The sequence below is a fragment of the Thermobia domestica genome, chromosome 12 (assembly GCF_964235325.1).
Source record: "Thermobia domestica chromosome 12, izTheDome1.hap1.1, whole genome shotgun sequence".
Classification (NCBI taxonomy): Eukaryota; Metazoa; Arthropoda; class Insecta; order Zygentoma; family Lepismatidae; genus Thermobia; species Thermobia domestica.
This window is the reverse complement of record NC_137465.1, coordinates 161,275,181-161,336,320: the sequence shown is the minus strand read 5'-3', so window position 1 is coordinate 161,336,320 and position 61,140 is coordinate 161,275,181. Positions and strand designations below refer to the sequence as shown.

The window sequence follows — 61,140 nt, the reverse complement described above, 5'->3', positions numbered from 1 at the left end:
AACCTTGCTGGTTGGTCCCTTTAAGTGTGCGTTTTGGGATTCCTTTTTATTCTGAGTATTTTGTTGCGATAAAAAGGATTTATTTTTAACTGGATATGAGCCTTCTGTACTTTGATTATCAATAGTGTTTTTAACAAATTCAGGTTCCATTGGTGATTGCATGATTTTATTATTAAAGTCAAAAGATGTAGAAGGTTGAGCATATTTGTTATTTTTGTTACAATATTTTGTATATTCTCGGTATGAAAAGGTATTATGTGTTTTCCATGAAGAACTTTCCACGTGGCCTCTACGTCGCTTTTCAGGTGGTGAGCCTGAAATATTTTTCATGGGATGGACCAAAGTAGACACGGTTCACTGGGGGAGTTAAGTGTGTTACTAAACGTGGCATATTATCATAATTAAGAGCTGGCACGAATGATTTATGTTGCAAAGCTGAAGTATTTTCAGATATCGGCCTGTAACTAGTATTATGCTTGTCATTACCTTAATTTGAATTATTTGTCATACTATTAGAATGTTTCGGAAGAGCATTAGCTTCATTAAATATTTTCTCCCTAGCCATGAGTTCCATCAGTTTATTTTGTCTAATGCGTTCTGGACATTGTGAATAGTCCGCCGAGTGCTTTCCTCCACAATTAACACAACGGAGATTTGTACAATGGTCTGCTGTATGTGGTGATCCACATTTAAAAATAGCACTTTATTTAAGCGACAATTGCTTTTTCGATGACAGTATTTGTTGCATCCCATGATGCATTGTCGTACAGCCGGTATATATGTATGAACAGTGCGTTTAATGTAATACAATTTAATATCTGTTGGTAGTTGTTGGGAGTCGAAAGTCAATGTAACAGTAGCGGTTGGTTGAATTTCACTTTTTGCATTTTTTGTATATTCTTCTAGCAGAAGTAACCGGAAAGCCATTTTTAATGTAATTTAAAAGATCATTCACTTCTATTACCGTTTCTATTTCATGTACTACATGAGTGGTATATATTAAATGGTGGGGTATGTATGCTTCCCATTTGTTTTGACCAAAAATGGGATGTTCTAGGAATTTATTAGCTTCCTCACCTGACCTGAATTTAATTTTTAACAGGTTTCTACCTATTTTATCTACTACTTCAATTCCTGGAATTTCCGCAAGGAATAATTTTCTACTTACAGACATGATGTGTTTTTTCCCTAGTTCCTCAGTAGTTGATTTCACAAAAACAAAATATGGCGCAAGATGATGTGGTCTATATTTTGTCTTACTTACTTGCGTAAAATTATTCTGAGTTTTTGTAGGTATTTCTACGTTATCACCTGTAGTTTGGAAGCCATGTACGGAAGATGACATCAAACTGTTCGTTTGTTCATTGGTATTCTTTGTTTCTGTATTGGTACTTTGTTCCATGTCCATAAAATTATTATCTGATTGTATTGTAGATTCTTCATATTCAAATTCCGTTTCGTTAATCATTTTCTATTTCTTTTTTAAGTTTTATGTAAACCATAACATAATGTGACCACTTTGAGATAAAAACTATATACACAAATGAAAATTAGTAATGATAATTAATTCAAACACTTATTAAAGAAAATATAAGAACCCTCTCACCAATACTGGAATGATCTGGAACAGTCTAGAAAAATCCACCGACCTCACTGAACACGTTTTTATTGTCTGTGAGTTAACTTCGATGATTTTCCTGCTGTTATTTTTCCACTAATTATAATTTTCAGCACTAGTTTTTACACTCAATATAGAATTGAGATTATAATATCTTAGACACACTGATTAATTGATAAATGCAATGCTGAGCGACCTAAGTTGCTCTCCATCCGCCGCCATCGAATCGGTTGTCTTATCTCTGCCTGGCCCTGGCGACAAGTCGAATCGATCATATTTACTCTATCTTCTGAAACCATCATTGTATTTTCAACGATGTCTATTGACATTATATCTTCTTTTAAATAAATTTCTAAATAAATGTAATGGCTCAGACTCTGGTCCATTGGTGCCTGTTAACTTTCTTTGGTGTTATTTAAGCACACTGGTGCCAAAGAGCATTAAGTAATTTGAAAACGAAACTGACATGTATTTAACTTTCTGACAATGTACCTCCCAGAAAAGTTGTTTCTCAGTAATCTATAAATTTAGTTAATTATGCTTCTGAATAAATAATTCTTACCGTAACTCTGAAACACGTTTCTTTGTGGAAATAGTGTCGCTTCTATATATAGACTCTTCTTGTGTTAGTGCACGGCGATACTCAACCTTGAACATGTAAACTTCAGGGGCGCCACAGAGATAATTGTGTTTAGATATGGGAGGCAGCCTTTAGTAGAAGTAGTAGTACAAATAGTAAAAGTAGTAGTTGGTAGTAATAGTGGTAGCAGTAATAATAGTGGAACAAATAGTAGTAGTAGTAGTAGTAGTAGTAGTAGTACAAACAGTAGTAGAATAGGTGGTAGTAGTAGTAAGTAGTATGAGTACAAATAGTAGTAGTAGCTTGGATTCGATTAGGTTAGGTTTAGGTAGATTCTGTTGTCTGACTTCCATCATCTAGACATAACACCACCATTTTCCTTTCAAAACATTAAATGGATTTAGAAGAACCTGAGCATAATGATAATGATACCTGTAAACTTTAATAAAAATGATCCCGTATTCTTAATGTGTACCTTTCTAGTGGTGCACATTCTAGAACATTTTCGAACCTATAGGAAAATAATATAACATATTGGCACATTCTACAACAATTTCGAACATTCTGGAACATTCTAGAACATTCTGGATCATTCTAGAAAGTTCTAGGTCCTGAAAATTCTAGAACATTCTAGAACCTTTGGGAAACTTCTATAACAGTCTGAAACATTTTCCAAGATTATTGATAATTCTAGAATCTACCGAATAGTCGATCAATAATGTGTTGTGTAGAAAGAAAAGCAACATTGAAATTGAAAATAAAGAAATGCACGCATTGTCGTTAAAATTTAACCCATTTTTTTTTTAGCGCATTAACACTATTGCTAGGGCGTTTTTCCCCCTAGGACCTCTGCTGGTCCAAACCGAAATCTTCTTCATGGATGGGAGATACAGGGATACTATACCATATAACTCTCATGAGGCTCCGGGTCTTGGTTTCGGAGCCTTTGTGGCACGCACGGATAAACCACACTTACTTGATTATATATATTGATTGTGTTGAGTGTTGTGATTGTTTTTCTAATACGTTTTTTAAATAGTATTTTAATAAATAAGCATAGTGTCGTTTAATCCATGTCTTTTCCTTGTATGTATGAGTAATGTTTGTGTGCGTTGTGGTCTGAGTTATCGTCTGATCGTCCGTGAGGTTTTCGAGACGAGACATCCGAACCTCTCGGTGCCTAATGATCATCTCGTTATTGAGACCAGCGGGCAATTTAGGAACAATTCTGTAATCCCTTTTTGGAGATGTCCTTCAACGTCTTACCCAGGTAAGTCTAGGTCTCCTGACAATACTCATTGGCAGAACAACGGAGGACAGACCCCGGAAAGCGGTTATAAAAGCGGAAGGCAGAAAGTCAACGGCACAGACTGCCTGGTAGAGGATTATTTCGTTTCGATTGGAGCTTCTAGAGTGTAAGTGTGGATGTTTGCTGTTCAAGTCCTCTCCTACCATCACTCGGTGTCCCAGCCTTCGTAGAAGAGTGAGATCTGGTGGGTGGAGAGGCCCATTGTGAGGTTTAGAGGCGTAAATCAACTGCAGGGAACCACCATGACTCCTATTGCTTCAACTGAGGTCAGTGTCGGTATGGGGAGAGAACCGTGAACTATGTGTGACTTGATGACAATTACAAATTCACCCATGGGCTCATCTCTCTTCAAATTCTTCGTTAAGAAACTGTCGAACTTGAAGGGCATAGTGCGGTGGTGCCCCATCCTGTTGCATGTGGACCTCATTAAGGATGCCTAACCTAGTAAGTTCTGGCAAAAGGAATGTCTGTAGCATATTCAGAAAATTGTTACCATTTACCGTCTCTTCCTCGAAGAAAAAAGGGCCGATAGTGTGATCCATTGAAGCAGCACACCACACATTGGCTTTGGGACTACCCCGCTTGTGCTCCTCGAATTCACGTGGATTTTCCACTTCCCAAATTCGTCAGTTGTGCCTGTTCACTTTTCCCGACACATGAAATGTGGCTTCATCTGAAAACAGAAATCGAGGCAGAAGGTCACCATCTTCTTGTAAGCGGGTAACCATTGACTCACAGAATTCCATTCTCATGTCACAGTCTTTCTCTATCAGCTCGTGCACAAATTTTAACTTATAGGGCCGGACCTTAAAATTCTTGCGTACGATGTTGTGTAACGTTGACTTCGGTATTCCCAGTTCCAATGACGTACGTTTAAGCGACTTCATTGGACTCCTGGTTACGCTGTCCTGCAACGTGTGAATCACATCGTCACTCTTGCCTGGCCTTCCACTGCATGGTAAATCTGACACGCTTCCCGTTTATTTGAACTTCTCGTACCACCTCTTGATACTTGTTTCTGCTGGGGGTGTTTTCCCATACGTTGTTTGGAACTTTCTCCGCACTGAAACGCAAGATTTTAATTCCGCAAACCACAAAACACATTGTGCCTTTTCTTTAATAGACGCCATCTAAAGGCACGTGATTACCAGCGCAATTGTCATCGAGATTGTGGCCAGAACAAAACTTTAAACTTCCCTTCTTCCAACCCCAAAAATTTATACACTTAAAAAACGTAACGCTTTCCAAGTTATAGAGTTTTACTTTCCTGCATTACTTTATGGACTCCCTGTATTTACGTATAATATACGTAAGGTGCTGTGTGGGAACATTGATCTTTTCATACTCAAAATGTTCAATCACTCTTCAACTACATTAACAATTCATACATTCTTTTTGTTTGTAACTTCCAAAGTGCTTGATGCAACAGAGCCTTGGTTCCCAACCTTTTTAAACTGACGATATACTTTACTGAACTTTCACGACAACCCGATACGCTAGACTAAAGCATAATAGTGAAAACCTACGAGGGCCTTATGCAGAGTCGTTCTGACGCTTGATTAGTGCCATACTAAAGATTTCGACTAACATATGTTTCCTGCAGTAGTCAGGCGTTTAGTATGATGCTAATCATACTTCACAACGACTCTGCATAAGGCGGTGAGTTTCTATAGAGTAGTATGGTGACTCTATGTAGTACTGAGCACACTGAGAAAAAAAACTTATGTTTCGTACATAAAAACGTAGGTTACATGCGTTTTTCCTTGTTTTTGGATTTAATATACAACTCTATGTAATATCCTGCAGAAAGCGTATAATTGAAAACGTATGTTTTTGTACTTATTTTCCGTAAAAGTACTCAAAATAAACGTACTACCCGTATGAAAGGAACAACTACATAGACGGTCAGGATCTCACATACTCTCAGATGGACTATACAGGGTGTTTCAAAACAACACCGACAACGTTTGGGAGGTGATTCCTGACATCAAGATAAGACAAAAAGTATAGACCAACCTGGGTGTACAAATGCTCCCTTTCGGAGTTATAGGCTGCCGAAAACATGAAAAAATGGACTTTAAAGGTCCGCAGGTCTTGTATTTTTGACTTGATTTTAAGTTTAACGTCCCGTTCAGCAGCGCGGCTATATGAGACGTGGACCTACTGATTAACGTGGAATCCGAAGCACATGAGCTCCCGCCGGGAATCGATAGCGGGTCTCCCACGCTACAGGCGCGTATGCTAACCGTCTTGTATTTTTCTATACACTCTGCTTTAATAAGTATTTCGTGGAAACTGGGTTGAAATTAATATAACGGCGCTCTCTTTATAATATTTTGGACAAAGAAAAAATCCAACACGTTGGGATCGTCGGTATTCGCATTTTTTCATCATTTTTCATAATTCGAGACTATGAAGGCGCCTGTGGCCTTATTCCGTAATGGTTTGTAACAATGCAACACAAAGGCTGCGTTTTAGTTTTCGGTAATACGCAAAGGACTTATAATTGATATTTGTTTCTTTCGCGTTGCATTAGGTTTCACAATTTCTGCGAATACTGGTACGGTATTAGATTCTGGAATTTATTTTCTTATGCTCAGAAGTGAAGGAATCCCTAACGAAAATTCCTATGAAAAGAGTGAAATTTTACCCTTTCTACGGAGAAGTAATCCTAGGTGTTGCCAACATTGCCGACAGCTGATTGTGTTAAACAAATTCTGACAATATATCAACCTCATATACGTTTATTTTTACATGTCATAGTCAATACATATGTGCGATTGTTACACGTCAATAACTTAGTGAAAATAACTATAGTTTGGTGTCATATAAGAATATAAGATTTTAAAGTATTTCATAATTTAGCTATTATCACAAACAATACATCTGTGGTGTTATGTTTTCTTCAAGTGTCGTCTGCTACAGAGGACAGAAGTTGTGTTCTTATCAAAAATACAAATATATAAACAAAAGCTTGAAGTGCTATATTCTGTTATATTCCAGTTAAATGATAACGACTAAAGTGCGGTATTAAGTTACCAAGGTTATTATTGCAAGTGTGAAATGTTGTGATGTATTTTCCATAAAGAAACGCCCACTTTGTATAGTAACATTTATTTGCCCCGATCATTGACAGAACAACCTTTTTATTGTTACTGTTATATACAAAATTCGTATCAACTAAAATGAATCAAGACTCTGAGCGCTTACTGGACACTTCAGAGGATCCACCAATAATAAGTTCGATTAATCGTCAACCGACTCTACAACCCTCGGTAGGAACAATTTTTACAGTAATTGAGTTATTCTATAGTTTTAACTTCTATTCATCGTTATTTAAATTACAGTCTTTGAATGGTTATATGTAATCATTTTGGGCCTATGTTTAGCAGAAGGGGTCCAGCTCTTTTCTCTAAAAAATGTTACAATTTTGGTAATTTCTGTTCACATTCGGTTAGTTTAGGGTAGGGTTGGTTAGTTTAAGTTAGGTTAGGCTAGTTTAGGTTACGTTAGGTTAGTTTAGTTTATGTTATATTAGGGTAGAAGTCCCGCATAATTTTCTTAAAAATGATAGAATTTCTCTTATTTCTACTAATATTACGTTAGTTTAGGTTAGTTCAGGTTAGCTTACGTTAGTTTATGTTAGGTTAGGTTAGATTTGGTTACGTTATGTTACGTCTAAGTACTTGCATCACTCATTTCTCCTGTAAATTTTGTGTTTTTTACGTGCTTCTGGACCCCTTGTACTAAACATACCCTATCATTTTGTTCAACGACTGTGGCATTTATTCCGAAGTTGGTCATCCGCCTTTTTTTTTTTTTTTTTTTTTTTGACAAAAAGCGTAATATCAGCCACGAAATTATAAAATTCATCAATTTTTAGGATTGCTTTAAAAGAGTATAGTACTAGGGTAGAGTAGAATAAAGTAACATAGGGATAAGTAGTGTAGGATAGGGTAGGGCACGGTCGGGTTAGTTTAGTGTTAGGGAAGTTTTGACCCATTTTGTTACAAGTAATATAATTTATTTTTCGTCTCTGCGTGAGCATACCAAATGAAACTTCTCTGTACACATGTAGCCATTTTCAGGATACAAATGCTCGTTACTCCCCCACAATCCAACCATGTGGTAACCTTGCGCGAAATAGTTTCTTGTACTTGCCAAATAGTTCATGTTTAAAACCGCATATAAAGATAACAAACACAACTTACGCTCTCCTTACATATTATCAAGCACACAAACGAGCAAATTATCCATTTTATTTCGGTAAATTTTCAAAATTCTGCTAGAAACGGACGACCAACATTGTAACTTAACCCAAGGCTGTTAACATAGAAGTTAAGTGTCAAGATATCACTTATCTTTTTTATTCCTTTGGAATCTATTTATTCTGAGAGGTATAATAACACATGCTTGGGGTTTACTCGAGCAGACGGTTCTATCAAATAGAAAATTTATAGGTAAAGTACGACGTGTAACATTTTCGTGAAGGAATGAGAATGTGAATATAAGTAATTACTGTCGTGCACAGAATATTGAAATGAATTTTGAGTGATAGTGAAAGTATTGTTTATATAAATATAATTTTCTACTATTTTTGTTGACGCGTATACTCCCGTCGCTGACGCCTGCCTACGGACGCACCCTTTGCTACCACTCGGGCCCCTCTACTGCGCTCCTGCTCTGGCTCGGTTAGATATCATTCCCTGCTTTTCAGTGGTTACCTAGTACAAGTTAGTTCGTTTTTTGCACTGTAGTTTTTATGCTGTACGTCCACACTGTATTTATACCGAGCCCTCCTAAAGTCAATCTGCAAGTAGTAATGGAGGTCCTCATTTAGTACATTCTCTGCTAAAAGAAATACAAAGCTTTAACCTAACCTGAAAACGTTAGATATGTGTCAAAGTTTGGTGGAATTGCCTGCTCGAGTAATGCCCATGCGTGGCACGGATGAAGGTGAGGAAACCATCAGAAACATTTTTTTCTGAAATTCTTCCACTAGTTATCTTTCAATGCTTCCACTGTCGGCATCTTAACAATACTATGCTTAGTAAAGGCGAAGTTCAAAAACGCCCTAATAATAATGGGTAACGATTTTAAAATTCTTTCAGTAGTTAGACCTATATCCTTGTTGCTGCAAAATATGTGCGCTAGGCGGCATGCCATTACCTTGCTTTGTCCAGGTGAGATTCAGGCGAGCCATAAGAAACATTCTCGTATCGAGTTTCCATATCCCTAGATATACTTACGCTACAGCTCTAACTTGGGTTAGGTTTTCACTACAAGCTAGTGGCTTTGTATATATATATATATATTCCGGTGTAGGACAAGACAGAGCTTGCGGGCCCGTATGGGGTGCGTTAGCGATGGTAAGTATAAGTACAAAGAAAGAAAAGTGCGAGAAATATTTGGTCATCTCAAGTTAACTTTGCGTTACTACTGTATAATAATGAATTACTTTTTCTAACGCTTTTTCCATACTCATAAATAACTTTATGTTTCGCGCATATATAAATAAGTTACTTGAACGTTACTCTTCCTTTACAAATTAATAAATTTAATAAACTGTGTGTTTATCTTATATACTTTGCCACTGCTACCAGTGCTTACTCCTTACGGTTTTGAGAAACTTGTATCACTTACGTCGTTCATTTTGTCTGTGTCCTCTTGAATTTCCACAAAAATTTCAACAGTCTATAATTATAGTACGGTGATGTACTCTTGGATACATAGTTCTCAATTTAAACTCTTACCTTGCACACCAACCAAAGATCGTGTTTAGGAGGTTATTTTCTTCGCAATATTTCTGTCCTCTCGGGTACTGTTCACGCGCCAGTTTGAGATAAGCCGGAATCTGTTTATAATCACATTATACGGTGTATATATGAAGTTCCATAACAAATGACCCTCAAACATTCCGTAAACCCTCTTGTCAATTGTAGTTAATACGTGTAAGTTTGTGTCTAAACACTTCAAATAATGAGTCTCCTTGAACATAAAGATTTTTGTAAAGGAGGCTCAAGCTATTTCAAGTGTTTGGCCATAAATTTACAAATATTGAGTGAAACTGACAAGAAGTTTAAAATTACAGTTATGGAATTTTATATATATACTGTAATCACACATAGATTCCAGCTTCTTAAACTGGCACGTGAACACGGTCCCAGAAAGCATAGAAATATTGCTGAGACAATAACATCCTAAACATGATTTTCAGCTGAGAGTATAAGGGAAGGTTTTTAGTTGTAACATTCCGTTGAAATTTGTTGTGTGTTTTCACGTTCCGTTGCTGGCTTCTGTCTCAATGAGAGTTTCATATACTGTACAAGCAATGAATGATGTTTACTCTGTGGGAGATTTCACGAAGTTTACTGATCATTTTCTCCATTATTACTTAATGTTTACTTAAGTCGCCTGCAGATTTTTTTCCCTTAAATACAGGGTGGCCCAAAAGTAGGTATACCGTACTGGGTACCGTAGGGGTATCGTACTGATCACCTAATTTCATTTTATATCATTTGTTCTTATAGTATTTTTACTTATACCTTAAGCTTGGAAGAGCCGAAGCAAATAAACCCATAAACTAGAATGTTACTTGATCAATGCAGGGATGTATACCTATTGTATATGACTTTCGTTGCCGATTATTCAACTTCACTTCTGATCAAGTATGTAGACAGTCACCTTATCTTGAATGCCTAAATTTAAGTGTGTAACAAAGTATTTTTTAAATTTGTAGAATGTTTAATTCTGTTTTCTGAATACTACAAGTGTAGTGCATATTTATGTCTTGAAGTGGTAAACTCAGAAGTAGTTTCTAAGAATTATTAGCTCAATATGTACGGTAACTCCGTCAACCCCTTTATGAAGCTGAACATGAATCTTCTTTTAATTGCTTTTTTTATTTCTCAATAATATGCTCTTAAACTCATATTAGATTTGAGAGTTAGATAGGAAGCACTTTGTCAGCTTTATGGTTTTGTGAGATTTAGAACATAATTAGAGATTAGTAACTTAACATTTCGAGTTAAAGTTTTTAATGAGACAACCGTACTTTCACGTTACTCCTACATTTCCCAATTTGTTGTATTTTCTGAATTCAAATGTGTTTGAATTCAAAACTTTCCAGATTGGTGTACATGTACTGTACGATTACAAGCATGAGACTAAACTGTACTGATCTCATACTTAGTTGTAGATAACATGATGCAGTTAATAGAGTTCCTTCTGCTTTGATTAGCCATAAGTATTCACAAACTAATACTTCATTATCACATTTATATAATTTAAACTTTGGAAGTCATTTGGTGACAAGTGAATGTTTAGGAAAACTTTCTCGTAAGGGCGTTCAGAACAATTTCAGATAAGAATAGAAACTAGATGATTTAAAGTTATAATAAATTGAGATAAGAGAAATTATAATAAATTTAGATAAGAAAAATTATTTTAATTTAGATATATACACGTATTAATTAAATGGAAAAATGAGGCTTAACATGTCCATATGAAAAGTAATAATGTTGATAGTTGTACCTAAATGGCAGGATTAGAAAAAAACCCGAGCTTTTTTTTTAAAAAAAAAAACCAACCCATATGGGTTTTCTCGGGTTTAATTGGGTTTTATTGAAATATTTCAATGTCTTTGAGGTAAAAATGTTATTTATATTTCAAGATCATCATTGTCACGACTTGCAACAATTTTCTATTCACAGCTATTTTGAAAAAATGGCCGCCAGTGTGAAATTTTACGTTGGATCGCTGCCAAAATATATACAGCTAATTTAGAGTGTCTCGTGCTTCTACTCTGAAAGTTTCGACTTAAAGAAACAAAAATTTGTGATTTGTAGCGTGGATACCCGCTATTTTGAAAAAATGGCCGCTATTTTGAAATTTTACGTTGGTATGCCATCAAATTCTATACATGAAATTCAGTGTGTCTCATGCTTGTACCCCGAAAATTTAAATTTAAACGACAGAAAATGGTACACTGTAGTATGTGTGGTACAGGCAGAGATGAACAAATGTAGATCGAATCATCCCAGGAGCCTCAGTAATGTTCGCCAATATGAACACCAAATATATTAATTTAAAACAAAGATATAATTCATGCTTTATAAAATAAATGTTTCAAAATGTCTTATACGACATAAATATTTTCCAGCGTAAAATAAATAGTTTTATTGAAGTATTCACTTCCGATGCTTTGTGCATTCACTTACGCGAATTTCCCATGCACTTCTTTCGCGTTGTTGTTGTTGTTTTATTGTTGAAGTTCATTTCCGATACTTCGTGCGTTCAGTTACAAGAATTTCCCTAGCACTTGTTGCAAGACAGTTCTTTCCAGAAAATTAATTTAAAACAATTGACAAAGATATAATTCATATTTTATAAAGTAAATGTTTCAAAATGTCTTAAATGAAATTACCTAGGTAAATATATTCCAGCGTAAAATAAATATTTTTATTGTTAAAGTATTCACTTCCGATGCTTTATGCATTCAATTACGCGAATTTCCCAAGCACTTCTTTCGCGTTTTTTTTTTCTTTCGAAAATGCAGCTTTCTTTACTGTACATCGAAATTTCCACTAGTACGGAAGTTTGAATTCAGCACAACTTGAAATAGTAAGTGTTACGTAGTTTTCGCAATGCTGAGCAGTAAGCTTCTTAAATTTGACACGAATTTTTACGCTATTGGTGGTGTTGATTCTACAGAATGCTTATTTGAAGAATAGCAACAAATGACTGAACTAAACCGTTGTTGTTGGAAACCAAATTTTACTGAAGAATACTTGTGTTACAATCGAAGGTAATAAAAAATAATAACAGTTTTACTAATGCACTATGTATTTACTGGTAGTATCGGCACCTATGTCCTTAAACCTGTCAAATGTATGAGGGATAACATCCCTCGGCGTCGCCGAGCACACTTTTCACGGAAAGTATTTTCTAAAATATAAAATTGTATATTTTACTTCAAATAGGCTATAAGCATAATCCATACATTAATTTGTTCCATAATTATCTCAAGCTAAAGTAAGTTTATTTTATTTTTATTTTTTTTTATATATTTTTATTCATTCGGTGCATTTGCAACCTTACAATGGTCTTATGTTGAATGTTGTTGTATACCTTAATGTGAAAGCATCTAATTCGCCCAAGAAAAGTCCAAAATCTGATAAAAATCACTTTCAATGTGATCACCTTAGTTGTACCAATAATATACTAACAAAAAGCTCAAACCCCAGGTGGGTTTTAAGATGTTCTTTTGTTTTTCAGGTAGGTCCAACTCGGACTGGGCCCACTTGGGCAAACCCTGCTAAACTGTCAGAGCCGAAGAATACCACTCTTACCGTTCTTAAATTGCAATGAGTGATTGATTAATATAATGTACTCATATAGCCTAGAATCTTTGTATTACTACTATCTATCTGTGTCACCATAGTAACAAACCTTTGTAACTGAGAGGATGATAAGAACGATGATATTCTTAGTATTAGGATGATAAGAACGATGATATTTACTTTCCAGTCCGCCTTGGAACTCTCTCCGTCATGCTGGAATCATATCCCGAAACGCAACCTGGCCGTTAGTTGTTTTCAGCGTATGGCCCCAGTTCGATAAAAGGATACCATCTACAGACGTAAAATTAAACTTAAATTGAGCCTAGGATCGAACCTGGACACAGATCCACACTTGACACGAGTGGTTCTCATGTCTTTGGTCGGTAGATGCTTACCTGAACTCCTGATTACTGGAAGTCACAGACTAAAGAGGCAAGATTAGTAAAGAATGGCTACTCCAAAGAAAGAGAAAAATCTTTCTTAACTTCTGTAAAGCCGAAAAATAAAATTAAAAAAAAATCTAATAAAATATATAGGTTAATTTTGAAGGTAAATATTATCTAGCTTGAAGATTCCATGAACTGTTTTTCCACGCACGGTTCTGTTCTCATACATTGCAAATGAGGTGTTTATTTACATTCGAAATAACCCTTGTTCTAACTTTCGCTTCTCAATAAACACGTGTGAAAACATCAGAACATTTTCTCTATCTGCCAATACTGATACTAATTTCTGCTTTTGAAGTGAAAAGTTATTTCCAATCGATTATTTATTATAAAATCTGAATAAAAGGGAAAAAAAAAAAACATTGGATACATTTAGTTACATTATTCAACTTACAAACCAGGTTTGATCACATACAAATTTCCCAAATAATTCTGAAAACGAGATTTAGTTTTTTAATCTCTCTCTTCGAAATACTCCATAGCATGTTTGATAATTTTTTGCAAATAAAATGGAGGGAGTTCAAATTTCGTAAACTGAAAATTAAGGATACGAAACATAAGTAGCTCTGCTCTCCATTTCACAACCTGTGGATCGCATGCTACACTTCCGAAACAGCTCCTCATCACATTATTAGTCTTTTCCCCGTTCCTCATTCTCATCAAGTTTAAAGTAACAGTATCAAGGTTCACTATTTTTTTAAATTCAATACCTAAACTAACTAACTACTATAAAACATATACTAAATACACATTCAAATACACACAAGGGGCCGCGGTGGCTCAGTGGTAGAGCGTTCACCTCTGGTGCTAGGGGTCTCAGGCTCAAACCCTGCTCCCGCCAAGTGAACTTTGTGGTGGACAAACACCGTGTGCGTGGGTTTTCTCGGGGTTCTCCCGTTTCCTCCCACTTTCTTCATTCCACCATTTTCATTCATTACTCATCATCACCGTCTCCTTTAGCCTAACCGGCATAACCGTGGGACGTAAAACTTAAAGATTTCATTTCATTTTTCAAAATTTCATTTCAAATACACACAAAGAAAATTTCAGACACTGACTTTTCATCGCAAATTTTATACACATATTTTAGTATCGGCTCCCTGTTCTTAAACGCTCTCTAACAAGTAAACCCCATGACGATATATAACGAGTTTCGAGCACAAAACCCAACGACCAAGTAATAAGTAAACACATACAACTGCGAGGTTACTAATATCTTTTAGAGAGATTGCTTATTTACTTGTTCTTCAATTAATACAATCTATTACGTAGTCTCGAATTCCTCCAACAAATTTTAAGTAAACATTTCGAATGATCTATTAGTTAGTGTAAAGAAACTCTGTTTTTACAATTTAGAAGTTATCAACATAAGTGAATAACTACGATACAGCAGGACTTCATTATACTGAAGGTGGAAGTAGACAAATGATAATCGAATCTCGTAAATTTCTAGTACACACTTGCATTGTTGTACAAGTCCGTGATATTTTATTTATTTACGTCATATTACGAAAATATGGCCAATGGTTAATATAAATGTCAATTACTTGTAACGTTAATTTAAAATGTTGTCAGTTAGAAAGCAACGTTAAAATTTTGCAGGCTGTAATACCAATGTAGTGAACCAATGTAGTCATACACATTTTGAAGTTATGATACAAATTCCCCTTTCTCCCAAAAGCTATATTTTCGAATTACATGTGGAATATATTATCAGAGATATCCGAAGGAACTTTGGCTTATTACTCCACCATTATCATTATTATGTTCGCACTACAACACTAAAAATAAGATTATAAAAATAAAAAGATCAACTTATTTAATTCTGCTAAGATTACCTCTGATTAGAGTTAAGTAAAGTGAGTAACTCATATTGGTTCTGCTACTTTTGTTTAATTGGTAAATAGTATAAACCTGTGCCTCGTAAATAAAAGTGGACAACTCTAGGAGGTTGAGTTCCTTTAAATCGATGTAAGTGAATTGTTACATTCCAGTTTGGTTCATTGAGAATCGATTGATCCTTATCACTGGTGGATTTAGACAATTTGTGGCCTTAGGCAATTCTTAGCTACCCTCCCCTCTTTCATTGAAACAATAATACCCTGCTTAGCTTGCTTAGGCCATTCCTTCATTTCCATTAACGGTTCTTTCACTCGTTCTGCCCGCCTCATATATTTCCTTTCCCCGTTCTTGCGCGTTTAACAATAAACAACCGACAACTCGTCACAATGCAGTTGCAACAATGATGATGAAGATTCCATTTAGATTATTATTATTATTATTTCACTACAGATGATCCATGTTTCAAATTTACGCAGTTAACACTGCTCACCCTTAAATAATTATAATATAAATTAAGAAAATCGAAGCAGCAACAAATTATCACAATAGCATTCTTCTTTCAAGGCTATTGATAACCGGGACGGCAAGAAATCTTGACTATAGTCTTTCGGAGCGATAAGAAACAATCAAGTCGTGTTAATAAATTGACAAAAGTGTCACCAGTAAACAGTTGAAAGTGTGGGTAGGGGAGGGGGGAGAAGAAATAAAGGATCATAATACACAAACAATATGTCTTCGTTATTATTAATAAATACTCTGAAAGAAAGAAAATAGTTGTTTGGGAACATTATTTAAATAACCTTTAATATATAATTTAAAAAAAAAATTACTATGTTCCCATAATGAAAATGGACTTGAGTATTCATTTTTCAAAAGTTAGGAAAGTTGTTTTATAGAAATAAGAACAAGAAAATGATACTGAAACATTAGGTGGCTCATCCCCTTGAACAACAAAATTGGGGCCTCTAGGGATCTGAGCTCCTAGGTTCCGGCGCCTATGCCAAACTTCGAACTCAACAGTACTTTTTAACATTGCATTGTAACGTCGACCATTGCATTAAAAATCAAGTTGGCCAACTAAACCTGTTCTTTCTAGCCACATACGTGTACAATTTTTAATATACATACATTCAGAAAAAAATACATCAACATAAATACATTAATATTTCACAGAGTATAACCGAATCACACTCAACATAAAACAGAATAAATGTTACGAAGTCATGTCAATTCCCATACTCCACGAACAGGTTTCTCCTGTGTAGCACCTTTGAGCAAAAACAGGGAAAAGAATTGCCAAATAGTACTGACGTCAATATATATATATATATATATATATATATATATATATATATATATATATAGAGAGAGAGAGAGAGAGAGAGAGAGAGAGAGATAGTCCCAGTTGTTGTCAAGGTTGCCATAATTTAAATTAAAGTTAAGATTTTTGGTTTTAATATAACAAGACTCAAAAGCATTCCTTACACTTTGTAAGATGGCTTTGCGGATGTTTTTGACCTCCTTAATACTATGTTTGGAAATACCTAGGTATTTGGGTAAGCACAAAACTACACGGTCTTGATCCTGGTCTTTTCTTATATGCTTCATTATTCTGGTATCAATATTTCTCTTTTGTTTTACCAATTTTTGTACCATCACATTGACAGATAGCCTCATAGACTCTTATGATATAAAGAACTTCTTGAAATTTGTTAATTATTTCTTGATATTTATAGGAAATTTGTAGCTATCTTGAAACTATACTTATGGCTACTTTATTCAAATTATATCTTTCACGAGAACGGAAAGGAAATACAAGGTTTATTAGGGTTACTTGGCTGTTGTTTATTGAAGTTTAGTATCCCTTCAGCACCGAGGGTATGAAACTTGTCCTTCAGTTCAAGTTGGAATCCAAAGTACCATATTGCGTTCAAATTTCAAGGTTCTCCCACAGGAAATCGAACACAGGACCCCGTGCACCATATGGTTGGTTATGACCTTATTCTGTGAAGAAAGTTTTAAGTCCAATATTTACTGATGAACGCTATAGAATATATATCACATAAATAAATAATAGATCTGACTCTATATCCTGTTATAAATTTACTTTTATTCGTGAATGATTATCGATCCGCTTTGTGATGTTCCCTAGCACTGATTTTGGTTGTAATACTTGATTTTTTAAATAATCATGGTTGAATGTTATTTCCCTGGAAAATTATAACACAGAAACATCTAAAAAGTCGATTACTGACGTGTTAATTGTTTCTTCTCTAATTCTGTACTTGTGAAAATTTTTGTTCTCATCGTAGAAAGTTTATATTGATTTTTTTTTTTGGTGCAAATCCTATCCTATCATAATGATGAAAAATCGTGGCTTCTCTTTTAACAAATTCCTGTGAATTTTGTTCTGGTCTTAAAAATCACTGATTTTTTTAAACACTAAAATCGCTTGCTTTATGTTAAGAATTTAACTTTTAGTGCGTTTAACAATTAAAAATAAAGTTACACGTACTATGTATTTCTACTCCAATCTTTTAACTTTATGTAAAAGCGGCAATATCTTTTCACCATCCTGTAAAATTCTATTGTGAGCAGATCCAAAATAATTGTTTGTTTTCTGAATAATTTTATTATTACTACTATTTGAAAATAAAATAAAATATGCGAGTACTAAGCCTTTCCTTTTCTGAAATTAGCAGTGATGTCACCCCCTCTCCCCTTTGTTTCATTTGAGTTTTTTTTTTTTATAGCAGTGAGGCTGTATGACACGTAGACCTACAACTTAACAGAATTCGAACCACAGGAGCTCTCACTGAGAAGCGAACTCGTATCTCCCGCGCCAAAGGTGTGTTCACTAACCACATAGCCACGAGGGAGATCTTAACAAGTTGAGGTAGAAATATATAGTTAATTGTGTACGTAGCTAATAATTTATTGTTAATTATTAAATCTACTAAAAGTGAAATTGGTATCGAAAAGGAAGTGTTTTTGCGTGTTTAAAAAATTAATTTTCATAATTCTGATAGGAACAAAAATTTCCAAAAGTAAAGAATTGGGGGAATAACAAACATATTTTCTCAGTCTTTTCATAATGTCGTAGGTGTATCTTTTATGTTTGCTAGATCGGAAATAATTCCTAATTCATTCGTTGTGTTATCCTTACTAGGTAACTCCTAGAAAGAAATTTAACTATTAGTTAATTTGTGTATGAATGCACGAATTTACCATGTTATAAAAGTATCAACCATTTTTTTTTTTAAATAAATACCTATTTATTGTTCTGTTTGTTAAACGTCAAATGTAGAAAATGGAAATTATTTCCCTTCTGATATTAATGAATTTGATTTTAGGTAGATGATTCCGACTATGCATTACTGTCGGAAGTCTAATAGAACGGCTATATCCGTCCATCTGTCTGTCTGTCGACAGGTATCAGAGCAAAAACAGTAAGAAAAATTGGGAAGCGTTTTTTTTTTTTTTTTTTTTTTATCGATTCAGCGTCCTAAGAATAGATTTCATCTCCTCCATTAATCCTCTAATCAAATCAACTGTTTCGGGGTTCAACGTTGAGTAGCTTTATGGAATCGATTCAGCGTATCAAGGAAACATACAAACTCTTCTGTAACACTCCTAAAACATCAAATGGTTGAGATTTTCTAGTAGTCCTTTTATTGGTTGAATATTGACTTATGCGGTGCAAAAACGAAGAAATATCCAGAAGAGGTTTTTTGCAGTCGACTGAACGTCCCAAGAATAGATCCCTAAGGTTTCAACGTTGTTCGCTATTGAAAAGAAACGATAATAGAAAGCGACATCCGGGTTGCTGAAATATATTCAGCGTCCAAAGAACAATTTGAAAGTCTACCGTGGTTTTACAACTGTGAAACGTAATTTACTTGCCATATACGTACATATACAGGGTGTTTCAAAATAACGCCGACAACGTTTGGGAGGTGATTCCTGACACCAAGATAAGACCAACCTAGACTTTTCGTATTGACCAACCTTGGTGCACAAATGTTTCCTTTCGGAGTTACAGACTACCAAAAACATGAAAAAATGAACTTTAAAGATTCACAGCTCCAATACTGTGGGACCTACTGTAGTCGGATGAAGACTTTATTTAGGAACTAGTATGTGCCCTAACCAAATATCCATGTTTCAGAATTATGCGGTACTTCTGTAACAATTTTTATAGAGGTAGTTGGTGAGTACTTCAAATTATAAGACCGTAGCCATATTCCCTCTCCAAAAATTGTTGTGTGAGTACCTTAGGATTCTGAAACATGTATTTGTAGATAACCCACATATTAGTTCCTAAGTGAAGTCTTGACCCGACTACAGCAGGTCCCATTGTTTCGGAGCTATGGACCTTTAAAGTTTATTTTTTCATGTTTTCGGGAGCCTATAACTCAGAAAGGAAGCATTTGTGCACCCAGGTTGGTCTATACTTTTCGTCTTATCTTGATGCTAGAAATCACCTCCCAAACGTTGTCGGTGTTGTTTTGAAACACCCTGTATAATACAAGTGATATATATTTATCTACCTTATATACCATAAAATAGTGAAAATATAATTACACTTATTCTCACCCTCCAAACAAATTTAAAATAATAATAATAATAATAATAATAATAATAATAATAATAATAATAATAATAATAATAATAATAATAATAATAATAATAATAATAATAAACTGTAATGTCTTTCGCTAATATTATCAGATAGGAAGGTAAAGAAAAATTAAAGAAGCTGTGAAGCATGTGGTGGGCACTCTGTTCGAATATATATAAGCACTTTAGAAATGTTCTGAAGTGTATTTTTATGCATCTTGATACTTATTGAACTATACGAACTTATTGAACTATACGAAAATATTGTCACTATATGAACAAACTACAGAACTTCCAGGGAAAGCAAAAGAACTTTGCCGGTCTTGAGATAGAAATGTTTCAGTTTTACATTCTATGCTAAAGAAGACGGAGGATTAATGAAAATGAGTGACTGTGAAGGAGTGGAATAATGATGTAGGAGGAAATTGGAAAATCGTACGGGCACGATGTTGTCTGACAACTTTTGTGGTCTGGGATCGAACCAGGGATCCGTCGCTCCACAAATGAGCAATCTTCGCGACCGTATCCCCGTCTGTCGTGAGAGTTAATACAGAGAAGTACACTGTATTTGAATCGAGTTTTGTTAAAAGAACATCAATCCACAGAATTAAGAGTCTTCATCCCGGCGAAATTAAAATACCGCTAATTTTACAGTAATTATGTGATATCTTCAAATAGATAAAATATAATTGAAATATGGAACAAGAGCGCCCTAGACAATATTGTTTTGCGTAAGGTACCGTTATCACGAGTCACCTAGTGGCTTTCCGTTTTCAGCTGTTTAGAAACGCGAAAATAATTGTTGATTTTCAAAATGGCTCGAAATCGAAAGCAGATAAATGAGTCGAGATAACGGTTTCTCATGTAAAATAATATTGTCTAGGGCGCTCTTGTTCTACATTTGGATTATCTTTTATCTATTTGAAGATATCACATAATTTCTGTAAAATTAGCGGCATTTTAATTTCGCCGGGATGAAGACTCTTAAACAAGTTACAAGAAAACCCCTTTGAAGAAAAATTATAATATTTTGCTTGCTAATACAGTTGTTCTTATAACCCGTTTCAGTAGCCCTAGGAAAGTAATTTTGAAAATATTAAACAAGTGAATGTGCCATAAAATTGAACTGATGCTCTTTAACAAAGCCCGATCATTTGCTGTCAATTGCTTAAATTTTTGTCCAGTATGAACATTAAAATCATCGTATAAGTGATGTTTAGTGCGTGAAAAAGATAGAAACAGATTTGATTGAGACTGAACTTCGTCCGAAATTAATAAATACGAGTCGATAGAATATTTCAGCAAAAATATGTAAATTTCTCTATATAAGAAAAGAAGTCCTGATTAACTGACCAATGCTTAGGCCAAACTATTTAAGCTAGGAACTTGAAATTTGAACAGTACATATGATTTGTGACGTAAGGTACCACTAGCAAAGCATTTTTTGCTATTCGACTAGGAATTGGGGGCTGGGAATGTGTAGTTATTATAATAAAATATCCATATCTCGGAATCTTTCAAGGTTTTAGACTTTTCATTGAAAATATATTAATTGAAGACGTGTTGCAACATTTCGATATTTTACCTAGAAAAGAATAAAAAATGGTTGGAAGTAAACGGGGTAAAACGGGGTTAGCAATTGTTATAATAAGATGTCAATATCTCGGAATTCCTTAAGGTTACAGACATGAAGTTTCGACTATTCATCTAAGATAATTAATCACGTATTTAAGTGTCTCTTAATAGCTGGCTTAGAAGGGAAGAGAAGGTGGTTCACTAAGGTTCTCATATGAGCCTTTCTATTTTTATTAGAGACTTCAAGTTCTGACGAATTCTGTGCTAAAGAAATAGAAGGAAGAATGCAAAATGTTGCCCGCATTAACCTGTGAGGGTATTTGCTAGTTATATTATATTTTCCAAATTTATTAGAATTGTGGACTAGTTAATGTCTTTATGTCTGCTGCGTTGTATAGCGTTGTACTTGGATCCGGAACTTTCCGACAATTCACTATACCGATAGACATATCAAATAGCAGTTCATAATATCTCAACACTTTCCTGTTTTCTGAAATTCTGCATAAATACATTTTTTTTTCGATTTATTTGTGAACTTGATATGCATGAGCGCATCTAATTGTTTGACCATGGAGGAATTAATATTCAAAATTAATGTATTTCATTGTTTTCCAGGAAAGTTCAGGTAATCTGTTCAGCCCGGAAGCAGATGATGAGGTTTCTCCAGTTTTACAACAGTTGCAAGTTAAGAAGCTCCCGCAGTTTGTAGCCACATTTTCAGGTAAAGTTGAAAAAGTGCGTCTCTCGGCTGTTCTTATTGTGAATGTATTAATTAAAAGTAATATTCTTGTTACTGGGCAGTTGGAATTTTAGATAACAAAAATATAATAAAGAATAAAGGACTTTTTTCTTAGTCTAACATTCCACGATTATGTATCAAGGAGACGATGATAATGAGATGAATGACAATGATGAAATCAAGAAAGTTGTACGAAACGAGAAAACTCCGAAAAACACACACACACACATACACTGTGTTTGTCCACCACAAAGCCCACTTGAAGGGAGTTGGAGTCAACCAGAGACCCCCAAGTAAGAAGTGTTACTTATAAACGAAAGAAATAAATTATAGGTTTCAGTTTTACGCCCCACGGTTATGCCGTATAGGCCGAAGGAGACGGTGATGATGAGAAATGAATGAAAATGGTGGAATGAAGAAAGTGGGGGAGGGGGGAGAAACGAGAGGACCTCGAGAAAATCCATACACGGAGTGTTTGTCCATCACAAAGTCCACTTGGCGCGAGCTTGGATCGACCCAGGAACAGCACTCACTAGAAGTGAACGCTCCACCACTGAGCCATCGCAGCCCCCTTACTTACAAATGAGTGAAGGTCTTTGGTTTTATTATTGTTTGACTTATTTGTGTGCAGATTGGTAAATTTGTCTATGTGTTGTGTCTTTTGCTGTAACTTTTACCAATTAAGTAATAACTTCCCAAAACTAGGTTACTCTGTATATACCGGTACAGATACATGCACACAACACTTCAAATTACTTCGTGAATACTAATTGTTATCTTCATGCTAAGAAATATTGAATTATTTCTGCCTTTCCTTTCCAAGGTGATTCTTATATAGCTGTTCCAAATATTTCTTCCTTGACTTATGTAGAAGTGCTGTTGTGCCTTCCATAATCACACAATTGTTCACAACTGAAAGTCTTTGCCTGTTGTTAAAGAATGTTCTTAACTCTGTGGTAGTATGTTCTTCTTTCAAGTTCTGGACCAGTCTCTCACTTGACATAACAGTCGGTCTGCTTCCAATGCCTCCATGACTTCTTGGACTGGTAATGGTGCCAACAGTATTTGACTTATAAATTCTTTTTCGTCTGTTTTTACATCTACTGCTGACTCATTTATCGGTAGTCTGGATTGGAAAATCTGCAACTTGCACTTGCTTACTCTAAAGGATTTTGAAGTCATACGAAGACAAGAACAGCATTCATCGTTGAAGTCTTGGTGAAGCTGCGTCTTGAATAGCCTTTTCTGCGAACATGATCTTAACTGGCATCGAATCTGTAATAATCGTAAAACATCTACCGAACAAATATTTATGAAATTTCTTTACTCCATGTATCATTTCTAATGCTTCCCTTTTAAACTGGGCGTAGTTACGTTCTGCATTGTTCAGTGTTGCTGACGTACACGCAGTCGTCTTCAATTTGTTATTCACTTTGTTAACACAGCATTTCGCCGATTCCATCCTATGATGTATCCGTAACCAGTACTTCTTCCTTCTCATCAAATGGGTGTAGTATTTCCGCCTTCTTCAGCAGTTCATTCGCTTGTGCAAATTCTTGTACATATCGTTCACCCCAACACCATGTGGTTCCTTTTCTCAATAAGGTATACAACGACAGACTTTTTGACGCTAAGCCAGGTAGTTGTCTATGATAAAATGAAAGTTTATGATAAAATGGCTTATTCTAATTAAATAACAACTTCCCAAAACTAGGCTACTCTTTATTTACAGATACAGATACATGCACACAATACTTCAAATTACCTTATGAATACTAATTGTTATCTTCATGCTAAGAAATATTGTATAATCCCTGCTTTTCCTTTCAATTCTTGTAACATGCACACTTGTATCACGCCAATTCCTGCCCACAAAACTGTCGACTAATACCAAACGTCACAGACTATTGTCCTCTTACACTCTTCACAGACTATTCACTATGCTATAACATTCTTCACAGACCATTCACCAGCCAAACACTATAAACCATTTAGTATTACGCTCTTCACAGACTATTCACCATACTATAACATTCTTCACAAACTATTCTCTATTACATCTTCTTAGAAAATTAAAGAGAGGAGATACCTGTCTAATCTGCAGGATGATTTGATTTAACATCCTGTTCAGCAGTGAGGCTATATGGCGCATGGACCTAGAGTAGGGCGCAAAATTTCAAAGTCAGACGCATTCGCCAATCCAAAAATGATGGTTGCCAGTATCTCTCACGTACAAATTATGAGAGCATTCCCCCTCCCCTTATGGCCTTTGGTTTGACAAAGAAAAAGATTACATGAGGGCATAAAATTTCAAAACCAGACAGATTCAGGAGGGTGGGAAAGGAGGAGCGAATTACAACGTTGTGAAGACTTCACACTTTCCATGTCCATTGTGATGACTTCACATTCCGTGTTTTCTTTTACTCAGTGACAATTATTTTCGTACGAAGCAGAAACTGAACAGCCCTGCGAGTTTAGGCAGAAACCATTGCTACTGAACACTGGTCACCAGTTCTAAATTTGTAGTCGCCATTAGCCCGAAATTTTGCGCCCTGACCTAGAGGTTAATGTGAAATCCGAACTAGATGAGCTTCCGCTGGAAATGGAACTCGGATGCTCTGCGCCAAAGACGTGCACGCTATCGACATAGCCATGAGGGAGCTCCGCAGAATGATTTATCGATGCTTTTACTTTCTTTATATATATAATTTTTGCATTGTAAGTTGATATAAATTTATTTTATTACTTCTTTTTAACAATCTATTTGTATGACATAATGTATCTGGTTATTTTATTAGTTGTTAAACATCTTTTGGAGACCACAGGAATTTTTTTTTTAAATGAGTTTCCTTTTTTATAATTACAAAGATTAGGTATCGTTTAAATGTACACAATATTCTTCTCTCAGTTTTTTTAAAAGAAACTTTGAGAGCAATAAGTTAGATAAAAATTTAAGTATAATAGAGTGAAAGTGTTGACTAGTTTTTCTTTAGTTGGACGGATATATATATAGGGTGTTTCAAAACAACACCGACAACGTTTGGGAGGTAATTCCTGACACAAAGATAAGAAAAAGTATAGACCAACCTGGGTGCACACGTGTTTCCTTTCGGAATTATAGGCTGCAGAAAACATGAAAAATTGAACTTTAAAGGTCCATAGCTCCAAAATTATGGAACCTACCGTAGTCGGGTCAAGACTTTACTTAGGAACTAGTATGTGCCCTATCCAAATATCCAAGTTTTACAATCCTGTGGTACTTTCGCAACAATTTTTACGAAAGTAGTTGGAGAGCACATCAAATTATATGCCCGTAGGCAAACTCCCTCTATAAAAATTGCTTCATGAGTACCTTAAGATTCTGAAACATGTATTTTTGGAAAACCCACATAAGAGTTCCTAAGCGAAATCTTGACCCGACTACGGTAGGTCCCATAGTTGTGGAGCTATGTACCTTTAAAGTTCAATTTTTCATGTTTTCGGCAGCGTATAACTCCGAAAGGAAGCATTTGTGCACCCAGGTTGGTCTATACTTTTTGTCTTATTTTGGTGTCAGGAATCATCTCCCAAACGTTGTCGGTGTTGTTTTGAAACACCCTGTATATATATAGGGTGTCTCAAATTTTCCCTGACATAGGGTAACTGTTATTACAAAAGTTACAACAAAATGTAAGAGGGGAAACCGTGTCCAAATGTAATGATTTCAATCTAAAGTGAAGGATTTTTTTTAAATCGGACGAACCCTTTGGGCTGTACACTCTTTATGCACCTAATGTTAAATAAAAATGCAACGTTGCCATTTACCTAGACCCACAACATAAGTGAATCAAGTTACTGTCTTTTACGCTAACGCGTCGATGGCCAGCCCCCATTTCAAACAGTAACTTCATTTACTTATGTTGCAGGTCCAAGTAAATGGCAACATTTAATTTTCATTTAACATTGGGTGCATAAAGAGTGTACAGCCCAAACGGCTTGTCCGATTTAAAACATTCCTTCACTTTAGATTGAAAACATATTTGGAGACGGTTTTCCTCTTAAATTTTGTTGTAACTCTGATGATAAAAGAGTTACCCTATGTCAGGGGACTTTTAAGACACCCTATATATATATATATATATATACATATATATATATATATATATCAGCAGTTTGTTGTAGTATGGGTAACTAAATGATCGATTCAAATGTACAAGAGAGAGAAAAAGTAATTTAATTTAACCCAAATTTACTATTCGTCAGCTATAGGAAGTAACAACGAAAAACTATTGCTTTTTAAGTGACGAAACAGAGTATTGTGTTACAATGCATAATTTTGGGGATACTAATAAGTAACAAGGTTATATTATCAGAGTACTTTTTTTTTCATTTTGAAAATCCTGGCCATTCACTTTGATTTTGAAGGCGATATTCTGGCAACTGTACGTTGAAAATTCTAATACTCAGCCTCTAAATGAAGATGTTAATTCGATAGGGAAATTCCGCATTTGTTTGGTTTAATTCCAACTGTAAGTAAGAGTAGAGCTTTTCAAAGAGAAATGAGGAGCTAGATTTATTTTTTTTTATTTTTTTTTTGAAAAAATAATAAAACTACTACATAAACATATAAAACTAACAACCACTATATTTCCTAGCAACGGTACCAACATTATTGTGAAAAGATAAACTAATATAACTTCTTTTTATTTTCGTTGGTTACTGCTAAAATTATAGCGTTCATGGTGCGAAAAAATGTTATATCATAAGCTACTTAGCCACGAAGAGGAACTAGAGAGGAGTGAAGATGACAAGTTGTAGGAATATTAATAGCATGCAGCATGCTTTAACACAGATATAGTCTAGCACAGTTTTATCTACAAATTAATCTTTTTTATTAGCCTTGTTCAAAAGTCAAATATCAGTTGCTTTGAATTGTATGGACAATACATTTTCTAATGTTATGCTCAGAAGCTAGAAGTTAAATTTGGAGAATGTAGGAGAAAAATAAATAATGTCCTGAAAAAACTAGAATATTTAAAGTAGAGCTCAATATGTTGAAGAGGTGTTAATTCGGGAGTAACTGTTCCTTGACTTTTCGTATTTAGATTATGTTTGTGTGTAACTTGTGTTTGTGTGTAATATGTGCATTAACTTATTTATTTATATACAGCTACTTTGGCAGCATTTGCTGCTGGAACGGTATTGGGATGGAGTTCACCAGCTGTTCCACACCTGGAAGCACGCCATGTAATTACAAGAGAGGAAGCATCGTGGATATCTGGTTTGATGACTCTTGGTGCTGCGTGTACTACGATTCCTACAGGATTCTTTATGAATAAATTCGGAAGAAAAGTGACGTTATTAGTTTGTGTAGTCCCTCTGCTGACTGGTTGGTGCTTAATCATATTTTCGTCTTCAGCGCTTATGTATTATTTTGGGCGATTTCTGACTGGTATGAGCAGTGGGGCTATTAGTGTTGCTGCACCTGTGTATGTGGGTGAAATAGCAGAGAAACGAATCAGGGGAACTTTAGGGTCATTTTTCCAGCTGATGGTTGTAACAGGAGTTTTATTCACATACGTAGTTGGAGCTTATGTCTCAGTATCTGTGTTGTCGATAATCTGTGGCATAATTCCTATAATTTTTTTTGTGATGTTTGTTTTCATGCCTGAGTCACCGCAATTTTTGCTGCAGAAGAACTTACGCGAGAAGGCAGTTAATTCAATTCGTTGGTTGCGTGGGAGTTCTTACGATTATGAGCGAGAGTTACATGAAATGGATGAGTCTGTTCGAATTTTAGTAGAATGCAGAACATCTGTTCGGGAGATTTTTTCCACACGAGCAGCGGTGAGAGCGATGGTCATTGCTTTTGGTCTTATGATTTTTCAACAGTTAAGTGGTATTAATGCGGTTATTTTTTATACAGTGGCTATATTTAAGGATGCAGGTAGCAATATTGATGAAAATGTGGAAACCATTATAGTGGGTGCTGTCCAGGTGTTCGCTACTATTGTTTCGATGATGTTTGCTGATAGAGCAGGACGAAAGACTTTGTTATTATTCTCAGGTACCGTAATGACATTTTGCTTATCAACGCTTGGAGCGTATTTTTATATTAAAGCCAGAGGGGAGGACATAAGCAATATTAGCTGGTTGCCTTTATCGAGCTTGGCCCTATACATCTTTGTATTTTCTATAGGTTTCGGTCCTGTACCGTGGATGATGATCGGGGAAATATTTCCAGCAGAAATTAAAGGCATCGCGAGTTCCGCGTCGTGTTTCTGTAACTGGGCTTTGGCATTTGTGGTTACAAAGTATTTTACAAATATGGTAGATGATTTTGGGATTTATACAACATTTTGGATATTCGGAGGCTGTTGCGTATTGGCAACTATGTTTGTAGCATTTGTAGTAATTGAAACGAAAGGGAAATCTTTAGATGATATTCAAAGAGAGCTCAATTCTGTTCCATTGTCGCGATGATATTTCAGGTTTTCTCAGCAAGTTGCGAGAGATGAAGGTGAATATCTTTTGCTTAAACAAAGGGCCAGTAATAAGTAATTTACAAAATAAATGGTTTTGTTTTAAAAAAATGAGAAGTGATAATTGTGACACGTATCGTACGTAGATAATTTTAAAATATTGACGAAGTTTTATAAACAGAAACAATTTACAAATACAAATCAAATGAAAAGAAGAAATATCACTAGAAAATATATTTGCATTTAATAGCAACTTGAAGCATTTAAAGACTACATTATTTTTAGGTGAATCTATTGAATTGCAATTACTGCATGCGTATAAAAGATGGTGCATACACATGCAAATTTAGTAGAATTGTTGTTTGTCAAATTATACTCTATAAATAGGTACAAAATTTCTCTTTAAGACATTATATGAAATTTCAATCATCGTCCACTCCACCGAGCGTCAATAATTTAATAATTTAACACTATATTGAAAGAATCCAATATACTATTTTTCCTGCATTTTTTATATTTTTTTTTTATAACAGCATAGTGCATCTTGTAATATTTTTTTTTCCCGGAAGGCATTTCCATATGTGGTTTGGTGACTTTATGATACAAAGACGTTTTATCAACTACGGAAAACGACGAAAATGAAAATTTGTAATAATTTATCATGTAATGTAGTTGAATATCAAATTGTTGTCATCAAATTAATGTTACCAGATGTATTAGCATATTGCCAGAAAACGATTGATACTCAACAACTGAAATACTCAGTTACTTGTACCTGTTGATCAATCACTTAGAAGAATGCTATTGTAAGTGTTTGATGTTTAACTGTGCCCCCTCATTATCCTAACTCGTTCCTTGTGATGAGTCAACTAGTCTATTTTAGTAATAGAAACCAAATAAGAGTCGCTCCAAGTTAAATATCTGTTTTTTTTTCTACTTCATAAACATTTCACTTTTTTTTTTTAAAAAAAAGAGAAAAAGGTAGAGGAAACATTGAAATAAAGTGATTGGAATTTCTTAGATATTTACAGCTAAGATTATTTTGAGAAATAAAAAAAAAAAAAAAAAAAAAACGATCATGGTGTATTTCTTAGCTGTAAACAGTATCTTCAAAACTCTGACTTCGATATACCAATTTGGAATGCAAAAAACAACAGAACAATCTTACCAAACTCTATCTTTTATGTATAAGTAAATGTAATTTCTGAAATATTTCGGTTGAAAATTGTCAGCCTTAATCACTAACATACAATGAAATTTGGGAAAGGATTGTTGAATAAAAGTTCAAACCTGAACTGTATAAACCGTAATCCAGATAATCATTCTTTGATGAAGTTAGCCGTTAGATATTCAGGTTCTCTAAATATCGTGCTATTTTTATTGTATACATTTTAGTCATTTAAAATATAGATACCATTATTGGACCGTAACACTAACCATCTTATTGCCAACTTCATAACAGCGCTTATCTGGATTACAACAATTTTTACAGTGCAGATTTAAATTTTCATTGCACACTTCTGTCTATAGAACTTAAAAACGCTTCACGCCTGGCTGGTTGCAACCAAAATATTTTAGAAAATATTTTAGAAATTGTTTATGTATGTATTTTATTCTGGTATACAGTTACTTTGTAAAATATAAATCAAGAAAGAAAAATAGTACATAATTTACTTGGATTGCTCTTAAAAAGCTGTAGTTTTATGTGTTCTAAGATGTTATTAAGTCATAATACTGTGAGAGTGAAAACTTAGGTAATTGCTGAAATTAATAGAAATTTTAAGAAAAATCTGAAATGGAAACAAGAAAGAAAAGCTTTTGTGTATGTTTGAAAATCGGTGTATTCCTTGGATTTATTAGGAGATTAGTAGATAAGATCAATAATATGGTGAGACTTTAAATTGTTTTACGTTAATGACAGTGATGTGTTTTCAAAAGTAAGTAACTTTTCAGCATTTTATGATCCTATATTTAGAAATATTTTATAATTATTCTTGTGAAGAATATCTAATATCATATGGTAAATACCTTTTGGATATTTTAAATATTGACTCAATGTTTCGACGAATTGGAATGTGTTGCATTTCTTGAGCTTAATTGTATTTTATATTTACATGTTACATGTAATAGAGAGTACTATGCGCATTATATTTATTAAATTTTACGTAATAATTGCATATTTAAAACTATATTTTCGCAGAAACGCTCTATGTTCCTCGAAAAACTTCTGTGATACGAAATGTCTCCCAATATACATATCAAGTAAAAATCAAATCATTCATATTCTTATAATGTTAGCTGGACTTCTGTTATTCCGATTCACAACCTTACGAATTTACTTTGTTATCCGACGAAGATAACATTAATTATTCCGACTTTTTTCTTTCTTTCTGTTTAAACGTTGTACTCTTTGTTAAAAATGTATCTGAGATTCGTATGTTGTAATTGGAAGTATACTATATCGAGAATTAACAGAATCTTATTCATCTTTCAACTCCAAATCAATTATATTTGGTGAGCTTTGTTAATTTTCTTCGTCGATAATTTGAAAGTTTTGGAGGGGCGGGCGGGTTGTTACGTTTTTTGCTGTTTCTACTTCTTTCTGGAAGCAGTAAGCATGTTGTAACAAACTATTGTTCCTATAAATGATTGTTAACATTGTCCTCATGTGACGATGGAACTTATGAATATAAATTATTATTTTTTTATTTAGTTAAATTTGTACTTTGATGCAATATTGTGTCTGAGATTGCCTATTGACAGTCATTACAAAATTAAAACCCTTTTGTGCATTATGGAAGTAACAGAGTACTAAGTTTTAACCTGTTACAGAAAATACAGTAGCGTCAGAATTTCATTGAAATCTAGAATTTTATAATCAGCTTCCTCAATTTGCTCTGATTATCAATAATCGGTTTTGTTGATTAAAATTTGAAAAATGACCACGAAAAGTACAAGAAGTATTTATTCAATTAAGTGGAGATTGAAAAGTGATGGAATAGTCGGAAATTTGGAGAATTCCATATATGTGCAAAATGTGAAAGTCCATCTCACATTATTCGACTAATGTGACACTGCGTACAAGGTTTGACAGCTCTTTTGCGCTGATTACTTTGGCTTTCGAAGAAAATTTGTCCACTTAGCTTCAATTCTTAACATCAGACACTAATGATCAACTTAGAAATAGCGTCTTCACTAAGAACTCAACCGTTTTCTTTCGGACAAATGTTATATTTTGTGTGGTAGATTTTCATTCAACACATAATGATATATATATGCCCCAAACGTGTAGTTGACTTTCTTAATGTTTGTGAGGTGTAGAACTCATTGAACCTTGCACAAAACAAAGATTTTTGCATCGGTTATTGAACTCAAATTGTAGCCTCGCAGAGGAACCCAATTCCAATTCTACTTTTCATTTTGCTGCTAATGTTATTCCTTTATCGAGATTTGTTCGAAAACTATTTTTGTCAATAATTCCACCTATATTGTATGCTCCAATTGGCGTTTGGGCGAGTACTTAGATTACATTCTGCTCATGCAAGATCCATCAGTTATAATTTATGCCCATGATAAATTTCGAATGTCTTAACATTTATCTGGATTTTAAAAAATAGATGCATTTTTTTTATAAGATCTGATAATCTTCAAAAAAACAGACAGAGAACGAACTGCCACGGTTATTATTTTCTGACGCTTTTTATAGTGCACTAAATTTGAATAAAGGTTACAAATCACATTCAAATGTCAAATAGTTTGTCTTAGCTCCATATAAATATGTTTTATATTTGGTTTCCAATTATTTATTTTCTCAACGCTCAGTTTGTCCATATCTTACATATTAGGAGTTTGGGTTAGATGGGTTTGGTAGTGTATCATTAAAAAGAATAGTACACAGCGATAGCAACCCCAATCATAATTAGTAGTGCAATATATTTTAATAGTAGTAATATATACAGTGACCAAATAAGGTGCAGCAAACTCATGTTATTTGTCCACGTGATACATTCATATGCCTGGCGTAATCATTCTTGTGATCTATTGAGTCATACCGGTTGCTTACTGGTAAAATTTTATTATATTAGAATTGTTCTTTTCATTTACGTGTGGGAATATCAGTAACGCGGCCAAGAGAATCTCAGATATTTTTGATCTGTTTAACCTGTATTATTACACTGATTATGAATTTTAATCAATGGTCTTGTGATATAAAAATTTAATGCAGAATTTATAATGGAAAAGATGCGTGTATTTATGTAGTAAATAGTTGCCATATGTGAAAAACATTATTATGTGAAGATTCATAATATTGAACTGTGTGTGTTCATGTATTTAAAACTATACTCTAGAAAGGTTATAGTATTCACACCTGCTTTTTAAGGAATCATGTAAGCGATTTATTTGTAATTATATTATGTTGATAAAAAATATGAAGTTCCGTAGATAGTGTTTTCTTTAACAAAGATGAATTGGGAGATCCCTAGTGACAGATAAATTTCAAAAGAACTAACGAAAAATACGTAATTTACTGTCTTAAGTAATAAAACGTAAGCATCAATAATATAATAAATATGAGTCATTATAGACCTGAAGTGTTCAATAGGTGAACAGATTTATATATTCAGGATTTAGCAAGCCTCAAATGACACGGACAATACAGATAAACTTATAGTTATTAGTAGTGTTGTGAAGGCCTGCAAACAAACCGGAAATTTTGGGTTAAAAAAAAAAAACATTTTTTACGGTTTTTTTCCCGAACTTGGAAAAAAACGGAAATTCTGAGAAAATTTGAAATTTGCGAATATTTTACTACATTATGCTTTTAAAATGAAAACTATTTTATGTTTACTAGTTTACAGTTAAGATCATTGAGTACTTATGTTTCTTGTACTAGATTAGGGAAAATATGTGGTAACAAATATATGTGCACCACTCATCCAAACTCTTTAACCCTTTGACTACCAAATTTTAAATGTGAATATTTGTTTATATGACATGTACGACTCCTTTAATGTGGAATATTCCTGACATCTGTACACAGTTTTGGAAACTAAACACAGTCTCCTACTCACATCTGAACTGATGGGAGAACAATATGTATTTTTTTTTAGAATTTGCTAAAAAAAAAAAATCCCAACTATGTTTAAATTATTCGCATGGGACACACGTGTCCCGTTGGTAGTCAAAGGGTTAAAGTTAGCGTGATAGAATGGAAAAATGAAATGAAATTTTTGAGTTTTACGTCCCACGGTTATGCCAGTTAGGCTAAAGGAGACGGTGATGATGAGTGATGAATGAAATGGTGGAATGAAGAAAGTGGGAGGAAACGGGAGAACCCCGAGAAAACCCACGCACACGGTGTTTGTCCACCACAAAGTTCACTTGGCGGGGGCTGGGATTGAACCCGGAACCCCAAGCACCAGAGGTGAACGCTCTACCACTGAGCCACCGCGGCCCCCCTGATAGAATGGAGTTATGGCTACAAAAGAAACAAATATAATCCTAGTTGGATTAATTAATATACACGCATTTAAATTATCTAAGCAATCTTCTGAAGTTCCCGCTTTATGGCAGGGAAGTGTTAAAATAACGGAGCCAGAATAATTTTAGTTAATACCGGTATGTTAAAATCAAATATATATTTTATAGAGATAAGTGTCCTCCTTGTGCTGTGTAAAATGTCGGGAAATTTTGAACCAATTAAAAAAATCTTTTGTTCGCAAATATTGGCAAAACCGCAAAATATAATTTAAAAACCTGATGCTAATCATACTTGCTGTAACCTGTCTGCAGCATATATATAATGTATTTCGCTATTAAAACAAACAAAACAAAACAAAAGCCCTTAAAGCAACAGGTTTTAATTTTACTTTTTAGTTATCTGATTTTTGGTAAAAATCCCTCTTTATTATTTGTATATTTTTCGAACAACTCAAAAAGAGAGAGGATCTTATTTCCACATACACCGCACAAGTGCGTAAATTTGACCAGCGAGAAATATACAAGAGTCGTTCAAGGTTGACCGGGATTTCCGTACGTAAATAATCGATAAATAGTCGGATCATGATGAAACTTTCGGATGACGTAATGTATTCCTTCTCGAGTAACTAGCGCCCGGCATGACGTATTTGGCGCATGCGCAGCAGTTGCAGAGAACATGACGGCAAGCAGTGTGTCTGTGGCTGTGGAGTAGCGTTGTGTAATCAAATTTCTTGTGAAGGAGAAAGTTAAACCAGCTGAGATTTTCAGAAGATTGCAAGCACAGTATGGTGAACAAACGATGTCACGGACAAGAGTGTACGAATGGTGTGAACGGTTTCGCGAAGGACAGGAGCTGGTGACAAATGAAGCTCATGGACACATTCGCCCGACTGCAGTCACACCACTGAATATCACACGTGTTGAGCAAATGATCCTTGAGAACCGGTGAGTAACAGTGCGGGATATTGCTGCCGAGGTGAGTATCAGTGTTGGGTGTGTTGAGACAATCTTTCACGACCACTTACGCTTCCGCAAAGTCTGTGCAAGGTGGGTTCCTAGCCAGCTGACATTTGATCAGAAGTGGACACGCATAACGGTCTGTGAATATCTTCTGAATCAGTTTCGAGCCGAAGGTGAGGAATTGTTGCAATACATCATCACGTGCGATGAAACATGGTTGCACAATTCAACCCCAGAGATCATCTGGGAGGGAAGAAATTCACGACAGATGAAGCACTGCGAAACGATATCCTCCAGTGGCTATGGCAACAAAAAAGTTTATTTTGTACATAAAGGGCAATAAAACTGTCACCAATGAATTTAGGGATCCCAAAAACTATGAATTCGACACTCGTATCGGTCATTTTCAATTACTTTTACATAACACTCTCCCCCTTTAGGAGTACTAATGGGGGCTGAATTTGGATTTAAAAGGGTTTGGAAGTGTCACTGTTCGTCTCAGTGACCCCGAAAACTATGAGTTCGACATTAATATCGGCCATTTTCGATCATTTTTATATATCTAACCCTTCTCCCTCCCCCAAGTTGTGGGGATGAATTTGGATTTAAACGGCATCGGAAGTATTACTGTTCATCTCAGCGACCCCGAAAACTATGGATTCGACACTAATATCGGTCATTTTTGATCATTTTTATATATCTCCCCTCTCCCCGCCCTAAGTTGTGGGGATGAATTTGGATTTAAACGACATCGGAAATGTCACTGTTCATCTCAGCGACCCCAAAAAGTGTGGATTCAACACTGATATAGATCATATAGATTTAAACAGCATAAGAAGTATCACTGTTTACCTCACTAACCTCGAAAACTATGGATTAGACACGAATATCGATCATTATATATATATATATATGTGTGTGTGTGTGTGTGTGTGTGTGTTGCAGTTTCCATCTATCCATAGAAAAGAAAGGTAAAGATGAGAGGATAAAAGGATAAGAAGAAGGAATATAAGAAAGAAGAGGATGGAGAGGAAGAAAAAAAGCAATGGTGGGGAATAGAAAGTATAGGGGAAGGTACTGAGATAATCAACAGAGTTCTAAAGAAATTAGGGAACATTTCAACATACAAGAAAGAGAATAGAAGACTATTAGATGTGTTACGAATGAAGAAAAGAAGAAAGAAAAGAAAGAGGAAAGCCGAGAGGAGCTGATAGAAAGAAGAGGAGTGGTTTATAAGATAAGGTGTGGTGATTGTGATAGCTGTTATATTGGTGAAACGGGGAAAAAACTAAAAGAACGATTAAAGCAACACCAAGATGATGTTAGATTGGAAAGAGAAAGAAATGCCATATTTAAACATGTAAGGGACATGGGACACAATATTAATTCGTGCGAGATTGAAGTATTAGCGAGGGAACAAAGGACGTTAATAAGAAAGTGGAAGGAAGCCAGGTTCATTGAAAAAGAGGAAAGATATGTTATGAATTGGAATACAGGACTTAAAATGGACGAGCAGTGGGGCAAGTTATTAGAAAGTCTTAATTTGTAGCTTAGTTTTCCACTGGACCAGGGAGGGAAATGTATCTTGGTGTTTAGTTTCAATTTTGATCAACTTCTATTATGATTGGTTGATTCTTTAATGATCAGCCAATCAGCTTTCAGAGTTTTCCGTGTTTATGTTATATATGTCCGTTAAAAGAATATATAAAAAAATCATAACAATGACTATATATATGTATGCATTTTCATTTATTTTCGATAGTGTCTGAAGAAGTATATGTTAGATATCCGAAACTGTCACATTTATTATTTTATTATTTTAAAGTAAAACGTTGCTTTGCTCAGCATTTGTATTTTAGTTTAAGATAAAGTTTATATAAAAGTCTATATTAGGATATAAAATAATAGTTTCTTTCGAGAATTATTTATTTCCAAAGATGTTTTACATTCAGAAAGGCCATAAATGTATATTATTATAAGGGAGATTTTTGATTAATTTAACATTTAAAAAATATTTTGGTGTATACTTACATAGTTGTTATTGCGAATAACTTACACAGATTTTTTTTTCATAAATAAAATATACCATTTATTTTGAAAATACATATAAATATATAACACGTATATTATGTAATATTCCAAACAGGTGTAACATTACATGTCTATAGCCACATATACGTAATAAGCTTATGGCACATCCCGATATTATTAATATATCCATTTCAGAGTATTTTGTTTGGAAAGCTAGTTGCATTAATGTAATATCTCAGATTGCATCCCCCAAATTACCGTCATGTCATGCATAATAACTTACGTCCTCTGGTCACACACATTTTGCATCATACATGCAATACACTAGTTAGTATTTGTACACACACTTTAACAAAAATATAATTACACTAGTCAACAAGATTCTGACACAGAAATGAAAATACCTGATTCTAATAGAACTTTTCACGTAGAATTCGAATCTGCAATTAGTTTTTCTCCATCACCCTCAGTTTCCCCTGACAGGGATTTTCGGGAAATTTCCCCTCAATTTTTTTTTTTTTTTTTTTTTTTTTTAACAATTTTTGTACCTGTAGCTCGGGTACCCTTAGGTATATAAACACACAAATTGTATTGTATGTTAGCTTGATTTATACTTTGTAAGCCCTCTAAGTTTCATAAGAATCGCATTATTCTTTCTAGAGAAATAAACATATTTATATAAAAATATGCTATGTGTACTGTTCATTTTACCATATTCATTAGTGCAGATAAAATTACATAACTTCCACGAAAATTACAATATAAGCACGGTTTATACCTCATTGGACTTCCAATAAAACATATTTTCAATGTGTACACCATGTCGCCATTTTTGTATGAGGGGATTTCTAGAGGGATTTTGTGGGAAATTCCCTCCAAAAAGTAGTTTATAAGATTTTTGGGTCCCAGTTTGCTATTTGTATATAGTGATACAGAAACAGGAACTGCACTAAAACAGTTTTATGTCTACTTAATAAATAATGTTAATTTCATGTGAATCGCACTATTCTGTCTAGAGATATCAGCTATTGTGTCTATTTATAGGTCATAAAGAATATACCCTATGCCAAGACTTTTACCAAACACAAAAACCTAACGTTGACGTATTATTGTCGGCACATAGATGGATACTCAAATACAAGCACAAGTACACGCATGCTTTCTGTGGAAAATAAGTCACATTTTAATATTTTGATCTGGCAAAAATGCATAAAAAATTGATGACTTATGGGGCGTTTACACTTGGTCGATTTAGTCGCACGGCTAAATCGACTCGCTGCATTTGCGACTAAATCGAAGCAACTAGACCGAATGAGATCGATGGATGTGTTCAATTGTTTCAACCGAAATTGAATGCTGCTTGTCGACTCGCTCTCCTCTGGTCGATTCGAAATCGACTGGCAATTTTAAAGATGTCCAAGCAAAAAGTAATTGGTACAATTTGCGGTGTTATAGCAGAAGAAAATAGAATCGACCACAGAAAATAGAACGTCTTTCAATTCAGTTGCTAGTCGATTAGTCGCTTTCGATCAACAAGCGATTAAGTTGAAGTCCTGTTTACACGGTCGATTAAGTTGAAAGTGTCGTCAATTCAACTGAATCGAACGCAAATCGATTAAGTGTAAACGCCCCATTACGTAGCCTGATGACTGTTAGTAGCGTTGAGTGACGGTCCAAGCTGGACGTGGTTTAGATGTGACCGCGTGTAAGTTGAAGTGTTTGTGCATTGTGGAGTTCGAATAGATTGTGTTGTGTGGTGATGCACTGAGTTAGATTACGTTTGTGCTGCTTCATGATTGATGGAGTGTAGATTCGTGTGTGTATGTGTGTGTGATACCTTACAGGATACAAGATGCCAAGAAAGTGTGCAAATCATCCGTACAATTTCTGTTATGTATGTGGGAAGCTGACATTTAAATCGCAACGTCGATGTATTACTCCACTTGTGAGGAAGTGTTATCAGTTATATTTTGGTTGCTGGGTAGGAGACCAAGATAAGAATTGAGCTCCTCACTTCATTTGTTGTACTTGCGTGAAACGTCTGATTGGGTGGGCAAATGGTGAACGAAACATGAACTTTGCAGTACCGATGATCTGGAGGAAACCAAAAGATCATTCTTCAGATTACTACTTTTGTATGACACAGATAAAAGGTATAACCAGTAAATCTAAGCACACAGTACAGTACCCTAATTTACTATCAGCAATTAGGCCAGTTCCATACAGTGCAGAATTACCTGTACCAGTACCTCCTGCTCATCTTACGGTAAATGAGGAATACGTACTTGAGGCAACTACTGAAGTTCCAAATGAAGATGATCCTACTTATGTAGGAAGCACATTTACATTGGATCCCCATCTGATAACTCATGGTGAACTAAATGACCTCGTACGGGATTTAAAACTCTCCAAGATATAGGCAGAACTTCTTGCTTCTAGACTTAAAGGGTGGAATCTGCTCCATCGTGACACTAAAGTGTGTATTTTTCGAAACCGTCAAAACTACTATTCTCAAGAAAATGATTTAGTGTATTGCAATAATTATGTATGCTGTAATGGATACACTCGGACATGCACATATAAGTACAGAGTGGAGATTGTTTATTGACTCTTCCAAAACTAGTTTGAAGGTCCGAAACTGTCCTTTTGCACAATGGCAACAAATTTCCTTCAGTGCCTTTGGCTTATGAAACTAATATGAAGGAAACCTATGAAAACATCAAAATAGTGTTAGAAAGAATTCAGTATGAGAAATATAAGTGGACCGTTTGCTGTGATTTAAAAGTTATTTCTTTGTTAATGGGTTTGCAGCTTGGTTATACGAAATATTGTTCTTTCCTCTGCGAATGGGACAGCAGGAACAAAGCGGAACATTACATCAAGAAGGAATGGCCAAAGCATGTATTAACTCCTGGACAGAAGAATGTTGTTTATTCCTCTCTGGTGAGCCCTGATAAGATAATTTTACCTCCTCTTCACATAAGGGGCTCTTCAAAAACTTTGTTAAGGCAATGGACAAAAGTAATGCAGGATTCTGTTACCTCAAGGAAAAATTTCCTTGGGTTAGTGACGCTAAAATCAAGGAAGGGATTTTTGTAGGCCCCCAAGTAAGATGTTTGATTCGTGACCAAAAATTTGAGGATCTCTTAACTCCGATTAAGAAAGCAGCTTGGTGTTCATTTAAATGTTTAACAGAGAATTTTTTAGGAAACCAGAAAGCCCCAAATTACTGTGAAAGTGTGAGTGATTTCTTGCAATCATTCAAAGAAATGGGTTGCAACATGTCCTTTACAGTTCACTTTCTAGACTCCCACCTGGATTTCTTTCCTGAAAACCTTGGTGCTGTTAGTGATGAGCATGGGGAACGTTTTCATCAGGACATTTCCTCCATGGAGAAGAGATATCAGGGACAGTGGAGTTCACAAATGCTAGTTCATTACTGTTGGACACTCAAAAGAGATGTTCCAGAAGCCAAACACAGAAGAAAGTCGACAACTAAAACATTTTAATTAAGTAAGTGTTAATTTATTAAGAAGATACCACTCACTTCTTTTGTATTATTTATTAAGTAGACATAAAATTATGTTTTAGTGCAGTTCCTGTTTCTGTATCACTATATAAAATAGCAAGTTAAGACAAACAACCTTATAAACTACTTTTTGGAGGGAATTTCCCACAAAATCCCTCTAAAAATTCCCTCATACAAAAAATGGTGACACAGTGTATACGTCATTGAAAATATGTTTTATTGGAAGTCCAATGAGATATAAACTGTGCTTATATTGTAATTTTCGTGGAAGTTATGTGATTTTATCTGCACTAATGAATATGGTAAAATGAACAATACACATAGCATATTTTTATATAAATATGTTTATTTCTCTAGAAAGAATAATGTGATTCTTATGAAACTTAGAGGGCTTACGAAGTATAAATCAAGCTAACATACAATATAAGTTGTGTGTTTATATACCTAAGGGTACCCGAGCTATAGGTATGAAAATGGTTAAAAAAAAAAAAAAAGGAAATTTGAGGGGAAATTTCCCGAAAATCCCTCGGTCATGGGAAAACTGATGATGATGGAGAAAAACTGATTGCAGATTCGAATTCTACGTGAAAAGTTCTATTAGAATCAAGTATTTTCTTCCGTGTGCCAGAGAAACAGTATTTTTTTGTCGACTAGTGTTATCAAATAATATACATTATTGTGATAAGCTTTGCAACAGCACTTTCAAACTTTCGCCGAGATGATTACAGAAAAAAGATCTCCTCCAGTTCCTTACCAGAGGGTAGCGTTCCCAAAACTGATGCAACGTCCCCTCTTTGTACTGCCATACTAATGCGTTGTAGTAGAAAAGAGGTTGCATATTCTAACATAGAATAGAAAGAATAGTAATTATATGTGTTTGTGCATGAGTATTAGTGAAATTCGCCAACTGCTCTCTCTCTTAAGAAGTAATTTGGTTAAAATTAACAAAATTTCACGAGAACAAAGAACACATTAAGAATTCAGTTTCATTAAATGAGCCCTATTTATTGGAACAGAAACGCTTCATGATAGTAGATGTATATGCAACTGTAAACGTTCTGTAATTAATGCACAACCACGAATAAACGACTAAAAAGCACATAAAGAAAATGATTGCCGGGACTATTAATCTTCAAGAATAATTACAACAACTTTATTTCTGAATGCTTCTTTTTTTTTTTTTTTTTTTAATATTTGCAATATTGAAATTTCTCAACTTATATTTTCCACGCGTTAAAAAAAAAAAAAACCTGTTCATTATTAGTAAAGTTAACCTAATACAAATATTTTTGTTATTTCCCCAATTTTTCCGGAAAGAAACGGGAAGCAAGGTTTTCTACCAACAGGTTCAAAATTTCCAGAAATTTTACAACACTAGTTATTAGTAACTATTAAATATACGCGAGGGGGCGTGGTGGCTCAGTGGCAGAGCGTTCACCTCCGGTGTTTGTGGTCCCTGGTTCGATCCCAGCTCGCGCCGTGTGGACTTCGTGATGAACAAACACCGTGCTCGTGAGTTTCCTCGGGGTTCTTCCGTTTCCTCCCACTTTCTTCATTTCACCATTTCACTCATCTCTCATCATCACAGTCTCCTTTAGCCTAACCGTGGGACGTAAAACTTAAAGATTTCATTTCATTTTTAAATATACGCGCCTGTGTAGGATTGCCTGTAATCCCTTTGAATCTCGTATCAATGCGATATCGTCTCGCTTCTCTAGGAATCAAATTAGCATCAAGACAACTAATCTGTCAGAATTTTTCACTGACTGTCTTCAAGCAAAATCGTTATATGAGGCAACTCATTGTGGGTAAAGAGGGGAAACCTTAACAAAACGGAAGCGAATATCATTGTTTCTCGTAACTACTCTGGTTTTCATTTTAAATTGGGTATAGAATAACGAGTTATACGATTTGGTCATTTACAGCAAAAACAAATAATAGAACCATTCCGAGGAATACCAATACTTTTGGGGGACCTTGTAGAAGTTCAGGTGTGAGGAACATCTTCCATGGAAAACTCATCATCCACGTCATTGTTATTGTTTTGACTGGAATCATCGCGCCTTATGTCATTACTCTTGACATCATTATGGCCTTCTGTAATAGCGGAAATCCGTAGTGTCAGCTTCGAAAGTTGCTGTTGCAAGTCATTGAGCTGATCGCTCACTCCAGAATTCCGCTGAATAGATGATTTTGCAACTTCAGCCGAATTGCTTACTATTGCCGGATGTCCAAGTGATATTGAGGACTATTAGCACATTTGGAAGAATCTGTGTTGCTCAGTGTCCGCAACAGAGAGTGAAGCACTGGCGAATTCTTTCTCAAGAAATGTGTTTCTTTTCTTTTCAAAAAGAAATGAAGTTTCTCTTCCACGATTAAGTCACTCAATAATTGTGCTACCGTGGAATATTTTTTCCTAATAATCACACGGAAATAACCTAGTAAAAGACCATTTATAATAAGCCTCTTTCTGTTCAGGGGCGTCAGAGTCCGCCCTCAAAATAAGATCATGTTTCACGTATACAGTGTGTACTACGCTCTCGTCAGAACTTGTCTCCCTAGATCTCATTTGTGATTCCGTTAGTTGCAGTACCTTAGCCTATAAGAGCATTCCTGACCTCATCTTTAAATTGGTCATACGTCTATCGTGCAAATTCGAATTTCCTTTCGGTCACTAAAAATAAGTTTTCTAAACCCCCCCCCCAAACAAAATCACACTATAGTCTCAGTGTTCAAAAATATTGGATTTACTCCCATTTATTCGGTTTGGTTTATTCGATTTGTTCAATTTTGACAGTTCCTAGTACTTCTACCAAGAACGTACGATCCCTCTGGGCCAAGTTCGCCATGTCTGTACCTTCCAGGATCACACATGTTTTAACAGATCATAACAGTCTGCTATCCAGCCACGAGGGTAAAAGAAATCCGTAATATATAAAGGATCCGTCTAGGTTCCCTTGACATCCTCTATCGTTGAAAATCAACCAAGAAGAGAGAACAACTTGGTAATAGTGGTGGAGTGTTGGAGTTCTTTCTATTTCAATTTATACAACAGTCTTTTAGACGAATACAATCTATATATATAAAAGAGAACGTACAAATCCTTTGTCCGCTCATCACGCTAATACGGCTGAACCAATTTCTTTTATTTTTGGGGGGTTATTAGGATTTGGACCCTAGATGGTTTTTATCATATCACTTTAATTTTCAATTACCAGTGTCTTGAGATAATTGACCATTCAGGTGTCCATTACGTACAAATCCTTTGTTAGTTCATCATAGGTATAAAAATAAACGTATGTATATGCAACCCGCATGACCGTGTCACTCGGCGGGTTAACATAAATGACAGGCGTTATAATGGTTTTTATCATATCACTTGAAAGCGAAAAAGTAAAAATTATCTAAGTAACAAAGTTTATTGCGTTCGGGGGTGACCGCAGCGAAGCGGGGCGGGTTAACATAAATGACAGGCGATATAATGTTAACATTTACTGCAATCTTCTATGGTTTTTATCATATCACTTGAAAGCGAAAAAGTAAAAATTATCTAAGTAACAAAGTTTATTGCGTTCCGGGGTGACCGCAGCGAAGCGGGGTGAACGCTGCTAGTATGTTAAATAAATGGGGAAGAAAAGCATTAGTCAGCATTATTTAGCTCAATCGGCCACAGTTCTCTTGAAAAAAAAAAGTTCGTTGTATGTTTTGTTATACACTGAATAAAGTAACAACAGGATGTATACTAAAATTCCAAAATGAAATTTCGTGATCTTTTTCTTTACCAAACCATAAAATTTCGTAGCATTCAAAAACTCATAATAGTATCTAAATTTCGTAGCATTCAAAAACTAATAATAGTACCTATATTCTTTAGCACTTATCTTTATCTTATCTCTAATTTCAAAGGCTGTTTCCTAGAGTGATAAAAAATTCTTGGTGTCTTCTCACATCACTTTCAGTATATTCACTGTATATATTCTGTTTAGTTCGGTAATTAACCAACAGCAAACACTCACAAATCCACTAATTTTAAAATTACATATCTAAATACACATGTTGTACATATATTGACAAATCCGTAGCAATCCTTTAAAAAAGTCACACTGATTGTAAACGGTTGTACTGAATGATTCTCTCTCTCTCTTTTTGTAGTTTGCTAGTATTGTTTTACCCCTTTTTGCGCTTTTTCAATCTCCTGAAGTGCTTTAACTGTCTCTTCGGTCTATTGTAACAATCTCCAACTTTTTAAGGTAATCTGCTTCCTCTTGAATATCTTTTAAGGTATTCTGCTTGTTTTGTCTTTCGTGTTCCTCATCTCATTTTTGCTTCAAAGCTTCCATTCACTTCAACGAGGCATTTCTCATAGCCATGATCGTAATCTTTGTTACGAATAACTTATGTAAATCTCCAAAGGATACTACAGTACAATATATGCAATGAGGCTCTCTACTGAACACTCTTTGTTAACAGAAAATCCTCTTTCTACAGCCCTATTTCCGTGGAACATTGTACGTATACGTTTAGAAAATTCTACAAGTTTTTTAAATCATGATTGAAAATTTTCATAAGAAATACATCTAACCTGTCTTTCTTCCGATTAAACTACTTATATTTGAATATATAGTTTTTCACACAGCGATAAATTTCATTTGATTCGACGAATTTTTATGCATGCAACAGAAGCGTTCTTTGCTTGCGATTTGGTAGCGTCTAAATCCGACCATAGACATTTTTGGCGGGAATTCTGATGTTTCATAGAACCAAATTTTTCAGTCTCTAATATTCATACAGATAAAAAAAATCGTGACACAAAAGCTAAATTTCGTGACTTTTTCTTGACTTTCGTGACCGTTTTCTGATTTCGTGACTTTTTCATGACTTTCGTGACTGATAGACACCCTGAACAAGCAGTGAGAGAAAAATAATGAGAGAGAGAGAATAAGATATACCGCTGCGGTAATATAGCGGTTATATTTTATTGAGAGGATGAGTGTTAACACTTGTCATTAACTTAATAAGTCATTGGATGGTATTCAAAACAAAAGACAAGTGTTTCTATTTTTCCCTTTGCCAAAATGGAATGTTTTATTTACAGGCAATTACAAAAATCAATCTAATGATTACATATAAAAAGAGATAGCCATTAATTTTGAGGCTTAACCTTATCGCAGGAAACCAAAACTAAAAACTTGGGTTACCAAAATAACAGCGTTTTGTGAATGAAAAATACAACTTACATTAAACAGGATTTGAGTCCAGTTCTCCGTCGTCCACCCATTCTTCGAGTTACGATTATTGGAAGGTTTTGTTCTGAGTCCTAATGTGAACTTCCCTCACTGTCCTCTCGTGTACCTTTTATATTAGAAAAATTGCATCATTCTGGATCCTGAGGTCTACTATAATTACTTCGTTTTTTCTCTTAATAATTTTAAATGACACGAGAGAATACGTGATCACCCGAGACTAAAATTCTTTTGTTACATTTAGATTCCCATCACCTAATATTCACATTTTTAAATTGCCACAAAATAACAATACAAAAATGACATTTGCAATTTCAGAGTCTTCTTTTCCTTTAATATTAGAGTAAAATTTTTCATGTCTTTTATAAAATGTATACATGTATTGTTTTAAACACTATTCTTAGATTTTCATGACAGTCCCTCACTCATTGGGAACTGTTCATGAACAGCACCGTAGTGTATGTCAATCCCACCCTTTATTTTTTAACTCTTTTTATTCATAGTCCATGGTTTCATTACAATATTATATATATATATATATATATATATATATATATATATATATATATATATATATATATATATATATATATATAGATAAATTCGTATCAGACCACTTCTGAAAGGTGTTGCCCGTTACGAATTTCACACTTATTATGCCAGTGCCTACTCCAGCGCGCTATTTCTTTCCAGCCCTACTTCGGCATTCCACCACTCAATACAAGTGGTGCTCTAAAAAATATTTTCATGTATAGCGCACTGGACTTCCGATAATTTGGAAATACGTAAATAATACATTTATATGAAGGAGGTCAGATAGATCCCACCTCACATAAATTGTCTTTTTTTATTAAATTACCATATTCTTGATTAATGAGAAATCATTACACACATCTCCCACTTCGGAATATATATATATATATATCAAAACTGTACCACTCTTACCAATAACTGCTATCAAACAACTCGAAGGTTACATACATTGTCATGTCATGTCATTCGTCAATGTTACTTACACAAACTAACATTCACTACGTACCAAAACTAAACAAAACAAACTCAAAACTGCAACGAAAAATAAGAAACAAAACAATAACTCAAAACATCCAAAACTACACACATACTTAAATGTTAGTCTCTAGTCATACCTCAAATGACAATGTAAGTCCTTGTAAGTTTATAGACATACCAAGAGGCGGTCAAAATAGCATAATACACCTTTAACATAAATATACCAGATATGTCTTAGCAAATTATTATAACTCTATAAATATATAAGTATATTAAAATACAAACATCATACTTAATGCACCTAGAATTTTAAAGAACATTCTAAATATTCATGCAAAATATACATATTCAATGTCGATTTACATATTAAATAAATGTCTATTTAGATATTTCAATAATACAAATATATATATATATAAATAGTGTAACAACAATTATTTTCATAAATACATATGATGATGAATATAACGATTATGGGAGTCCCATCAATGCATCCATTTACAGAGCCTATGTCGTCCAGCGATGTAGAACTCCAAAATATATACATCCATTCATTGATAATGATACCAAACAATCATACCAATTACAATGATGAATTATAGGTACCTATAATTAAAAATATTTTATTTTAGTACATTATCCATACATACACATGAAATCTGCCATGAACTGATGAAATATTATATTCAATGAAGTAAATATACCTTTATATATACATTTAATATAATCAAAAATAATTGTGCAATATGAAATTAGATACTTAAGGATGGCCATTTAGGAGTATATACAAAATAATATTCAAACACCAATAAATAAATCTACATGAAAAATAGTAATTTCTGTACAACGCAGTATATTAGGTAGTTTGAACACGAGGTTCTCGAAAAGGCTTGGTCATGGCTTGGTCATGTGAGCCTTTCTGGCATCTTTTTGGTCGCTAGTTGACTGTAATTGAATAGTATTAGTATTTAAAATTTTTACTACCTGACAAGGACAGATCCAACGGTAACATAAGCTTTTTGTGATTTTATCAGCCAATAAAGATTGGAACTGTGATTTTATTAGGACCTTATCACCTACTTTATATGATGTTGGCACACGGTGTTTGTCATATAATTTCTTTTTCCTTTTCCAAGCTAGTTCCATATTTTTCAGAGCATTTTTCCAAAGCTTAGGATCTCTCTGACGAACACCTAATAGATCTACATTCTATTTTACATCTAGAGAATCATTTACCGGAAAGAGAATAACTAAATCCATAAGGCTAACTTTATGATTTGAGTGAATTGAAGAATTTAAAGAAAATTCTATTTCATGGATTTCTTTATCCCATTGGTATTGTTTTGGGGAAAATATGCCTTCAAACTATCTTTAATAAGGCGAATATACCGTTCGCTGGCTTTACTCCCACTGTCATATGGAGATATCCTAATATCTCGAATGCGATTGGCATACAGGAAATCCTTAAATTTGGCACTTACAAACACCGAATGGTTATCATGACAATGCATGTATAAATCCGTGCCGACACATTACTTTATATAACCTGTTTATTATTGTTTGACTCGACAAAGTTCTGAAATGTTCTAAGTAAGTCATTTTAGGGAACGAATCAACGACTATTAAACAGTATTTCCCTGAACTGGAATTTACCATTGGTCCAATTATATCACAGGTCCATCTTCCATTGGGGAATTTTTCATAGGTAGATACTAATTGACCCATAACTCTGATTTTTGGCATTCAATGCAGGAAGTTATAAAATATTTTATTTCAGGAATCATGCCTTCCCAATTATAACGAGCACATATTTTAGCTGCACATTTGGCAAATCCTAAATGGACACCAGGGAATATATGTGAATGATAAAATTCAATGATATTTTTTAGAAATACTCTTAGGTACACAAATTTTGTTAGGATTATTCCTTGCAAGAGTCTTTTTACTCAATATACCTTTTACTATTTTATAACCTGGTCATCTTTGTTTTCTACACGATCAATGATTGCTTTTAATACCTGATTGTTTCTCTGATGATCAGATATTGAAACCTGGGCATAAGGCATGTTCCATAAGTTGATTAAGATCATGTTTATAATTTCCTCATCATAAGATGGATCTACTTGAAATTCTTCATATTCATCTATGTTATGTAACCTTGACAAAAATCGGCTGGAACATTTAACGCCCATTGAACAAACTTGACTAAAATTGAATTCAAAGAGTTTTTACAGTAAACTACCGTACCTTTTTACTCTTTTTAAGTTTCGCAAGGCATATGCAAAGACCAAGATTATCTATTCTTAATTCAAATGGTGCATGCAAAAAGGTTCGAAAGCGTTGCAGTCTCAACTGCTGCCATTAGCTCGAGAACAAAAATAGGTTTATTTACATCGTATTTTTGTAATTTTCTACTAAACAAACTTACAGGAATCAACTTTCCATCTCTATCTTCCTGTGAAATAGCTCCACCAATTGAGTGATTTGATGAATCCGATGATATTATGAATTTCTTATTTAGGTCAGATAATTCCAAAACAACATGGCTTTCAAACATATCCTTGATTTTTTGGAAGGCATTTTTGTTCTTACCATTCAAATGGAACTCTTGGCGAACGGAGTCTAGATATCGACTCAACAATCTCTTGGAAACCAGGTATATATCTAGCATAGTACTGTAAAAAAGAACATAAAGACAAAACTCCTTTTCTATTTTTTGGAGCCGGAGGCTTCCGAATCACTTCCAGTCGTGCTGGGTCCAAATACATTTTCCCTCTTCTATTATCTGACCTAAATATGAATTTTTTCTCTGGAAAAAGCAACATTTATCTATTGAGAGTGTAAGATCATAGTCTTCCAACTTTTTCAAGAACATACTCAATGTCTGTTTATGGCTATTTTTTATCTGGACTTGATATCACTAGATCATCAGCATACCAACTCACTTCTTGATCTTTGAGAGGGTATAAGATGTCAGTAATCAATTTACTAAGTAAAAAAACGAAGCAATTCCAAAGGGGGCATAATTAAAATCAAAAGTCCTTTATGTGTCAAAAATGCAGTATAACGATAAGAATTCTCACTAAGTTTAATAGTATGATAAGCTTTTTTCCCAAATCTAACCGTGATAGAACTACTCCATCTGCCAATTCAGCAAGGACGTCTTCAATACGAGGAGTGTACTGAGTGTTTACCACTAACTGTTTATTAAGGTCAATATAATTTATAACTAATCTTCGGGATCCATCTTGATTTCCAACAAGAATACATGGGAATGCAAATTCGCTTTCACTTGGTTAAATAATTTTTTGTTCAAGTAAGGAATCGAGAATCTTATCTAATTCTTTTTGTGCCATTCTAGACATTGGGTATGTCTTATGGGAGTTTGATCCTTTAACAAAATCTAATATTCATAGTTGGTTATTTCCCCTATCTTATTAGAAAAAATCAGAAGGAAATTCTATACTTAACTTATCTACAAAGGACTGCAACTCTGGATCTTGTTCCAAGAACATAGGGTCTACGGTCAGAGATGGTCGCCCAACATCTTTTTGAACCATCTGATATAACATCTGCTTGTCTACAGCTTCTTTAGCTAATTCACAGCTGTCGAAAGTAGGATCCACTGGATGGGGGATGTGGTGAAGACTCTGCACATTGGCTGCTTCTGTTCCAGTACTGCATTGGAATCTCTTATCTGATTGTCCCTGGACACCTGTTCCATCATCCACCTCTATGCTGAGATACTCATCATCAACTTTCTCCGATTTGAACACCTCAGTCTTCAATTGTGGCCTGTAAAACTCCCCAGACTGATTATGTTCTCACTGTGTTCAAAATCGCCTCACTTATTCTCCATTGTCCGATGATTCATCCAATGCCCGAAAATTACAGGATTGGTAATTATTCAGTGGTTGATTTTCAAATGAACTGGCAGCACTGTTATAATCTAATTTAAGAAGACACTTGCCATCTAATACATCATCACTCTTACTAACACGTTTTAAAATATTGAGAGGAAAATTCTTTCAGTGGGTTAGCAACACTGCTAAGTTCCAGTAGTTCATCATGACTAGATCATTTTGATTTAGTGAAATCCTTATATTCATATGAGTTTTTTTGTAGCACGGCTATCCCATCGTCACGGGCAGGACATTTTCACTACATTTTTGATGCTTTAAATTTGTATATTTCTAAAAGTACAAGATAAATTCTGCTGATATGTGATCAGTGCAGACTTAGGAGTATATCTAGCTGATGTTTTCAGCATTTTTTTCTGTTTAGAGTAGAAAATATTAATCCCTAAACGTCTGTCACGGGCGGGGGCAAAAAAGAGTGACTTTCGACACACCAAGTGAATGTTACAAAACTGTGAATTCTTAACTCAAAATGTTTTTATTTAAGCGCAAATGTATAAATGATGAAATTTTCCAACAAACTTCACATAAGAGAAATTTGTCAAATATTTGTATTAATTAAAAAAACTCGACTTTATTGTGTCACGGGCAGGACACCGGGTGAATCAACACAAAATCTCAATAAGAATGACTTGAAAAATGAAACAAAATCGAAAATAAGTCAATTTCTACTGTTCTGCTGTAGCATTGTACACAGATAATGCTATTTACTTTACTTGAGGCTCGCTTTTATGATGCAAAAATAATAATATGTAGTACACTTATTTCCCACCACCTACTCTTTAGGAAATGTTTCTCCTTGCCCATTTACACCCGTCTTGTAGGGAAATTCGTAAAAAACACTGTGTTTAACAGTATATAAAATAGGTGCTGATATCCAGCGCCCGGGGCGAGAGTATACGACGGCACACCAGTAAATATGAGTGAGGTCAAATACCTGCAAAACGCCATCATAGTTGGCGCGAAGCGTGAAAAAATTCAAAAATAAACCCTGCTTTTCCTTGATGTTGAGCACTTTTTAATACTTTTTTCCTTCCATCTTATACATATCTTTTCTTTTCCCTCCCGAATTTTGTGCCCTTTACTTTGACGCCCGGGGCCATCGCCTTGCTCGCACCCCTCCCACGGCACGGCACTGCTGGCATCACAGAGGTTATTTGATCGAAATGCACGTAAAACACGGCTTCTTCAACAATCCTGAAAATTTTACCGCAATCGCTGATGGCCCTTATACAAATTACCTTGACTTCTTCGTTCTCTTCAACTGGGCTTTGTGCGATCGATGCATGCCTGTGTTCTCTTTTTCTGTCCACTAGAGAAAAATTCCACCAACAAAAATGTTCCTTGTGTTATATCTTCAACAGCTGGCCTAACACAAGTCTTGTTACCATCCAAACCTAAGTCGCCGCTCAGGATAGCTTCGTAGCTTCCGGAATCATCATTTTCAAAATCTAAATAAACGTCTGTTAGGAATTAAAAAAAAAAAGTTACACGGATGAAGCTCTGATTTAAAAGTTCGACGAAGGACCAAATTTTCACTGTCAAATCGCAGGAAAAAAGTCTTTTGATTGGAGACATTCAATTGACAGAGCATTTTCCCGTCTTTCATTCAAAATGTCTTATACTTAAATTGTTCTTTGTTTACTTCCATTTCTGCTGATGATAGCAGTAAAACAGATATATTTTGAAACGAAGATCTTAAAGCTGCTACGAAATCAGCAGCATATTCTACAATTACTTTCTTTTGTTTCACAAAGTTCCATACTGGCCTTTTTTTTTTACGTACTCCAAGCCCATCCACTGCTTGCTTGAACCCAACAAAAAGTTGACGCTAATGATAATATTTATATGATACACTGACAGTAATAGATAATTCTCTATTTAAGTAAATAATGTTCATGCTTAGAAAACGTTATTTGAGTACACATGGAATCATTTTCCATCATGAAAAAACAATGTACACACACATTCCCACCAGTGGTATGCCCACTGTCACGAGCAGGACAAGTTTTCAAATTGAAATAAATCGAAATATATTATCAGCATTAGTCCAAAATTTTGTGAATGTGAATTGCACGTGCAAATTGATACTTCTACTACGTACGAACTGCGTTCTCAAGTTTAATAATTCAATACAATAACTTTTGGTGTTTTCTGTCACGGGCAGGACATTCAAGTTGACATTCATATCTTTAATGATATTATAAACAATTTTTATCCTGTGAACACTTTTTCAACTGCAGCTTGTAGAAAAAATAAGCATCTTGAGCAGCTCGAAGTTACTATAGCCAACAATGCACAATATACCGTAAAATGATGCCCATAACAAGAATAAAAAATTTCCTTCCAGCTGACATGTCACAAATTCACAATTTAGACTTAAAATTGTACATGAATTCTACGTATAAATAAGTTTTTCTTTGTTGCAAAGTAAATTTTGATCTTTTTACTTCATATATCTGTAAAAATGCATCGGTTTTGACAGTTTTTGAAAATTTGGGTTCAGGCTCACTTTCGTGTGGAATTTCTCAACAACTGAGTTCGTTTGATGCACTATTTACTACTGCGGGGATTGAATTGGCAACACTGGATTGCTGAGAACAACTGAAGGGTAAGGGAAAAAAAGAAGGAATGTCACAAAACAGCATTTTCGAGAAAACTGCGATTTAATACTGAAAACCGCGTAAGAAAAATAGGGTTAGTTACATCTTTTGCCCCTTTTTACATGGACATTTTTACATCAACGTATGCATGACATATACAGTCAAATAGTACCAAGAGTCACCAACAGATAGGACAAAGCACCCGGAAAAGCACATACATAGACATTCCTTGTTTTTCCCCCTTACCCTTAAACTATTTCTTGGTTGGAGTTTATTTAGATCCTGGTCCATTACAATTCTCGTTAAAGGTTTTAATATTGAATGATTAGCACCAAATAATGTACCGTCAATGTTTTCGATAGAGTTGGCAACACTGGATAATCGGGAGCTCGAACTTAGTTGGACATGTTTGTCTGGAACAATGAAGTTCGGGTTCGAGCTCAAAGATTGAAAAGAGACACCATTATTTTCCTTAACATTATTTTTGGAAAAACCACGAGGATTGGCAACACTGCACCTACCTGTTGTGCAATACTTATTTTTCAGAGACTTATGTCTGGTGTTGTTTGATAACGAATTGAAATCCTGGCTATATTCTTTTACATTCCATTTATGAGATGTCTTTAATTTCCTAGGCGAAGTGGCAACAACCGGTCTCCTGGGAGTGGGAATATACGCCGAGTCAGTGGCGTAGCACACTTTTGCGGGCTCCCCCGCAAAGTATAGATAAGGGGCCCTAGTTGTAAAGCCCACAGAAGTAAGGTTGAAGTTCTACTTCTTTAAATCTTTATTCATCGCAAGACTTCGGGGCCCTCTATACCTCGGGGCCCCCCCCGCACTGCGGGGGTTGCGGGGGCAGCTGCTACGCCACTGCACCGAGTCCACATGAACTTTCAGAAAACATCGGAATGCTCGAAAACTTCCGCGAAATAACATATTTATTTGTGATAAAGTAGTTTTTTCCAGTACTTGAAATTTCATCACCAGTGGCAACACTGTCACTAGAGGGTAGTACACTAGCACTCATCCGTAAAGGATGATTCACAGGATTACCTAAGTTCGCAGATTCCATTTGAGTTCTATAATCGCTAAGTTCATTATCCCCACTATTATGTTTTATAGAACTAGATATGGTGGCAACACTTACTAGATGACTGCAAGTCCGCGCTATTGATTCGCGAACTGTCTGTATAAAGGGAACTGTGAGGAAAATTTTTACGTAGTAATGTATCTCTTCGATGAATTTTCTGGTTAATTTTGTTATGTAAATTGTGACTAGTGGCAACACTGTTATATGCAGGGAGTGTCTTAACCCTACCATCCGAAATATTGTAGGCAGAGTTAGTCTGTTCGGTAAAATTCGCTGAAATAGCAAAATTTTTATGTTGCTCCTCAGGTTGACCAGTATTCAAAATTCTTGGAGAGGTGGTAGCACTGGAAGCTGGTCACATATCGTCGACAGCGTCACAAACTCTCGTATCTCAGTTTTCTAAACTTTTCAGGAGAGCTGTTTTTAGGTTTTCACACAACTTTGAACAGCCATAACTCAAAATCTATTTTACCGAAAGGAGAGAAAATTTACCAAGTTATAACTTAAATCATAAGAAATCAGTGTAGAAAGTTTTATGGAATTTGCCTGTAAAAGCTTGTGGAAAATTTGGCGGGAAAGAGATACGACAGTTTGTGACGATGGTAATTCTCTCTTGTATGAAAGATACGACGCATATTTTTTATACTGAGAACTACATTAATAGATGAACAATCGGAATATATTGCACTTTTATTGAAAAACTTCGTGTTTATTACACAAAATAATTTAACAAATGCTTCCTGAGATTCTTGAGGGTAAAACGAAATTCCTGAGAACACACAAGAAACATAATATTAAGAGCATACTAACCATAACATAAAATAATGCTATCAAGTTGTCATTGCCAGAATATAAAATCTTGCAAAGTAATTTGCAAATTGCATGCTTTGATATTGCACTTGAGAAGGATGGCTAATGTGGTAAGTTTCTGTAAAATTGAACATGTTCAGGGTTTCGAATGATTGGAGTTGGACCCGGACACAATGATAACGAGTCCTCGTAGGCGTGGGAGACCCGGGTTCGATTCCCGGCGGGAGCTCATGTGGTTCGGATTGCACGTTAATCAGTAGGTCCACGTCTCATATAGCCTCGCTGTTGAAAGGGACGTTAAAAATCAATCAATCAATTAAAACGAGTCCTCGTACTTCTCTGGAGCGATAATTTTTGACAAGTCTGCAAAGTAGGAACTTCTATCTGGTGGATTCAATCTGCATTCTTTTCAGGGAAATAGTTATGTAAGTGTCCTCAATATGATTTGTCTTAAACTGAATGCAGTTTGGATAATCTTTGTTCACTTTCACTTCGCGCATTTCCGTCCAATTGATTGGATCTCCATTTTCGTCACGTCTAACTGACAGAATACAAAGACATTGGGACAGAGATCTAGTCTCATACATCGCTTCTGTCAACACAATGAACGGTATATGGGTTCTTTTTCCTTGCCAGTTTAACAATCAGTTCAAGTTGCGAGGGTACAAAATTACTGCCACAGTGCTTAATAGATGTGCTTAGAGCACTGTGGACTGAATCTCCCTCATTTTATCCATGCCTAGATTCAAAGAATCGGAGAGAAATTTCTCTGATGTTCTTACATGTTTGCACCGCATACCCCATCATAGCAACCAACCTAAACTCCTACTAGGTCCATCCTGTATTTCTCTAACTCATTAGTTACGGATTTTAACGTGCCTCTCTATAAAGAATTCTAATATCCCATGTTTCAAATCTCATGTCCATTTTATTTTGCTGATGTCGTGCCAAGTTATCAGTCTTGGTCCGAGGCTTCTGTGATTGTTTCTGAAAAGTGTCCTTTTTTCCTATTACAGGATGAGTTTGTCAGCTTCACCCAAACCCCCAAGCTGGAGGATCACTCCTTGTCTGCCCGCGACTGCTTATTCAGTATCTTCGCAGCTAACCTCTATATCTAAAGGCCTTCTCCTCGATCCGCAATCTGGGGCCGCGGTGGCTCAGTGGTAGAGCGTTCACCTCTGGTTCATGGGGTCGCGGGTTCCAACCCTGCTCCCGCCAAGTGAACTTTGTGGTGCACAAACAGCGTGTGCGTGGGTTTCCTCTGGGTTCTCCCGTTTCCTCCCACTTTCTTCATTTCATTCACCGTCTCCTTTAGCCTAACCGGCGTAACCGTGGGACGTAAAACTCAAAAATGTCATGTCATGTCGATCCGCAACCTGAGGACGCCCCATGCCATGTAAATATATTTGTTTACAGCCCTGCACTGATCACGTATAACATTCTAGCTTATACGTTTATTTGCTTCGGCTGTTCCGAGCTTAAGATATAAGTAAAAATACATTAGGAACAAATGATAAAGAAACTAAGTGGATAACAATAAGAAATGATATAAAAAGCAATGAGTTTATCAGTACGGTACTGTATACCTACTTTTGGGCCACTTTGTATATATAAACAAATTGCTTTGAATATAGGCGTATCTGTCCAGTTGCGGAAGATCTGTTGCTCACAAACTGTCGTAACTCAAGATACGACTGTTTGTGAAAATGGTTTATATGCTTCATCTCAAGATACGACACAGTGACGTCATCACCACCGTCAAAACAACGCACATTACAGATGTGTCGTTTTGGGAAATTGTAGAAGTCAGTGTATGCAACCACATAGTAAAATATCTCAATTTTCGATTTTTTTGAGATACGACACTTTGTGACGCTGTCGACGATATCTGGACAACATCCTCTGATGAAAGCACCACCTGATCTCAACTATTATGGTATCTTCTTTGCTTTCTCCATCTATGATGTTTTCTTCCTCTATCTGAAGACCTGGCCACGCTGGAAAACCCGTCATGTTGGATACCATGTGATGTCACACCTGTTTACTCTCCCCAGTCCATATTTTAGAAGAAAACTCCAATTCTGTAAGTTTATTGGAAGATGAACTAAGAATATCTGACTTAAGTCCATGAATGATCTTTCTGAGACGGAATGCTGGCTATACCATTTCTTCAGGATGGTCATCTCGACAAATCCCAACAACCGACGTTCTGTGATAGATAAATTATACATCTTCCTTTTCCTCCGTCGACCCAACCTCTTGGGAAATTTCATCGATCCATTGGCAACACAGCACTTTGACATTCCAGAACATTCATCTCCTGTGAGATATTCAGGACCAGGTGTTTCCTTGGACGTGGATGGATAAAAACCATTGGTCAGGGTAGAAGGTATGATACCGTGAGTATTCTCTCTATGAGAAGAAACCAACTCAACATCAGCAACTGGTTGAAGAATCATCTCTTGACCGGAAATAACTCCATCACTCAAAAAGAAATTTCATATGGCAACCGGATCTTGAGAGTGGCTGGGTCTACTTGATGACCCTCTCCCCTTCTGCAACTTTGAATCCCGATAGGAATCTATTGACGTGAGATTATTGTAATACAACGACACCCTTACCTTTTCCAGGCCAAGACACAGTAAATTGTTCCTAATATCTATCTGAACCTGCAAATATTTTAAATGATTTACACCAATAATGAAAATTGGTTTTAAATCAGGCACTAAATAAAATTTTAAATGGTAAACTGTCTGTTTGAACCGTAACGGAAGATTTACTGACTGAGATAACTGTATTTTAATATTTCCAACTCCAGAAAAATTATCAGTTTTAATTTTTACTGGTTTCTTGAGTGAATTGTTCCACGAATTGAAACACTCCAAATTAATTCATGAACAACTCGCACAGGAATCAATTGCATCAATATCTTGTCTCAAAATATACACTTTAACAAAAGCTGCAAATAAAGATTTAAGTTCTTCAGATCCTGAAGATAGAGTCTTGTCACATATACAAGGCAACTGACTAATGTTATTCCGCATAATCTGAGATTGAACCCGAGACACCCCTAAACTGGGACCCGATTCCGGTTCACAGACGACAAATGTACTATTTTGCATATATTTTAAGTTTCTGTTTTGTAGACTTGGACCACTTTGACTCCTCTGTAACTTGTTGGAGAAAGTATTTGGAAAATGTTTAGATGCAGACACACGGCCGGAATCGAACCGAGGACCTCTACCTGAGGATGGTCGAGAAACACTTGACACTGAGTCTTTTGACGAGTATTTTTGACTACAGCAGTGTACATATCAACATTTCTGCGGTGTGACGCATATACTTTGAGTTCACTCACTAGTGTTGACAAATTCTCCGGCACTGAGTGTCTAAATATTTCAAAACGCACTTGTGGGTTCAATCCTCTCAGGATAATGTCCTTCACTCTATGATCCTCTAATCTCCCATGTGTTAAACAATAACTGTCCATCACTTTATTTACGAAGTCTATCAAAGACTCATTAGGTTCTTGAATACAGTATACATATTGACCAAATATTTTTTCCCGACAGAGGTGATGACATTTCCAAATACCCTGTATGATATCTGAACCCAATCATGTGCATACTCTAAGCAGGTTAAAATCTGATCATGCAATGCCTGGGAACTCTTTCCAATTGAAGCCATTAAAATTGCTTCAGTGGGATAAATATTAGATTTAAAGATCCTATACATACTTAACAAAATGGTAAACGTCGCAGATCATCACTTCCATCCGCAAATGGAATGTTTCTATTCAAAACAGTCAAGTTATTCGTAGGTATAGCTACGTTTAATAATCTGTTCTCTCGTGAAATATATTGTAAATTTGGGTTATTCAGAGATGTTTGGCTGCTTGACAAATCTCGGTAGCTAAACAGGGCATACAAGCTTCTTCAACCTTTATCAAATTATCACTTAGTTCTGTTTGAATACCCATATTGCGACAAAATGTATTTTCCCCACAAATGACATGGGGTATTGGTTGTACCCATTCGCAAGTTTGTACATTATCTTTTACTCCCATCTGTACACCTATGTCATTAAGGAAAGGATTCGTTTTATTTCTGACTGGGGGTACAGACTGGGCTTGTTCAAAGTGCAGATCTGGATTATTATTCAACTTGTTCTCATTGAAGTCGACAGGCGGGCCTGAACCCAGCACCTCATTACCATGTTCTACTGACGAATGTAATGAGTGAGCTAATTCAAAATTCAGGTCTAGATCATTATTTGAAACCCAAGCTTGTCGAGCCCCACTTGAACCCGGGACGTGATCTCGACCGGTAATGCACAATTGGCTACCTAAACCCAGGTCCGGCAAGGACAATCCAGACAAGGAAAGCCTCGAAAAATCACTAATCTGTGTTTCACTGGGAGACCTTATAAATATATCATGGTGTCCGTTTGAAAAATCCTCTAAGCAAAGCTGACCAGGATGTGCAAGAGATGTGGAAGAGTTGCTGTTCATAGTGATTATTACTAAACTAGCAAGGAAATAGGCCTACCCTAAAAACAAAAAGTGATGACATTAGTTTTTCTTTTTCCCGTTATTTTAACACTTATAAACAAAAGAGAAAACTCCTCTTCATTATATTCGTTCAATCACTTGATCAATAACAAGCAAATATATAAATTGACGTAATAAACCTTGATTATTGAAAAAATTACTGTTCTTAATATCTTTCGTACCATCCACCTTGCAAGATAATTCTAATGATTCTATCTCTTCCTCTCTCTCTCTCAGAACACGTCCAAAAACATCAATGCAAATAGAACGAGATATAGCAAGGCAGTCAACACCTAACACACTCAACAAACAGACGACTTCTTGCTTCTCCTTGATTATCTTTCACAGAGCGTGATACAAACAACAATCTTACCTTTTAACACAAGCAGTCTAACTATGACGTATCTACAGGGGAAAGACAAAAAATCTAAAAAACATTTCATACAGGTCATGTAAGTTTGGCCCTCCACTGTACAACGCGTGTTGCGGTTGCCGATCGTTCTTTGTTTCCAATGTGTCATGTGGACCTTTCTCTTCCGTCAGCAGTAACCAGTTCACCTGTGAGTGTCGTGGTGTGAAAATGGTGCGGTAAAATGGGCGACCTGACAGACTTACAAAGAGGCATGATCCTTGGTGCCCGTCTGGTTGGAGCTTCAGTGGCAACAGTGGCGAACATTGTGGGGTATCGAAAGGCACTGCGTCCAATGCACGAGGACATACACAATTCATGGGCAAACGACGTCTGCAAAGTACAACAGTGGTGGAAAGACATTCCTGTCAAATAGGGACCGGAGGGCATTAAAACGTATTGTAGCAGCTAAAAAGAAGACAGCTGTATTGAAAATTACGTCTGAACTCAATTCCGGCCTACAGAACCCGGTTTCATCAAAAACAGTGCGACGGGAACTTCATAAAATGAAAATTCATGGCAGGGCCCCTATCGCCAAACCCCTGGTCACAGCAGTAAATGCGAAGAGGCGTATCGAGTGGTGCAAGGACCACAAGGCGTGGACTCATCAGCAGTGGAAATACGTAGTGTGATCTGATAAATCGACCTTCACCTTGTTTCCAACAGCTGGTCGTGTTTACGATGGAGAACACCGTCGCTGGCCTGATAAAGACTGTCTGCTCCCAACTGTGCAGAATGGGGGTGGTTCTGTTACAGTATGGACAATGATATCGTGATTTTCTGCAGGTCCCATCGTAGTCCTGCATGGAATGATGAATGCTAAGGCGTATGAGGCCATTTTGGGGAAACAGGTTCTACCCATGCTCCAAATATTGTTCCCTGATGGTATGGCATCTACCAAGATGATTTGGCACCCTGTCCCGCTGCAAAAACGCTGACATCATGGTTAGAGGAGCATGACCAGGAGCTATCACAC

The 61,140-nt window shown here is 35.4% G+C and overlaps 1 protein-coding gene across 2 annotated transcripts; it reads left to right on the top strand.

Moving 5' to 3' along the window:
• Window positions 1-6,195: 6,195 nt before the first annotated feature.
• Window positions 6,196-32,973, top strand: LOC145666796 (facilitated trehalose transporter Tret1-like). Of its 2 annotated transcripts, none has more exons than XM_081734355.1 (3): window positions 6,196-6,782; window positions 21,947-22,052; window positions 27,220-32,973. In XM_081734355.1, exons 1-3 carry the CDS (start codon window positions 6,693-6,695, stop codon window positions 28,530-28,532), a joined length of 1,509 nt encoding a protein of 502 aa, XP_081590481.1. In that variant the 5' UTR covers window positions 6,196-6,692; the 3' UTR covers window positions 28,533-32,973. The 2 variants fall into 2 exon arrangements, with proteins under 2 accessions (XP_081590481.1, XP_081590482.1); XM_081734356.1 differs by lacking the exon at window positions 6,196-6,782 and adding an exon at window positions 8,443-8,463.
• The last annotated feature ends 28,167 nt before the right edge of the window (window positions 32,974-61,140 follow it).

Coding starts and splice junctions, on each gene's coding strand:
- LOC145666796 (XM_081734355.1), top strand. CDS start 6,693: ATGAATCAAGACTCTGAGCGCTTACTGGACACTTCAGAGGATCCACCA. Junction 6,783..21,946: donor AACCGACTCTACAACCCTCG/GTAGGAACAATT, acceptor ATTGTTTTCCAG/GAAAGTTCAGGTAATCTGTT. Junction 22,053..27,219: donor GTTTGTAGCCACATTTTCAG/GTAAAGTTGAAA, acceptor ATTTATATACAG/CTACTTTGGCAGCATTTGCT.